The 72,089-nt window shown below is 37.1% G+C and overlaps 1 protein-coding gene across 2 annotated transcripts; it reads right to left on the bottom strand.

Moving 5' to 3' along the window:
- Positions 1-34,740: 34,740 nt before the first annotated feature.
- SYT4 (synaptotagmin 4) lies at positions 34,741-43,708 on the bottom strand. Of its 2 annotated transcripts, none has more exons than XM_054003204.1 (4): positions 43,447-43,708; positions 39,896-40,710; positions 38,158-38,278; positions 34,741-35,159 (listed from the first exon to the last, which is right to left on the bottom strand). In XM_054003204.1, exons 1-4 carry the CDS (start codon positions 43,478-43,480, stop codon positions 34,852-34,854), a joined length of 1,278 nt encoding a protein of 425 aa, XP_053859179.1. In that variant the 5' UTR covers positions 43,481-43,708; the 3' UTR covers positions 34,741-34,851. The 2 variants fall into 2 exon arrangements, with proteins under 2 accessions (XP_053859179.1, XP_053859180.1); XM_054003205.1 differs by having other exon boundaries at positions 39,902-40,710.
- Positions 43,709-72,089: the final 28,381 nt, after the last annotated feature.

Genomic DNA, 72,089 nt, shown 5'->3' with positions numbered 1-72,089 from the left:
AACTTTGATAATCAAACTCCTCCCCCTTTCTAAAAGAAAAATTCTGGTTCAGAGCTAGTATTTGCATTCTTAAGAATTGTATAAAAATATGTCTTTTTGACAAGTGGAACATTTACAATTTGTCCTAGATTCAAAATCCACTTGTAACAAGATGGACTAAAACCATTGGCACTACTTGTGCCCAAAAATAAAGTTATAATCATCTGGTTAAAAATAAAAATATATCACTTGGATGTTGAAATTATTTTCAGTATTTTACATGACCGGCAGAGAACTGTATGTGAGGAGTTCTGACATAGCATTGATGAAAATAGATAGATAGATAGATAGATAGATTAGATAGATAGATAGTTAGATAGATTAGATTAGATAGATAGATAGATAGATAGATAGATAGATAGATAGACAGATAAATAAATCCTGGGGAGAACAGGTCTAAGTTGGTAGTTACAGACCAGAAAGCTATATTTCAACAACTCACGAAAATTGCTGCCTTCTAATGAGCAATGCCCTTGATCTTCCTTGGATCAAGGTTGACCCCGAGAAACAGAGAAGGACAACTATAAACTTTGACCAATATTCCTATCCAGACATTTTGTTCAGATGACCTTATAATCTGTGACACCCTACCCTTAAGGGGAAAGGAACAGGCAAGACTCATCGATGCTTATGGTTGAAAGGAATGACAAAAGTCAAAGGATTGGCAAAACTTCAAAAATCTTAAAAAGATTAAAAAAAAAAAATCTCAAAAAGATTTTATGAGTAAATTCCACACTTAGCACGGAAATTGGTATGGTAGTCCCTGACCTCCAGAATAAGTGCACAGCAGTGGGCTTGGATAAAGGGATAGGGTGAAAGGGGTCAGGGAGGGGATAGATTAAAGAGGGGAAGAGAGAGAGAAAAGAAAGGAAAAGGTCACCACTCCTGGCTCCCACATCAGTCCAGCTGATGGGATACCCAGCTTCTCGGGGCACATGCACCAGGTCTTGGTGGGATACCCTTCATAGAAATGTTTCCTTGTCCTGAAGATAATTTTCCTGATTTCTAGGCAAATCATTTATCCTACACAGTCCGTTGCTATAGACCTTTCTGGAAATGAGTCAGTGGGGTTTGGGGCTCTTTGGAGGCCTTGATCTCTACAGCCCATGCCTTCTTCTTGATCTCATTCCTGCACTGGCACTGTACTGTGCTGTGCTTATCTCCAGGAGCCAGAACAAGGCTGTTTGTATCAAAGAAATTATGTCCTCCTTCTGCAGGGCTCCTTCTGCAGCCACGCCCTGTCCTTTCTCACAGCGTGTTTCTACCAACCATCCGTAGTTAGCTCAACATCCATCTAGCCATTGCTATTTGAGACACACAATAACCCCTTCATACTTTCTAGGCTTCTATATAATTTTTCTATCTTGGAGGAGAGCTGACAATAATGAATAATTTCTTTCCAGCTTTAGTTGGCTCATGATCACGTAGTTGCCAAAACCAGATTTAGCTGCAATACATTCTGTAGGTGGCCAACGACAAAAATACAAACCAAATTGTTACAACATGCTGAACACAGAAATGAGAAGAATCAAGGCTTGATATTTGTGAGGTATTTTTTTTGTTTTCAGTTTTCTGTTTAAGTTTTGCAATCATTTGGAAATTGTTTCTCCGATAAGCATATTTTTCACATTTGTATTTGCCAGCTGTATGGGAGCCTGCTGTTACCAAATTATCAAGTTAAAGTTACCTTTGGAAGAATCCCCTGCTCCCAGTCTACTTCTATGGGCTGGAAGTATCCCCAGTAAATACTGACGACCATTAATTTGTAATTTAGTGTAGAAAGACTGTTATTTCAAGCAACAGAAGCAGAAAATTGGCAATTATCTATCGTAAATACAGTAACCTTGGAAAGTTGTAGAGCCATCACAAATACAATTCTCTGGATGAGAAAGGACTTGGTGTTAAGGAGCAGCAGAACACCATCAGTCTTCCTAAGAGACTAATGGACACAGATTAATCTGCTGTTCAGTGGTTCATAGCAAATCAGGGAATGTCTATCTTTCTTTACCATAAGAAAGCTACTCCCTCTACTTTTTAGTAAACACAGATTATCCTCTTCTTCCCTGCAGTGGTAAACTCAGTCTACCCTTCCTAAACTCCAATTACTACCTTCTAATTTTATTCTACTGCATTTTGTAAAAAAAATCACTAAATCTGATATTGGATTAATGTTTTACCATTTATTTTAAATAGATTAAGTTAATAAATAGGGACCTTATTTTATATTTATAAGAAGAAATGGCAGTTACATTTTTAAAAATAATTCTCATACAGCTTTAAAAAAAAAATCTTCCATTGAACTATTTAACTTATATCTTCCATATATCACTTCAATCAGATCACTTGTGAACACCACTTAATAATTAGCCACATAAAAGTTCATATTATATTTTAAAATCCTGGAGTACAACTGAAACTTTCAAACTGTTCTTTATCAGTTTTATCTTAAGTTCTTACAATGCTGCCAGTTTAGAGTTGAATTTGAATTTGTTCAGAGTTATATTAATTTTCCACGGGCAAATAAACCTGGAGCCCTGAGGTGTTTCCACATTATTTCATTGATATATAAACTTTGCAACATTTAAATTTCCCAAGTTTTATTTGACTAATTTTATTTTTATGTTTATTTCTACCTAAGTAGCCCAGCACTTTTACTGGCCATTCTAAACTTTGTGCATTAACACAATTATTTTGCAGAGTTTTCTCAAAAAAGTGTGAAAACACTGAAGTAATAGCTTTCCCAAGGTGCAAGATGAAATTGAGCTCATGTTTTATTCCAGAAGTTATTGTTGCCTAATGACACTCAGCTATTTTTTCCATGGTTTCTTCCCTTATGTACATTTAATTCTGAGAATACTGTCTATATATTAAGTTTCATTTATTTAGTTAACAGGGTAATGATCTGTCTGGGGTTTCTAAAATATTTTTGCCTATGCAATGCAATAATTTGGAAATTATCTTACCTCAAAAAAATCTCAGTCTTAGCAAACAATGACACCTATTGCAACTTACACCCTGGGTTCAAAAAACACATGGTCCAAATTGAGGATTAACTTTCCTTCAATTTGTATAGGTTTTGTATTGCTTTTGTTTGTTTTTGTTTTGGGTTTGTTTTTTTTTGTTGTTGTTGTTTGTTTTGGTTTTTTTTTTGTTTTTGTTTTTGTTTTTGGCTTGGTTTGGTTTGGTTATTTTGTTGGGTTTTTTTGGGTTTTTTTTTTGTTTTGTTTGTTTGTTTGTTTGTTTGTTTTTGTTTTGTTTTGGTTTTTTTTTTGTTTTGTTTTGTTTTGTTTTTTTGGTTTTTTTTTTTTTTTTTGTCCTGAACTTGGGGTTTTTGCTGATGTTGATGAGATTTTTGTAAGTAAAAATTGTCTTTTACACAATTTTTTTAAGGGGAAATATATCTCCCATCCAAATAGACTTAAATATTTAAAGAAAGTAGTTAACAATTGAACAGTTCTAAGGTGACAAATACATTCAATAAAAGAAAAAGAAAAGGAATGTGGAGGTGGGATTTATTAAAATATAGCAGAAATCAATTTTTTATTCTGAATTCCCAATTTGTTAGTCAACATATTGAAGAATTTTCCTGTTTTTCCTTTTTTTTCTCTGTTTTCCTGTTTGTCCTTTATTTCCAAAGGTAAAGTAGGGCTTCAGTGATAATGAGGAATTTGATTATCCACCTTGCAGGATTGTTCTTACATATTTTTTTTCTGATTTAATCTACATTAGACATTTTTGAGAAAGCTCATTTTCTCTGTGTAAGATCCTATTATGCCTGGAAGATTTTGTCTTTTTAACAATTTATGTCTTCCATTTTATTTCATCTCTTGAAGGAGAACTATGATAAAATAATGTTGTATAATTTAAGCATAAAACAAACCCAAATTGCCTTAAAAAGGATGTGTTTTGTACTTTAACAGTACCTGTGAGTGTTTATAATCAGAAATGCCCAGCTGAGGTTAAGAGACCTGTGAACCTTTGCTATCAGCATTTATGGTACCCATTGAAGGATGTTTGAAGTACTGACACTCAGAATCTGTGGTTCTGTCAGAGACGTCCTGCATAGCATCTTAATACACTGCTGCTCTTCTCCAATACTAAATGTAGCATTATTAGATATCACACCCACAAAACAAAAATTATATCTTTTTTCAAATGTTTGACTTTGATCACACCTGCAATAATTTCATATTTGCTACATGACTACCTGATGTCTTTAATCTGAGTACCAAGTTTATATGTTAACATGATAGTGTAACTAAACTCATTTAAGTTATTTAAAGCTATTGAACTGTCAAAATTTAGCTATGTGATGTCATGAGCTCCAACGATTCCTGCAAGGTCCTTAGAGCCTTACAAATCCTTGCACATTATATCTCTAAACATAAAATTCTAATAAACATTCCTTTGTCCAGTAGTTCTACAGCAAGTCAGAGTGAAAAACTGTTTAAAGCTGTATTTTCACCTCTTAGAAAAGCTCTACCAAACTTTTATTGTTTCTTATTCTTGTGATTCAAACCACTATGTATTATATTCAGTTTGATTGACTCCCCATGAGTTCACTTTAAGCATTGCAATCAGTAATTTCTCCAGGCATAACAGAAATGCCTGTTAAAATATTTATATAACTTTACCACCTCAGTGATAGAGGCAAGGATCTGACTGTAACTGTTAATACAAGAGATTTAACAGACCAGTGTTTCACATCCATGAAGTCTTGTAATGCTTTCTTACAATGGGCTAGAATTACTTCCTGTTTTATTTATAATCTGAAGTAAAATATGCTTCATACTGATAGCACAAATAGGGTTCTAACAGCCAAGTGCTCTTTCTAGTAATTTAACCCTAAAAACAATCCTTTTCTAGGCTTTATTGCCAAAGCTCATGAATGGACTATCCTTTGCTCGCATGGATAACAATTCTGCTAAGAATCACAAAATTCTGACTGCGGTATTAAAATGCTCCTGACATCAACCACTGGAGCAGCAATTAATGTGAAATTTGCCAAACCCTCTAGATCTGAAAACTTTTTCAGGAATCACTTAGCCATCTATATGCTTGTGGATGACAAGAAATTATTAAGAAATGCATTGTATTTTTTCTTGGTAGCTGAGAGTGAAGGATTTCAGAGCTGCCTGCCAATACTCTTCAGCCTTACAAATATCAGTAACTGCAAGAGAAATAAGCTCGTCTTTTTCTCTAAAAAATAGTCTCAGATGTTGATCTTCTGTTTTGCTTTTTTAAAATTATTTTATTTTTATAGTACACAAAGATAACTGTCTCTTCTTTCCTTCTCCTCACCTCTCTTAACAAGAGCGTCTTGTCAAAATTCACATCAAGGCATGAGGGGATTGTGTGACTGCTGTGTCACATTTCTGCAACCAACACAGAACTTTTGATGCTGAAATCTCTAAGTTTGCTATCAGCCCTCTCTTCCAGTCAGCTGAACTCCCTCTGAGGATCCTCCTGATCCTCATCCCTAGGAACTAGACAAGAAATCATTCTGTGTCTTTTTTGGGACATGGCACAGGTCAATGGACAATTGCTGATGTCTCCTTCCTCCCATTTCAAGACTGAATTAATCAGACAGATCAGATATCCCCCATCCTCACTGATCACAGTGTGAGCATGATAATCACTATTCAGACTGCCAAATTTGATCAAGCTGGATTCCAGGTCTTACTCTGGAACCTCAGTCTCTGAGGTAGAATTTATACTAGTCAAAGCTTTTCCTGCTGCTTGACAAATAAACAGAGTAGAACTTAACTTTCAGGGAAATTCTGTATTTCTGGGGAAAAAAATGAGAAAAATAGTTTTTTTACCTGTATCTAGAGTCTTCACCAGTCTTTAGTATTTCCTCACACTGACAGATCGATGCTATCATTGTCATCACACAATTCCTATACCTTTTTCCCTGCTGTCTATTGAGATGTTTTTTCCTATCTCATACAAACCCATTCAAGACACAATCTAATATTATTTTTTATCCTGCAGTTTAAAATGTCTACAAATCCTCTTGGGCACACTCATTTGTTTAGAAGTTTAGAAAAATGCAATAGACATTTATATGATGATAGTTCCCATTCACATAATGCCTTAATTCACATAATTCATAATTAAAACCTTGGCTAACACTACACTGGTCCTTTTCTGCTGGCAAACTCAAAGAAATGTCTTCAAGAATCAGAAGAAGAAAAACTCCTTCAAGATTTTCCTTTGTTCATAACTTGTATTCTCTTTTCTGCGGTTCTACTTAGGTACAGAACTTTTGATAATCATTATAGTTTATCTATTTCATCTCATGCCTTTTGCTGTCATTTAAGTTGTACCAGTGACCTATCAGCACAGAAACTCAAGGAATTTAAATCCTTTTATATTGATTTGTTCCGTGTTGTTTAAATATTGTATCCAAAGGAGCAGTTTTTGTGGTCTAACCTTATTGGTAAGATACCAAAAAGCTCAGTTTCTTCAGTCATGACACTCTGACATCTCTGAAAAGATAGATTGCAGTCTAATTTTTTTTTTCAAAGCAAGGGATATGTCAAAGATTTTGGGGGATATATTTTGGACTTTTTTTTCTGACACGACACGTTATGATATCTTTTGGTATTATTCACATCATTGCTTCTCACATGTTCTCTCATCTTCAACAAAAAAAAAGTTGTATGTCCTAAATATTATATCAACTGTAAAATAAGGCTTGTAGGTTCCTTCTGATATCAGAAACACATCTTCTTCCTTTTGATTTGGAAAAAAAAAAAAAAAACAAAAAACTGCTGTATATTTTCCTCCCTGACACTCTTTTAAGTGAAATGCAGTTTCCTGTATGTCTCTCTGATTACTCAGAACTGATCAAGGTAGGATAAAACACTCACTTTATCAATAGCAATAGGGAAGAGAATTTTTTGAGAGGGGTAGAAGGTAGGGTTTGTCTTCTTCCTTATTTTTCAATTCAGCACTTCTTTTTACCTTTTGGATGATCTCAGTATGAACTATTTTTTCCATCTTCAGGCTTTAACAAACTTTAAATGCAATTGAAAGCTGGGAGCATTTGGTTTTATTACAAGCTTTACTTGTTTTCTCCACTCAACAGAAGGTCCAAAAAATTAAAAAAAAAAAAAAAAAGTATTTTTAGCCCCCTGATCGTGCATAGATGATGTTAGAACCTACCTGGTGGCTAAGTCATGATGCTTCTTGCAATAACACCGGCAGAAAGAAATCAGAATTAATCTACCTGCTAAGCAATGGGTTATCCTCTATTGAAAGTCTGTTTTTCAGAAGATCAACTGAGCTCCACAATCCAATGAGAACTGGTAAAGTCCTGTCCAAAAATCATGTTACTAAGACTCAACAAAAATCCAGAATGGGGAACACAGGGAAAATAGTTAATTGCTTGAATACTGTTTGTTTGTAAGGATAAAATGTGACAACTTACTTCAGCATAAAAGCCTTGATGAATCTGACCCATACTCTACAGAATGATTAACATTGTCTTGTTAAAAGTAACACTTTCAAAACTTATTCAAACCCACTAATATTTCCTGGTGTGATACCATTTGTGTGAAGAAAAAGCAAATGTACCCTTTGATATTAACACAGAGTAAAAACAATATCCATCTGTAAGTTCACATCTTCATTATAATAGATAATATTTAGTGTAACTATGAAAGATAAATCCTTAATTTCAGAATAAAACTAAGAAAACTGTATCCTAGTGCAATACCTAAGAGCATGACTGTTGTTACTGGGTTTTCAAAGTTATTTTAAACAGGTATTTTGAAAGAAAATGGAGAAGCAGACTTGCTGCCCTCCTAGAGTATAATGCAAAAAAATATTATTTCCTTAATTGTCTAAACTTGACAATTACACTGAAATGTGGAAGGTAGGAAAAAAAGAAAAATATCAGGGGGAAAGAAAGCTGTATGGCTTGAGAAAAAAATGCAGAGAAATCTGAAAAGAGATAAGAACATGTCCCCATTTTGTACCAGCCTTCTTCTGGTCACCGCTAAGAGCTTGATTTTTTAAGTGCGATACATAAAACAGCCTCATCTACCCCAAGGCTTGTAGGTCTCTTTGTGGGTGTAAGTGGACTTAAGAGGCACAAAGATTTCAGAAAACCTCTTTCTGTATTATAAAGAGAGATTAATTCCTGTTGAGTAGAGGCTACTTCATTTAGCCTGATAACATTGTGTTCCTTGGTTGCTAGGAAAAGGGAGAAAAAGAGCTGTCATAAACAAGCAAGCAAGCACCTAGATTGGTAAATCAAGATTTCATCTCACTTTATGAAGTTACACTGACATCCTGTTCTACAGTAAAGAAAAAACAATGTCTTTTCCAAACCATGCAATAATACTGATTTTGTCCCCATTTTTTTTTAATGGGGCTTGGCTCTTCAAAACATAACAACATAGGATATCATTCATTTCAAACAGCTACAGAGTTTAATTGACTGGAATAGATCCAAATAATTTGAAACCAATCCAGTTTATTCAACTCAACCAACAAGAAGTTCTGGAATGTTTTGAGGAAAAAAGATACATAGTCATTCCAACCAGATCCTTGAAAAATTATCTGTGCTATAGAATCTATACAACTTCTATCTTATCCTCTAAACTGTGCCTCTAGGAGTGTCTTTTTCTTCCTCTTTACTGCTGTCTTTAGGAAAAGACAAAAAACTTCAAGTCCCAGTTCACACCAAGACAGTTCTAAACACTTTGATACTTACAGTCACTTTTTGCTTCCTAACACGTTTCTCACAGACAGAGATGTGAGTTCAAAAAGCTCCACAGGAGACATTAAAAAAAAAAAAAAAATCCTTAAAATACTTCTACAGTGTCTATACACGGACCCAATAACAATAAAAGTCAGTTTCTGGAAAGCATTTGGCAAATCTAGAGTAGCCCTGCCAATCTTTGCCTCGGATACACTGGTTGCTTCAAATTTCATAAGATTTGTCAGCTGCAGAACAACCTTTCAATTGCAAGACCATCAAAAGCAGTTATTTTTTGAAATATAAGCCGAAACCACAATTCTGTTTCACGAAGTCCTTGTATTCTGCTGGCCCTTGACATGCTAGGTGGTCTTCTGAGCAATCCACTGAGAATCATCCTCTGGTGATTCCATGCCTTTTATATGCAGGATGACTTAAAGAGTCCAGCCCAACAATGCAGTTTAGCTCCCACTAAAAAAAAATCACATCTTTCCTGGCAGGCTGGGCAGCTCTCAATGGTGCCCCTGCTCCTATATCTTGATTAAACAGTCAGCAGCCAAGGGTCACAGATCACAGGACCCAGTCATGCAGCAGGGAATAGGGCCACACAGCACTGCCTAACAGGAAAGTCTGACTTTTTGACTCTCTAATTGACTGGCAAGCTGTATAGAGCAATTCCTGGGAGTTATTGAGTTGTAAGAGTTGAAAGTGCAGTGGAGAAGGATTAAGTACTGCTGTCAGAAGAGAAAATATGTCTTGGGCAGGAGGGACTACTGTATAGAAAAATAAAAAGGGGCATTTTGGAGGTCTGCCAGTGTGGAGAGCACTGAGTTTAGAAGGCAGAGGAATATTGACATCAAGGAACCTGTAAGAGAGATGGGCATACCATACTTTGGATTCTTTTGATTGGTTCTCACCATTCTTTCACTGAAGTTATAGCACAAGAGTCCTACAACAATGGGTGGGTGAGATATTAACACATGTCAGAAAAGCAACTCACTTCAAAACAGCTAAACTGTTGCTGCATTGGTTGCATTAGTTTGACTCATCTCTGAGGGATTTCTGCCATGTGTAGCTGTAGAGGCATCTCAAAGCTCAGTGACTGATGCCTTGAAAATGTGCAATACACTGATTTTTGTTCAAGATGGTGGCCTCTTCAACAGGAAGTACTTCCATTCTCCAGGGGTTGGGTGCAGACTTCTGTACCCCTGTGAACTGTGACTCCCCCAATCCTTTTTGCACAGCCTTGATAATTTCCTTGTTCCTTGTTCACAAATCTCATTGTGTCCATCCCTCAGGAGGAGGTGGCTCTTTTTGAGTGAAAAGAGGAAGAAAGCTGAAATCATCAGCCACTCACCCTGACAACTACAGCACCCAGTTAACCCTCCTGTTAAGACTTACGTGTGATATGGCTGACTGCAAAGGGAATTCTTTGCAAAGAAGCCTCTTGTCTTGAGGCTTCTTTCTACCAAACAATCACAGAAAAAAAAAAAAAAAAAAAAAAAAAAAAAGAAAGCCAAAAAACAGCAGTTGACAAGAATAACCAACAACTTCTAAGTTTCTCAGTAGAACGGAAAAAATGGGGAAAAAAACCCTCCATGAAGTTATTTTTTCAGGTCCTCTCTTGATAATAAGATATTTGTATCACTTGGGCAGTCTGATCTGTTGACTGTCTGTACATACTAAAAAATTTTGTGACTTTTAAATCTCACACTGTGAATGATGGCTGTTTCAAACCAAGGCATCCCACAAGATGGGTTTGAAGCATGCAGCATTTTCTAATATGTTGACTGCTGCTGCTGCTAAACATATAACATAATTTCACAACAGATGCCATCTTTATTTAGTTGGATTCATGCAGAAGTTGAAAAAGGTTATATGTACATTAAAGAAAATCAAGCAAATTTCATTTGGATAATGTAAATCACAACTGGACAGTCAAAAATCAAATGTTCCTCATTGTCCAGTGCACATCCACTTTGTTCAGGTCTTTGAGATATTTTTCCACTATAAACAAATAAAGGATGTGGTAGTTGCAATTACAGGCTACTTAAAATCATTAATTCTACTTATTTCAATTTAGTTTCTACTTATTTTCCTCCCCCACTGGGTGTTATTCATGAGAATGTACATTTCCAATATTTTTCAAGTTCTTTTCTGCATGCTGAAAGGTCAAAAATATGTTCTGAGATAATAAAACAGAAAATAATGATTTTGTAGTCCACATGAACGCTTTTATCCTCAAGCTGTGAGACTTCAGAAAGAAAAATGTAGCATGAAATTACTATATTTTTATACTATTTTTACATTATGTTCTATTTACCATGATAGACAAATTAAATATCTATATTCATGTGTTAAAACAAAAGACAAATATATCTATTTCTCATAATTATTGACCATTTCTGGGCTGAAATTATGCATAATAAACAGAGAATTATAAAAATGCCTACCCAACTTCATGTGAAATATTTCATATTTAATAGATATTTCCTCTCTACTGTAATCTCACAAAATATTGCAAAGAACACGTATTAAATAATATTAGCTCTTATCCTGGATATGCAAATAAATTTATGATCTAGGTATTTGGGTTTTTTTTTTTTTTTTTGGTTGGTTGGTTGGTTTTGTTTTGGTTTAGTTTGTTTTTTTTTTTGTTTTTGTGGGTTTTTTTTGGTTTTGTTTTTTTTTTTTTGTTTTGTTTTGTTTTTTTTTTTTGTTTTTTTTTGGTTTTTTGGGGGTTTTTTGGGTTTTTTTTTGGTGGGTTTTTGTTTTTTTTGGTGGGTTTTTTGGCTCTTTGGTTAGTTGATTCTTTGGTTTTGTTTTTTGTTTACTTTTTTTTTTGTTTGTTTGTTTGTTTGTTTGTTTTTGGGGTTTTTTTTTGTTTTGTTTTGGTTTTTTTTTCCCAGAAAGATAAGGAACTTCTGCAGGATTTCATCTTCTTCAGACACAGGTAACATAGAGGTGAAGTACATACAGACTCTTTGATTCACCACATATTTTGGCAAAAAATTAAGAGAAAAATATTTATAATCTGTTGTCATTTACAGCCTTTATACAGTGCTGAAATTTAGGAAATATGAGTTCCTATTTAAATCCTGTCAGGGGAAGGGTTGGAGTTTTTTTTTTGGAGTTTTTTTTTCAATAACTTAAATAATTAATAATTTAATCTCTAAAGCCAGGGAGAACAGCAGCTGAGGTCTTTTACAAGAATGACCAGCATCCCTCTTTTGCACAGTTTCCTGGAAAAAGTTTCAAAGATAATTTTGCTAGATTTTGAGAATTCCGCTGGGAATATACAACATCACAATTCAAAGAAGTACTCCTCTCAGAGGAGATTTAAGGTTCAGTCCTATGTCCATTGTTTCCCTAGAAAATAAAGTTAAACAGCCAACCCTCAGCATCCATTTAATCCACTGTTTCCCTAGAAAATAGTTAAGCAGCCAACCGTCGCCATACATTTGATTTCCTTTCTTCAAGTAATGACTGTAGACTTTAAAGATTACTTCAGGTCTGTAATTCAGCTTGAAAGTATTAATCTACCTGCACATGAACATGTGGATTAAATAGGAAAGGCTAACAGAACTTTCTGATCTTTCAGAGACCATGAAAGCCAAATTCTTCTTCCCTTTGCTCTGGCATTCCATGCTTTCTCTTCCCAAGGATGATGACATTCATAATCAAGGATTCATTAGAAATACATATGTGAATCTGAGTATTCAAATTTACCAGCAGTATAAGATGTAAGGGTCCAGTAGATCTTTATCACTTTCTATTATTCTGACAGATCTCTCTAAGCAACGTGAACAGATGTGGAACAGTTTTAGCATGAGAGGCCCAGGTAGCTGAACAGCCAAAAATCTGTGTGTTGAAATATGGATGTCATCTCAAAATGGGGAAAGTTCTTACCATTGTCTAAGCTCTTACAGAATCTATTACAATAATTCCCACTGACTTCAGAGATACCTAGCTGATTAAGGAAGAGCTGATGAATTGAAGGTTTCCCAGCTGCTAAGCTCAGACACAAAATCATTGATGACTTCAACAGATGGTCCTGCTTTTAGGCCATTGAGAACTTTATGAGCCATTTATCCTCCTTCAGGCAGCTCATCATGTGAAATAAGGAACAGAATGATGTACTAATGTGTTTTGTAACCAAATGCTCTGATCCATGTCTTTCCTGAGTGGCATCCAAATCCCCTCCATTTGAGCAATAGCTATAGATAAAAAATTAGCAGAGTTAAATTAAAAAAAAAAAAAAAGAAGAAGAAGAAAATAAATTAGTGAAACACTTATAACAGTTAGATACACTTAGAAACACTTAGAACACTTAGATACAGCCTTTTCCTCACCTGAAATAAAGCTAGGTTTGGATAGTTTTTATAAAAGAGATATTATAAAGGTTATGAAGGCAACAACTTTCTTTTTCAACTCTATTTTTGTTAAATTGCATAGCTGCAACTAAGTGATTCACTAAACACCATCTAACTTCAAAATTAGTCCCTGAGTTTGAGCTGACTATATTTGTTCTTGCCTAGAGTCAATCAAGACAAAAACATCCAATGCAATTTCCAGAGCATGGGTTTCTTGCTGACATAAGACAAAGCTACTGAGACAAACTCCAAAACAGTGTGTGCCATTAAAAAAAAAAGTTCCATTTTGAAGGATTTTATATCTTTCTTTAAAAAATATATATATCAATTAAAGCCATTGTTTCTTTGGTCCAAGTGTATTTAAATCTATATATGTGTGTCATATGAATATTGGATATGTTCCAGAAAAATCTGTTGGATCACAGCTAGTCTCAGTTCTACCAAAGTGTTCAGTGGGGTTCCCCAAACAGGGTGTTTAAGTCAGTGACTCGTTTTCCCAAAATGCATGTTAGTGTTTATAAGTGACAAGTCTCTTTGGTGCACAGAAAGGAGGCCTCTGTGCCTGGGACCAGAGAAATTATGGAGTTTTGTCTAAATTAACACTTCTAAAAGGGTACTAAAAGAAAAAGAAGGAGGTAAAAATCTTTCCTTTAATTAGTAGATTCTTTATTTGCCACTGTTAGTCCAATCACAGACTGAAATAGTAGTAAAGAATACAGTGAATTTATTCCTTCACACTTGCCCTTTCCAGGCCAGCCACCTGGGCAAATGAATGATAAAAGTTCATCACATATAAGGTACTAATTTCCTTCTCATTTTTAGATAAGGTTGGAATTTATCCTCCCTATTTATTAAAAGGTTATTCTTGTAAGCATATATCACAAGCTTATAGAGCAGTACCATTGGATCTAACTTCTTCTCTGTATTTTGTTTCAGGCACTTAAAATGCATTATTATTACAATAATGACAATTTTAGTTCAGGATGACTATACTCTAATCCTATTGCAATTGCATGTGTTGAAAATGTCCAGTTCCGTATCATCAGTTGTTTTGTTGAGCTTATTATTATTCTTATGGCCTCTGTTGAACCCACCACAGTGGCTAAGGTTTGATGATAGAGAGGCATGAACAACTCTCAGAAACAGAACTCTTTGACTTTCAGTGAAACCACAAAAGCTTGTTAGTTGTAGGCAGTAAAATCGCTGATTTTTAATGCTACATTGAAGTTGCAGGTCAGCATTTCAAGTCTGTATTTTCATAAATAATTCATTTCCTATTATTAAGCATTTACAAAGAAAGAAAGAACAACGAAATCAACAGGAACAGCAACATGTTCCAGTCTTGGATGAAAAAATCCCAAATATTATTCTCTGTCCCTAGAGTAGTAACAGCATAACCCTATCAAAGTTGCTGTGGGGTTTCTGACAAACTATTTATTGCTTAATTCTTTTTCCTTTCTGCGCCAATAAAATTGTTATTCTAAACATTTGCTATTGAACAATAGAAGCCTGCTGTGAGATCATTCCCACTGATTTAGGGCTGATTATTTTCACATAGCAGCTGTCACTAGGTATTCCACATTCTTAAGCTCTATCATTAGAGAGGAATCACAGCCCCATTTCTGACTGTAGATCACGGCATTCTGGTGACTCAGAGCCTGCTGTGCTAATTTCTACAGAGGCAAAGCAGGAGCTCAGCTTAACAAATAAAAAATCTGTTCAAGTTCTACTGGTATTTGAGTGAATAGGTGAAGATTATGTTTCTCATCATTGTGGTAATGCTGTAATAAATACTTCCTTGTGGGATCAGGCCCTTGGAAAGAGAGAGATAAAGGTATTAAGTCAAAAGTTCAAGGAAAGCCCAGTGTCATTCCATTTAGTTAATTTTACTGGACAACATTAATAGGCCTTGCATTCTGTATTCATCATTTCTTGGCTTGGACTGTATTTCCTGTACTTGTTCATCCTGGTAAACCTTCTGATATTCAAATGATCACTAATAATTACATATTAATGAAATGTATGACTTATTTCTTACCACTGTCATTGAATATAAAAATAGATAACAGTCTTCAAGGTGTGCCAGCACATTACAGGGTGTTATAGCTCCCAGAGTAAAGAATTTATAGTTCAGTATTAGTACACACCTTATAAATCCTTATGTTAGTGGGGGAAAAAGTGCTTTTGTGAAATCACTATGTTTCTAGTATGTAAGAAAGAGTCATTATGCATCTTGGAAATGTTAATGACCTTGTATAGACAATTTTAAAATCACAGAATCTCGAATAAAACTATGGTTTGGATTGGAAGGGACCTTAAATATCATCTAGTTCCAGTTCCCCTGCCCTGGGAGCTTCATTTTAATGATGACAAACAGGTGCACATGCATCATGAAAAACTGAGAAACCATGAAGAAGTAAAAGAAGAAAAATCTGAGTTATTTTCTGAGCCAAAAAGTTTTACAGGATGTTGGTTTACATTAATTACACCTTGTCAATTGCAAATGCACATTTTTATTTTAAAAATGGCAATAAATGTCTTTCAGAGAGAAAATTGTCATTAAGTCAGAGAAGGAATCAAAGGCATATATGTCCTGTTGTATGCAGCTGTTTGTGGCTGTGGGGCCATGTCTGGTGTGGGATATGTATATGCACAATGGATTCCTGTTTTGAGGGGGTAGGTATGATGCAGATCACTTCTGTGATCCAGCAACATAACTCTCCTTCTAGTGATGAATGTGTTCACTGTGTCCTGGGGGTCCTCGTAATGTCACAATATTGAAAGTGGGAGAAGACTTTTCCTCAATATGTTTAGCTTTTGATATAAAATCCATAAGAGGTAAGCTAAGGCTATAAAATTGTAGCCTGAAACCTGAAACTTTCATGAAGTTACAAACAACTGAGTAGGTGTCGCTTTTGTTAGCTCTCCAGCTGCAATGCTTACCTGGAACAGCAGGATTTGTATTTCTTCCTCTGGAAAAAGCTATTGCAGGAACTAAGATGAAGGAAAGAATCAGAAAGTAAATTGCATCCCTTTCTTATTTAGTATTTTCCCTTTCTCCCCAGCACACTTATAGGTTATATGTTGAAAGCCAGCAAATTGCTAAATTTGGTGCTGTTTTTTTGTTTATTTATTAAAGCCGGTAGGCTGTGAGCAGTGATTTTCAGTCGTTTAGTTGTGCATCTCTTTTCTTTGACTTCTAAACAAGAAGCTTGTCAAGACAGTCTCGGTTTCTCATGCTTTTTATTATTTTTAGACCATTTCTAGACATTGAGGATGTCTGATACTTCAATATGAGAAAATTTAAGTTTCAATATAAACTCCTGGCCACTCAGAAACTTGGAAGTCATTTGAGTTTTCAAGAGTGAATGTTGATTTTTGTACAAAGGATGGAAAACTAAAGTTTTCTCTTCACCAGCTCCTCTACTACAGCTGATGTGTGATAAAGTGGAAAAAGGAAAACTATAACCTAATTCCTTGTACAGAAGAGAAGAATCCCTTACAAACTTTTTGAACACCAATTTTTATTTTTTGGAAAAAATAAGAATTATTGCAATGAGATAGGCAGGGCCACAGTGTGAGTCCTAAGAGAATTAAAAAGTATGTACTCAACATTCTCTCACTGACTCGAAATAAAAACAGAGGAAAAGAAATTGACTACCCTTAAGGGAAATGATGGACCAAAGGGACACTAAGAAATATTCAGGTCCATTCTCTCTAGTGAGAGGATGTTTGAGTGAAACTCAACCAATTGAACTTGGACTATTGATTGATTCTATTGAGAAAACAGAGACTTGTCTAGGGAACTGCTGGAAGCTCTGAATCACTGAGAACTCCAAAGATATGTTTATCCTGTGCAATTCAACACACAATTAGAGAAAACATGCAACACTTAAATGAAACTGCACTAAAGCAGGAAAATAATACTACCTTGCTTAGCCAATATGTGAGATGCTGCACTGGAAACCTCTTAGGACTCTCCTGTTTGTTCATCTATCCAAGTGGAGGGTGGCATCAGGCCAAACACATAATCCATAATGTGCTCATTTGATGCCAGGCACAGTTTAAGTAATTTTACAGTTTATATTTCCATTTGAATTTAACATAGCTGCTCTTTGCCATTCCAGTGATTTGCTTGGCTGATGCCGAGTAACATTATAGCTCTGTGAGAGTTAAAACCAAAAATGTTACTCTCAATGTAGTTAATTAGGAGAGAAAATATTTCTCTATATAATTTTGACATTCACCTCTGCCCTTAAAATGCACAATTATGGTTTCAAAATGGACTTTTTGTTATTGGTGGGGCTTTTTAGCCCTGGAGCATAGACTAATGGTACACTATAAAAACCACTAAAAATTGGGAACAATGCATAAAGTTAAGGAAATATATTCTCTCTTCACCTTAAAATGAATTTTTGAACAATGTAGGCTTTCCCAGTCTTGTATTTTCCTTTTGCCCATTGTCAGTTTAGGTTTTTTTTTTTGTTTTGTTTTGTTTTGTTTTGGTTTTTTTTTCCATTTTTGCAATTAATTCTTAGTAATGGCATAGATGAATACATCAGATCACTACAAGAACACCTTCCTGAACACATCCGTATGAGCCTCTGATCTTGCAGTAAAGTCTGACAATCAGATTATACAGCCTTTCAGATTTCCCTCTAAAGGTCATCCTAATATCAATTCCATTTCTGTCTAGAGACCATTGAGATTTTCTTCAGGTTACATTCATGTCTTTAGTTTCAGTCTGGTAACTACAAGTAAAAAGAATTCTTTTTTTTTTCTTGCAGGATGGTGGTGGTAAGGTAGACCCATAAGTAAAGTAAAGTAGAATAAAGTAAAGTAAAGACAAAACTTAGAACCCTGAATTTGTTACAGAAATCCACTTTGGCTATCATCTTCTGAAGTTAGTTTCTTGCACATCAAATTGCTGCTATAATTAAGCCATTTTGAACATATATAAGTTCATATATAAGTGAACCTATATAAGTTCAGCTAATTCAGATTTCCTAATTTTATTATTGACATACCTTTTTAGTGCCAATGCAGTACATATCTTTAAATATCTATAGGTAAAATTAATTATTGTATTAAAATTATTTGTAAATTTCAGATAATAATAACTTTTCTGTTTTATTTTTGAGAATAATTTCTCTAGCCAAAATATACTTTAATTACATCTCCTTTGATATCGTCTGGAACAAAGGATATGGGTCATTAAATATCACTTCCCATCAAAGGCATCCCGGTTCTTCTGCCTGTTGCCTTTAATTTTATCAAACTAAATATGAAATGCAAGTGGGAAGCTCAATGACTGGTCAAAGCAGGGAACTCTAATATAATTTTAGATTATATGTAAATTTAGGTTATCACCTTTATACAGGTTTGCACCTTTACACCTTTACTTTTTTCTGTTGTAATCCTGATTACCTGGGGAACACGAGACAACTTTTATTGCTACCCAGTTTCTGAATGCCCCTCCTTATAAACTTGAGAATCTTCAAGCTCTGCTTTCACTGCTATTTCATCCAACTTGTGCAGCATGGAAGGGGAGCAATACAAAGCTACAAGTAGGGACAGGCCCTGTCTAGTGGAAAAAAATGACAGAGAATTATATGAGAGGAGCTCTTGAACTACATCTTTTCCTTTGTCATCCCAGTTATACTCACAAAAAGAGCATCTACTCATCAGAAGAGTGTAGACTGTTCTGAGCCAACGTCCTTCTTAGTTAACAAAAGGCAACTGATTCGCATTTCTAAACTGGTGCAACCCTTTTTTCTTTTCCAGCAAAACCAGAGTGGAAAAAAAAGAGCTTTTAAACATTGCTCATCCCAGTTCACCGAGCAATACCATGAAAGTTGAACACAACTGACCTGAAAATTGACATCTTGGCTAGTCCACAGGAAGACATAAATAGAGTGAGCTACATGCCTATCTGATTAAAAGATTAGCTAGCATTTCCATAAAAACTTTCTTTATCAGATTATGCTCAATATTTTTGTCTTCTAGTATCAGGTACCTGTTTGTTCCACTATCACACTGAAAGGAAAACCCCGAGGAAGTAGAAAAGTTTCTACTTCATTAATGACTGTAATGTCCCTCTCTGCTAAGAGGAAGCTGGTAAAGCATATCCACATAAAATCTCTCATTACTCTTCTATAAAAAACAGAAGGTTGATTAAGGTAATCCTTAAAGGGGATCCAGAGCACACACCCATTAAAAGGAAAACAGAAACCTCTAAGGCCCTACCCTTTATTATACAACATCTTTGATCAAAATATATTTTGATATGAATATGTGTTCCAATGAAATTTTTAACTCTTTTAATATCAATAATCTACTATGTTAATTTTAAGATGCAAATTATCACTCTATAATATTGTATATTGTTCCTATATTCCATAATACTCCAATATTGTACTTATTAGACATTTTCAAAAATAACTGCTCTGGTTCATATATTTTCCCTAAATTAACAGTTATTTAGTTTAGGCACCTTTGCAGAGATTCACTTCAACATAATGACAATAATATCAATAAAACTTTTGTTCTTTCAGCCTTTTCTTCAGTCAGAATACCACTCCAAACAGACCTTGTTTTCTACATTGTTTATTTATACGGTAGAAAAAATTTGAGCTGTTCTTAAAAACAATGATTACGTAGAATATCACCATTTTATTGCTTTCTGTCTTTTTTAATGCTGTTCTTAATTTCCTTTTCAATATATTATTCTGGAAATTTAATGTGATATTGTTTTTAGATATTATCAAAAGCTATTTTTTAAAGTCATAAAAATGTTGTTTTTTACTTAATTGAGACAATAAAGTGCTATTTTTCATGCTGAAGGGCGCCCAGTGCACATTATCTATATAGCAAAGGAGAAAGAAGTTTAATCCATGATGCAGAAGTGACCAGATTTATCTTTTCTGATTCATTAGGTAAACAAGTACCCTGACTATTCTGTCTGGGCTATGCTGAAGACTGGGTTATAGCCAAATTCCCTCACTGAGCAGGGGTAAAAGAATGAATGAGTTTGTAAAGAGAGCTTCATTTGCACATAGGCATTGGCTTAGTCCTCTGTGACTACTGGGAACACTTGGAATTCAGGAAGAAAACCAGCAGAGGAAGTTGAGAAGTTTGAAAATTCATTTTATTATGGTAATTGTGCATAAGTGATAATGAAATAAGAGAGTGAGTAACTGTATCATGATCACTTTTTGAAGTTCATAAAAATAGGAGATTTCCTACACTATTTGCCTTTAACATACAATAACTTTCAGGTTAACTAATTATTGTTTCTGAGGTTTTGTTGTGATCATAGTAAGGGAGAGCAGTGTCCATTTTTTTGTGGTAAAATTCACTGATGTTGCCTTTTAATAAATAATGTCTAATAAAGTTTAAAATTTTCAGGCAGAAAGCCCAGGCATGAACATTTTTTACATTGCTTAGCTTGTTCTGCAGGACATTTCATTCTATTCAGCTCACGTTATCAAATCCTTGAGCATGGCAATCAAGAGTCAATCAATCAATTATATTTTCCACCTTGTATAAAATTTGGAATATTGTGTCAAACTCAAAAACATTGATTCAGCAATCTGGGAATCCAGTTTTATCAGAAGTAACAGCTTAACCCCATGTACATGGTTTCTTCCTGGCAACTGGAGATAACACACACTACATTGTTAAAGTGCAATTCTGAGAAAATGAACCACAGTCCTTCATTTTGGACTCTAAAATGTAGAACACTCCTGAAAATCCAAAAGCATCAACTGGAAAGTTTGCAGTTATTTTTTTTGGATGCCCATCTGGTATAGCTCTGCTAGCTTCTAATAATTTCCTTTATGATATATTACTGGAAACGGACACGTATTACAGCTCTATTTTATTGAGGAAAGCTGTGTAACAATTTCATGTTAACTCTTATCTTGCAATCCCTGAGGCTCAAAGTCCTATTTCATTGCTGGGCTGAAGAGGAGAACAGTGTAAATCTCTTTGTAAAACCATTGGATTTCAAACAAAGAAAAGCTTGTGCTCAGGCATCCCTGAAAACTTTGAGGAATATATCATGTGTCAATCCCCTTTGTGTTTGAGGAGTAGAGGCACAGTCAAGTTTCTTAACCACAGCAGTGAATCTTTAGTTCAACAACACAACTAAAGAGCAGAGTTCCATCTCTGGACCCTGCAAGATATCTCTGTGTGCCCTTAGGAAACACACCCATTAAAAGAATGGTCTGTGAAGCATAGGGCTGTACACCTTAAAAAGCTTGAACTTACCCACAAATTCTCTATTGCTGTATCCACTACATACCATACAACAGATAAAAAGGCTTCGATTTGGATGCTGTTTTGTTCCCTTCTTCAACACAGTAGAATGCATTAACATGAAAAAGTGTTCTTCAGAAAGCCCTGGAAGCTAAAAGTTTCCTTCAGGCTTGTTCATTTCTGCAGGTTGCAGTTAATCTATCTCACTTTAAGTGTGTTAAAGTTGCAGAATCAAAATCCTAGCCACAATTATTCAGAAAATATAACTCAAATTTTATAGGAAAAACATTACTCAAAACTGTTATAATTTGAAAGTGGAAAACCATCCAAATTCTCAAATCTTTGCCTCTGCATCATTGATAAGACAAATATGTAGTAATTTTATTCAGAATCTCTGAACCAATGTTTTTATAGTGACAATATATCAAGGTTTATTTCCTCCTTACTGTGGTATGCAAATGCAACATTGAAAAGGGTGTACAACTTTAATAAATGAATCAAAGCAACAAAGCTATAGTCAAACACTGATACTGCCTCAGACAAATCTCATTTTTGACAAATAAAATAGCTTCAACAATACTAAAAAAAAAAAATTCCACTTTTGAAAATTTCTTCATAGTAGAATGAATTGTTTCTCAAAAAAGATTTCTTTTTCCTTTTCACCTGACAGAATCTCATCACTACTTGTTATGACTAGCTCCACAGATGGATTCTGGTGCAATTCAGCTTTTCAAGCAAAAATGTAGGGTGTTCCTGCTCCCACTCTCTCACCCAGCACAATGCTGACAGATCTCTTCCCTTCTCTGGCAGTCTTCAGAGCTGCTCAGCACTCTCTGAGCACAAATCACCTCCAGCTCACTGGAGGTGTCTTGGAGGTGCGTGAAATCAGCTGCATGCAGGAAGCAAACCCAAACTTTAATTTGCAAGCAAAACCAATGGCCAAAACTAACAAACCACAAGGGTGAGCACTCCACAATCATATTACAATGACACATAACAGGGTATTTGCTGCACTGGTCAGAGATATTGCTACTACACAGACAGAAGTGATAGCCCAAAGATGCTGTTCAAAGAGAATAATAGAATCAATTAGGTTGGAAAATACTTCCAAGATCAGTCCAACCTTTGACTGATCATCACCACCTTGTCAACTAAATCATAGCATTTAAGTGCCACATTCAGTCCTCTCTTAAACTCTTCCAGGATGGTCGTTCCACCACCACCCTGGGCAGCCTGTTCCAGTGCTTGACCACCCTCCAGTAAAGAAATTCTTCCTGGTGTCCAACCTGAACTTCCCCTATCACAACCTGATGCCATTCCCTCTCCTCCTGTCCCTGTTCCCTGGCAGCACAGCCTGACCCCCCCTGGCTGTCCCCTCCTGTCAGGAATTGTGCAGAGCCACAGGGTCCCCCATGACCCTCCCCTTCTCCAGGCTGAGCCCCTTTCCCAGCTCCATCAACTGCTCCTCAAAAGACCAGTGCTCCAGTGTCTTCACCTGCTGACTGTGTGGTCTGGCTGAACATGATGGTCTGGCTTTTTATGTTTGTTCAGAAAATGACCAGCAGCACCTGTCCTGGGCACTGGCTACAATGGGAAAAATTTAACTTCCCAATTCACAGTCTGACACCTATACGGCTGCTTTAGAGGAAGTTACCTTTCCCCAAGTTTTCTTGGGTTCAGAGCAGTTCCTGTACCCTGTAGCCACCAGGAATTAGAAATACAGGCTGATTAATGCAGTTCCAGAAGTGGCTGTGAAAGAAAATTTTTAGATGTCTTTGATCAGAAGCAAGGAAAAAAGTTACAAGTGTGAAGCACAGCTGGGGTAATATAAGATGAAGATTCCCAGAGAACATGTCTGTTTTCAGCTCAGATTTGTTTCAGCAAACACCACTTCAGATAATTCGTATTTCATTTCAATTTATTGCACAGAATAAAAGTGACATGATTGCTGTATACCATATCATAATTCTCTCATTCATTCAACATTACAGGCCAGTTTTGGCATTTAATACAAAAGTATGAGGGAAAAAAAAAAAAGAAAATTCATATTGCACACCTAAATAACTTACTGTAAATATTTTAGTTGCATTGACTTTGTCTTGCTTTGTATCAGTTTTATGAACCATATTTCAGAGAGGATTCATATCAAACATTGCCTACTTTATATAGGTACTATATATTGTAGATTTATGCAAAGGGCAAATTCAGTTAAGTGTCTGTGTGAATGCTATTTTGCAGTGCCATGTATATATAACAAAGCTATTGTCAAGGGGATTGTAGGACAGGCATTATTATTGCATTAGATTTTAATCATAATAATTGGTGTTGGCTGACAGTATAATCTTTTTGCAGATATTTCTTTGCTCTGGGTATCATAACTCTCTTACATTTCTGAGTTGCAAATTATCATTGAAAGGGCAAAAAATGCCAGGCAAGCACAAGCTCTGACTTGATCACTTTCACAACAATTCTTAGCAATACTCATCTACAGAGGGTTTGCAAATGTGCTTTCACTGAGGTTTAAAATCACCCTGAGAAGTATAAAGAATTAACACCTCCTTCCTATTGAGAGCAGATTGACCAATCATCCCTCAGGAAACAGTCAGTTATGGTCAAAATAAAATAGACATCATTGGATGCATGCACTCTGCCCACATGTGAGTGCTGTGGATGTCTCCACCCTTTCCTTGTGCTTTTTTTCCCCAAGGATTAAGTATACTCCCAAATGTAACCAAGCATAAAATATTCAATAGTTTGGGTAAGTACAATTCTTGACCCTGGAGATGTGTCATTTGTTAATTTGCACACTACATAACACATTTATAACAGCCTCTTTATGTCACCTCTACCTTCAAAAAATCAGATAAACAAGAAACTCCAAGGCCATGATGATGTTTTTGTTGCTCTGATTTCTAAAGAGTGTAGTGACAATCCTGAACATAATGTGATTTTACTATCCATTCTGAACTAAGAAAGTTGCTTGAGGGTTTTGGGTTGTTGAGGCTTTGCTTGTGTGTTTTGTTTTTTTCTTTTTTCTTTTTATTTTTTTTATTTTTTTCTTAGGTTTTGTGGGACTTACTGGTTTGAGATTTTTTTTTTTTTGCTTGTTTATTTGTTTATGGGAGTTTTCTTGTTTAACTTGGTTGGGTTTGGTTTTTTTTTTTTTTTAATAGCTGTGAATAAACTATTTTCTTAGCTCACAGTAACAATTTCTTTTCTTCACCAGAACATTCATTTCAGAATCATAAAACCATTTACCTTGGAAAGGCCTTTAAGTTCATCAGGTCCAACCATTACCCCAGGACTGCCAAGTCCTTGACTAAACATTATCCCTAAGAGTCATATCTATGCCTGCTTCTAATTCTTATTAATTATTATTAGGCTTAAAAAGGGGGTGATGGAAAGAGATTACTGTCTAAGTACCCAGTATCTCAGAGGTAGAACATTTACTTGAAAATGAGGCAGAGTAACAACCTGGACCAGCATTCTTCAAGTCATAAATGCATTAATGACTCAATTAATGTAACAGTCATTTAAATACTAACTTTCCAGCTTCAATTTACTTCAATTTACTTACTTATCTGTTATAGATCATGAAAGTGAAAACTATTTGTGAAAACTATTTCCTTTCCAAAATCTATACTGATCTTCTAAACAGGAAAAAAAACAAACAAACAAACAAACAATCACAATAAAATTTCTGTCCTTAGAATATCTTTTCTGAGCTCCACGTAGTTTTGGCAAAAATTTCCACTCAGAAGATTGCCTCCAGTGGAATGCTGCATGAATCTTGCCTCCATGGGCAAAGAACACAACCTCCTGGGAGAGTTGCAGGTCCAACAGGGAGGCATAATGTGTGACAAGACCCTTGCATCCTGCATAAATGTGAATAATGAAAAAATATCAATTGAAGCATTGAGTCCATAACAAAACTGGTGGCCAAGATATTGCCTTTCCATGAAGAATGGTCTTACAGCATTATCCAGGGGTCACTTCAGCCTGCCTTACTCTGAGATTAGGTACAAATCTACTTTCACTTTAATTGCATTTTTTTTTTTTAATCAGAGATGGATAAACTTCAGTTTGTGAAACCTCAGAGCTGCCCCAGCTCTGTACATCAGGATTTTCCACTTAGTATTGAAGGATCATTTCTATCTCAATCTCTGGCTTTGTAATGTTGGCTGTAGGGAGAGAGAGAGAAATGAGAAGTTTTCTGTTGACTGTGTTATGGTAAGGGGTGTATTTTTTTCAGGAATCTGCATTAACTGTGGGACAACAGAGTTCATCCAAGCTAGCATAATTCAACAAGGAAAGGGTTAAGAGACATTCAAGACAGGCACATTTTGACCCACCTAAATGAAGCGTTAAGAGGTATCACAGTGTTCCACAGCTTAATGATTTAGGCCAGAGCTAAAATATCATTCAATGGTACAGAGGCAAAACAAATTAACTACTTTTTTACTGGTATATTGGACAGCAACAATCCAAGCCTAATTCCTGAAGCTTAGTTTCTGCCCCACAAAAGCACACGTGAAGAACATGGCAGTTAATGTTAGACCACAGACAAATAATCAGTGACTAGGCATCGGCATTAGCCAACTTAACAAGAAAACTACTGAGCCTGATTTAAGAAATTGCCCAGTACGACCAACTGTAATGTGAGAAAATGCAAAAAATTCCCAGAAAGTATTATGGGGAGGGCAGGATATCACAGATGTTTAAGGCACAATCATAGCCAGGAAAGGTGTACTTTCACAGATAAGCACTGGAGACTTTTGTGGGAGTGAAGTTTGGCAGTGCCAGCCATGTCCAAGGAAAGGTCTCAATAAAAGCCTGTGAGGATGTGGTTACCTAGGTAACTGTATCAGAAATTCAAAATTTGGCTATGGATGTAGCAGAACCATGACTGTGAGAAATGGGTGCAAGGGGAGTAACAAATGTAGGTTGTCTGTTTGGGTGAATAACAGAATGTGTGTGTTGGAGGGGCCTTTAAAGATCATCTCATTCCAACTCCACTGTCATGGCCAGGGACAACTTTCACTACACTAGATTGCTCAGAGCTTCATCCAACCTGGCCATGAATACTTCCAGGATGGGACAGCCACAGCTTCTCTGGGCAACCTGTGCCAGTGCCTCACCCTCAAAGTAAAATAATTTTTTCCTAACATCTAATCTAAACCTGCTCTGTTTCAGTATAAAACCATTCCCTCTTGTTCTTTCACTACATTTCTCCATAATATAGTCTATTTACTCTGTAAATAGTCTCTCTCCAACTTTCCTTTAGTCTCTCTTCAAATTCTGAAAGGTTGCAACTAGGTCACCCCAAAGCCTTTTTTTCCTCCAGCCTGAACAATCCCATTTTTCTCTAGCCTTTCCTCATAGTAAAGGTGCTCCATCTCTCTGATCATCCTGATAGCTTTTCTCTGGACTCAATCCAACAGGTTGATGTCTTTTTTGTGCTGAGAACCTCAGGGCTAGATGCAGCATTCAAGGTGGGGTCTCATGAAAGCAGAGACACAAAATCACCTCACTGGACCTGCTGCCCACCATGCTCTGGATGCAACCTGGGATATGATTTTCTGGGCTGGGAGTGACATGGCCATGGCAGGTCCAGCGTCTCATTCACCAGCACCCCAAATCCTTCTTGGCAGGGCTGCTTTTGATCAGTTCATACCTGAAAAGGACATATCAGGGCAGCCAAACTAAGGTAGTTTTAGTAGCTACTAAAAAAGTTGAAGATAATGCAGTGGTCCAAAAAGCCTGGAGCAGAGCAGTAAACCAAACCTTTGTTCTGAACATTTCCCTGGTCCAAATTTCTCTCTTTGAGCCTCCTAACAAAGAATGAAAGCAAAAGACTTTTTCTGGGTGCTAGAGGAATGCCTGAGACAAGCAGAGCTTCCTGATCACTATATCAATCCAGACCTAACAGCATCAGCCTTAGCCCAGCACTTCCTAAAAGTGAAACTTTGACAGTTCCTTAGGCAATTTTTCTACAAATAAAGACCTTCAATACTCAACCCTTGCAGACTCTGCTCAAAGGAAAGGCAGCACCAATCACACACAGTGAGCATAGTGTGTATCAAAGTAGGTTAATACCTTATTTTAATAAGTGTATGCTGCTTTCACTGAGTGAATAAGGTGAAAAACAACCAATACAAATCACAGAATCACAGAATCATTTAGGTTGGAAAAGGTCCCCAAAACCATCATGTCCAACCTGTGACTGATCCCCACTTTGTCACCCAGACCAGAGCACTGAGTGCCACTTCCAGTTAGTTCTTGAAGACCTCCAAGGGGTGGTGACTCCACCACTTCCCTGGGCAGCCCTTGCCAATACTTAACACCTTTTCTATAAGAAGATTCCTCCTGACATCCAACCTGAACTTCCCCTGGCACAGTTTTAGGTGATTTCTGCTTATTCTCTCCCTGTTCCCTGGGAGCACAGCCTGACCCCCCCGGCTGTCCCCTCCTGTCAGGAGCTGTGCAGAGCTACAAGGTCCCCCCGAGCCTCATTTTCTCCAGGCTGAGCCCCTTCCCAGCTCCCTCAGCTGCTCCTCACAGGACTTATAAATGTGCATCAGGAGCTAGCTGCACCTTGGTTTTGCTTGTTCTGTAAAAGTACCAGACTTCTAGCTCCTTTTCTTTGCTGACAACATTTTACTCATCTGCATTTCAAACTGATTTATTTATCTGTATCTTTTATTGCTGTTTAATATAACTTCTGATTTTAGCTTGGGATAATTCTCTATTGTAACGTGTCTTTTTTTGATTCACATCTACTTTCTTGTCCATATATATCCATTGCAGCATACAACTCTGAGGGATTTATCTCAAGAAAATGCAGTCCCCAGATCAACATTACAACCTTGGAGAACAGCAAAAATAATAATTCATAATCAAAGTCGTGCAGTTAGTATCTGCTCTTGATGTTGTTAAGCTTTATCCCAAGATACTTAAAGGAAAATTGAGGCTAGAATGCTGTTTATTTGCCCCACAAATCAGTGTACAGAGGCACTTCAGCTGCAGGTGTGCAGAGGTTTCCCTGTTCAACTAGAAACTTTCATTCACACAATCCTAAAGGCTATTTCATTGAAAGGATATTATGGAGATGCAATCAATATGGCAAGTGATACTGTGAAATACTTGTTTCCATAAAAACAGTTGTGTTTTCTGAGCCATGTAAAATATTTACAGCATCTGTCAGGGAAAATTCATGGTTATCCCTTGGGTTGTTTTCAAGACTAAATTAAATATCACAGTCACCATACAGCACCCTTAGCCGGTTAAAAAAAAGAACTGTAATAGCCACGATATTGTTTTACAATGATACTTTTTCATCTGCAATTTCTAAATTTCTAAAGAAAACAGTTTTAATGTGTTTCATTGTGCATATTTAATTTTGCATCTTGGATTTTGTGTTTCTTTTTCTTGTTTTTTTTTGGTTTTGGGTTTTTTTTTGTTTTTTTTTTTTTTGGTTGGTTCATTGGTTTTTGTTTTGTGGTTTTTTGTTTTTTTTTTTTTTTTTTTTTTTTTTTTTTAAGAACTAGAGCCTTTCATAACACAGTATTTCTTATGTGGAAGAAAGACAGGGACCTTTCTGCAACATTAACCTATATTGCAAACAATCTGTTCTAGTTTAAGTCACAATCCAAAATGCTATGGCTCAGAACTCCTGCACTTGATTGCTACCTCAGCCCTGTGTGTGTGCTCAGCCCCAGTGAAGCTGCTTTCAATAGCACAGCACTTACCTGTCACCCAGTGGGACCTGACATTCCTACATGTTTCACTTAAACCCAATTCCATGCCTCAACATCCACTTACAAAAACACAAAACCACATCTTCTTACAGCTCAGCCACCTATAAAAAACCTTCTTGAGAGACTGTCCAAAGAGGAAGAAAAGATTCAGTACTGAGTGAAATTTCCTTTGTCAGGACAAGAGGAGGCTGAGCATTTTCCAGTCAGACCCAACCTGTAAGACCTCTTAGGTCTTAATGACCTTTTCTTAGGTCTTACTGACCTAAGAGCATGTTGCTGTCAGAAAGATTCACAGCAAGAAATCCCACAGGATCTGCAGGGAGAATGACATGCTGCTTTTTTAAGAAGAAGCCATTACACAATTACAGAAACTCTGAAATATGTGGGAGTTACATGGCTGGGGCTGCTGCAGCTTCAGGAGTGAATAGTGAGGGTGGGCACTGGTACACGACAGAAACTGGTGAGATTTTCAGTGTCCAGGGATGAGACGCAGGAGCCAACCTCAGCCTGGAGCAACAGGGTGTGTGTATTCACAGAGAAGAAAAGGAGAGTGGGAGATCCTGGAGACACCATCCTCATGGAGAGGGATGCCCAAGCTGCCAACCTGCCCTGGTGATATCTTGGGAAGTCTGGTCCTTGCAATGAGACCAGGACGAGGGTTGTTGCCAAAGCTTTTCCAGCCCTTGGAGTATTACAGCTCTTCCGTCTGGGCATGAAGAGTAGGGTTTATTCAGAGCATGTCAAGGGTGACTGCAGAGCACTGTGGGTTGGGTGAGGTGTGAGGGCCTATGTGTTGCAGCTGAGACTGAAGGGCTCAAGCAGAAGTTGACAGATCTTTCAGGGCAAAACCTGATTTTATTATTGGTGGTAAAACCAGAGCATTCACACTTGTGACTGTAAGATGTTCTTTGGTTGTGTAAGGAAGAACTCAATGGCAAAACTGGCATAACAATGGAGGCATAGCAAAAACATAGCAAAGCATTTAACTTCTTTCATTTCCCTTCTTACTGACTTTGGTCCTTTGATTTTACCTAACTATAAAGTTATTCCATGCTGCAACTGTAAACAGTACTACAGTGCTGCTTTAAAACCAAAGTTGTGTTACAACAGTTGTTCAGTTGTGGAGGGTTAAAAATATGGAAAAAGCCTGTGAGAACTGGGTAGGACTTTTTGAATTAAGGCAATTGCTCAGGAGTCACCATCAACAAAGCAAATAAGTGTCAGTGCCAGTTATAGCACCTGCAAGAGTGCTGTGAGTTTGTCAGCACCTCCATGAGACATCATAAAGTATAGCAGCTTACATAGACTGTATTTGAATCTTGTTTTAGGAATAAAAAAAAGTGTTGTGTATGGCCATCTGTGGTTATGTATTTTTACCATGTGTTAAGTATGTTTTTATCCATGATGCCATAAAATACAACAGGCTTACAGAATAATGTTAGATCTTGGGGATTTATCCTGTAAAGAGGATATCTGCAAGGGCTCTCTCAGTGGTCTGTTGCAGCAGTTTGAGGTACAAATAGCAATCAGAACATTAGCTTTGAGACTTCACCCCGAGGCTCACCTGCATTGTATTTGGAAAACATAAAGATATTCCTGATCAAAACATAAAGACATTCTTGATCTCCATCGTGAAGAAGTGGGTCTGGAATGTGAACCATGTGAATCACCATTGTTTTAGGAGAACTGTACAAGGCAAGGAAGAGAAAAGAAGTGCATGCATGGGATGAAGTAGAGCAGTCTTATACTTGATACCTGTCTCCTGGGGACAGGAGATTTGTCAGAGAGAATATACCTGCTTATAACTGTGGAAGATGTTGTATTTTATACATCTGGGTAGTGAATCCTGCAATTGATTTCTGCTACAAGGATCAGGGAATCCTTCCAGGTGTTGGAGTTCACAATGGGAGTAATTAAATGGCAGCATGTATCCCAGCTGCAGCTCCCTTCTCCTTTCCCAGCATGACTTCTGTTTCTGTGCCAGTAAATACTCCGATAATCTCAGCAAGCACAACGGCAAAGTTTGTATTTGGGTACAGCACTTGAATGAATGTTTTCTCTACCTCAGCTTCCCAACTCACCTGACAAGCTGGAGCCTGATACAACTTCCTTGTCTACGAAAAGTGGTACAGCATGATTAGCTAGGGTAAATAACAACTAGAATGACAGTGGGATAATTTTGCTTTAATTTTTATCCTTCTACCTAATATATTGGAATTTATTCTTGCTTGCATCTGTATATCTGTCCCTATAAGACTCATATCTTCTGTCATGGGCCATGTTCCTGGCCCTCGCCTGAGTGCAGAGTACAATTCAGGACTCATATTCAGCAAGCAGCTGGGAATATAGAATATGTGATGTGCCTGGGTAGTATTTGTCAGAACAAATCTTATCCACCTCTGTGAGAAGAGGAAGACTTTGCAAGTCAAATGCTTTCTGAGAGAAGCATGAGAGAATAGACCATGAACACAAACAATAGCAGGAATCTTTGGGGGGAAAAAAAGATACATAGGTGGGATAATAGGTGGGATGGAATGAACAAAAGCAGCAGTTTATTCTTGTCTTACACACATGGCACAACATACAGAACCAGCACAAATAACTTACAAAGTCTCATACACCATGCTTCCTCTTGAATAGCTTCTATTAAGTTACAACACCATAACGAATCAGGTATTTAGTTACGACAGATCTCCAGACATGGATAGTCTCCCATTCAAGGAGTTATTATTTTTGTAAGCTACTTAGACAAACATCATTTTTTTTACATGTTTAATACAGTACAGTATCCTTAACAGAGTTCAAGATATTCACAATGAGAATTGAATACTTTATAAAACAGCAGAATTTCTCACCTCAGTACAGGCCTACATTCGCTCTCCTGCCTCTTTCTGGTTTAAATGTGTTACAAGTCGTCTTTACTCAACTTTTCAAACTGAGAATTGCTTTAAATGAAAAAAAAAATCTATTTACAGGGTTTTTTAGACTTAATAAAAATGTCTTTGCTTCCCTTTCCAATTCCAACTCCCTTACCCCCAACAAAAATTGCCATTTAGCTGGTAGAAATATTGACCCTTAAGCTGCTATAAAAACTAAAAAAAAAAATTTAAAAAAATTGGTGACGACTTGTTGGATGCAAAATGAAAGATGATCATCACAGCCCAGCATTAATTCAAAAAGATGAATTGTTATCCCCTAATGTTATATTTTGTGTTCATTGGAGACAGATGATGCCTGTCATCTGATTTTTAGAGATAAGGAACTACTTATGGGCCAGTGTACAAAAACTCCATCTTTTTTATTTGCAAGATGCCCCAGTCTCTTTGATGTAATAATTTCCAGTTCCATTCTTTCCTTTTCAGAAATTGTAACAACTCTGATTGTGTCATACTGCCCTAAACTCTCCCAGTTTCCATTGGTTAAAAAAATGTTTCCCCGTATCCATGGTCCCAGTGACATTTCTGGGTTGACTCAGGAGAGTTTTGCTCCCTGCTTGCACTTCAAACCCCACTGAGGCCTGTGGGCATCTTTCATTTGGTGGCTTTGGATTAGCTCTGCTTGAATGTGGCTGGTAATCTCTAGCCCTTAAGCAGTTAATCAGCTTTCTAAAGAAATAATCAAAAAAGATTCCTCTCCTTTATACATACAATACGCAATATTTTTACATTTAGCATTATCATAAAAAGCATGTTTATGTTATTTTGAAAATGCATTTTTACAGAAATCTATAAACACTGTTGTATCAAACACATTCTCAAAAACTGGAGAAAATACTGACACAAAACCTGGAAGAGTCTCTTCCAGTACTATTTGTCTACTTGCATATTTCATATTTCAGTGTCCTTTCCTGCAAACATAATTTGGCCATATGAGAACAGGTAAAGTAGACAACAAATCCCCAACAGTTTTAAGTAGGACCTAGGTCTGTTGTTTAATGAAAGTAGATTGACATTCAATGTATGTTTGGTTTGTTCTAAGCTGGCATGCCCATTTTGCTACCTTTATTCACAATGAGCAGTGCCTTAATTACCAAGTAGTCTTGTTCGCTCCAATGGGATTACACGTGACAAATGACGTATGCAAAAATACTGAAAATGGTTTTCCACTTTTTAACCCTTCTTATGTCAACAACGAACATCACTATCTTCTTTTTTATATATATTGTACTTGAAAATGAAGTAGGACTAATACTTGCAAACAATTCTGTATCAGAAGTTAGTGCACAAACTTTAGGAAATAATCTGCTTATAGTTGTGCTATAATTCTGACAGCCTAAAAACCTATCTGGTGTGACCAAGACTAAATTTCACAGGTCTAAATGCTTTGTTTGTACACTTGTTATTGTTACACTTGATATTTCCTCAGCCTGACACAATTTAATTTTAAATAGACGTGTCACACTGACATGAAATCAGGATGCTATTTTTCCTTACCACCACCATTTTCAGTACAGTCAGTAATGTACATTAATTCATATAATCAAAGCACTTTCCAAGTACTTAGTCTATAGAATATTGGAGAAATTATAAAGTGAATTTGATTTCCTCTTCTGCAAAATTTTAAAAATGCACTGCAGTTTGTATATTGGTACTGACTGTAATGGCTTTTGTTACAGTCCGGGAGGTTCAACACAGAAAGTTAAACAGCAGAATAAGGTTTTCTTCTTTGTCTCACTATTTGTTTATTCTTTAATGAAACGGAAAAAAAAAAAAAAAAAAAAAAAAAAAAGCATCAACTTTTTTTTTAGTACTAGTGAAACATTAAAATATAATTGGTGAAAAGTAATTGATTGTAATATCCTGTATGTTTCCTCATCTCAACAGAAATTCTTTTGTATGGCTTGAAATGTTTAAAGTGTAATCCTACCTAGAGGAAAAAAATGCAAGCCATATCTAACCCCAAATTCTAGCTATACTGTAACGTGTACAGTCACCCGTAAAGGAGCCCTTTTAACAAAAAATATGTTTTCTAACTTATCATTATTTTGAAGTATGTATATATTTTGGTCACTGTAATAAAATAAATTATATATATAAATGACTAAAAAAGTCCAAGTGTAATTAATTATACAATTTTTTGACACAAAAAAAAAATAGTTTTACACAATGTGATATGTAAAGCAAAATACAGAAAACATGTTAATTCTTTGGGATGATAAAAGTATAAGTAACCAAAACTTACAAATAATGATTAAATTTTCATAAAAGAAGGTTTTTGGTGGAGGGACAGAAGGAATTTCCTACCACCACTTACCCTCAATCCCCATGGCTTTTATAGATTCATCCCCTTCCCTAATAAGCCACAGGTGGGGTTTTTTTCTGGATATATTGTAATAAGGTTATCTTCTTCTGTATATGAGTCACTAATAAGTGACTCTATCAAAACATAGTTTGTTCTTCTTGAAGTTTACAGTGCGTCAGAATTTACAGACCACTTAAACTCTAGAAGAATATTAATCTGAACTAATTATGTTAAAGTTTAATGAAATAGAAATTCCATTATTTACTGTGAAAGTTAAGTTACCTTCTCTTCTGATAACTGAATTAAAGTTTATTTCAAACCCCCTGCCCCCTCTGAAAAAAAAAAAAAAAAAAAAGAAAAAAAAATTTTTTTTGTAGTTAAAAGCTTGTAATTATACACAGCAAAGAAAAAAAACCTGCTCCTTGCCTATGGAAATATATAGTTTTTTAAGATCCAACTCCTCTCTAACCTGCTAACCATCACATAACATATGCCATTTGGCAATTTGTCTCCTAGGATATTCACAAATTTCTTTCCAGTGCTCTCCACCTGTTCCCTCTGCTGAAGATCCCAAGGTTAACCGGCCAATGACCTCATTCCTTGACCCCCTATCTGAATCTAAAACCAGAAATTCAATGCTGATATCATCAAGGCCTTCACAAGGAATGTCAAAGACAAACAATTCATTGAACACTGCATTGGGGGTGCACTTCTTCACATGGGTTTTCTTTTTAGAAATTCTCTTCTTGGCATGGTACAGGTTCACTTTGACATAAGGGTCTGCAATGAAGACAAAGAGCACAGATCAGCTATTGAACAGTGTTTAGAAATTCCTTGATGTAATTTATGGTAAATTCCACAATTATCCAATATAATTGCATCACAATTAGTAGTTGCATCAAGTTATTAAAGATTATTCCTCTCATCCAATTTTTAATTTTTTTTCCTTACACTAGAATTAGCCCCTTTAATTTCCCTTTATGGTCACCAAAATTGTGTTCAAGGCAGGCAGTGAAGTTTAGACTGCGACCAAATACAGATGTTTCCTTCATGAGACAAATTCTGTCCTGCAGTCCATGAAACCAACGACACCTTTACCACGTTCAAAAATGGTCTGAAAGTGCACAAAATTCTAAAGGTGTCTGAAAAATATGTATCATTACACATTTATGTGTGACAGAAATTTGCTTTTCACACATTCTGCTTGGGTATAACCATCAGCACTAATCAAACCCATGAAAAGAAAATCTTCAGAAAGGAGTGAAAAAAGTTGGACTGAGAGAATGGATATGATATTTCTGCTGGGGTCCTATAGAAGTCAATTTACCTGACTAAATTGAGGTCACCAATTGTTATTTAACAAATTTGACACTAAACTTTAAGCGTAAGCATGTGTTTGCTGTTGGAATGTGTATCTGTCTTTACACCTGTGCTGTACTACTGTTGAATGTGGGAAGGGAAAATGCCCATATTTTTAGCTGCCAACCAACTTTGAGTGTGTGCATTCATCATAATTATTTAATTGTTGTGAGGTTCCATTGCTATTTTCTTCAATAATGGCCATATTTATTCTTTCAGAGGAGACATTTTAAAAGTCAACCCTTTCTATTACCTTGGCATTTATTTAGTGAAATTGTGGGCCTGTTTCCAGGTTCTCATGGTGCAGTGATGAAGTACAAAATGCTCTCTACTGAACCCAGTCAAACATGATCGTTTATGTAAACAATTAACCAAGTTAATCATCGAGAACTCCTGAACACTTTTTAAAAATAAGTAATACTAAAGCTGAACAGTATTTACACATTTTATGTCACAGTTACAAGACTGAAAAGGTTGGATGAGTAGAAGTTATGTTTTTCCTTGAACTGATAATAGTCTACCAGAAGTGGGGTGTAATGGAAACATCTTCACTTTCATATTCTATTACCATAATGAACATTTCAAAACCAGGGCTTAATAAAAACACTCACTGGCTTTGAAATTATTGTATGTTATACAAGCATTAGAAATAGAAAAATCAGTATCAACCAGTGGATTCATACTGGTTTTCCATTTCTTTTCAGAGGAGGTTTTCTCTCACCTTTGACCAGCTACTGGATAAGTCTAGAGAGTTTCACTTGATTTTATTGGGCTAATAAAGGTCACTCAGCCCCAGTGACCAAGGAAATCAAGGAGATTGTGAAAATGGAAGAGTTTCTGAGTATAAAAAATTTCCCTCTTCACAAGGAGGTTGAATTGTGGAATTGTTTATTTTATCCCATAGAAACACCACTTCACTCTCCTCCTTTTCCAAGATTAATGTTGGGATGAGGGGAAAGCCACAGAGGAAATTTTGACTGTCCTGAGTGCAGTATGCTACTGATACCCAAACATCTATTGCACCTGGCCTTATTGACAAGTAGAAAACAATGGAAAACTGTTTAAATGGAGTAGGAGTCTAGGTGCAACATGGCTGCCTGCAGAAATCCCCGTTACAGTCAGCAAGGCTCTCCTGAGAGATGCAGGAAATGCAAACAAATTTTACAGCTTTACTTGTAAGAGCTGCAGTAAACAATCAATGTTCCATAGGGTCCAGGTGGATGATGTGACTAGAAGGGCTTTTTTTACCAAGTTGTTTTCCCATCTGGGAAAACAGCAGGCAGGGCTGTTGAGATCAGCTGGTCGTCATGCTGGCTTCATGAAGCCACCACTATCTCCTGTGACTTTGATGCTGGTTTTTAAAAGTACATATCCTTTCTTTTAGTCAAGTAAATTGTTGGGCTCCATATACACAATTTCTCCTTCTGATACGTGAACAAAATTTAGATCAAAAGGAAGATTTAAATGGAACTTGATGAGAGTTAATTATAGGTTTGTTGAATTGGGTTCAGGATAGGCTAACTTTTCAGGCAAATTGCAGTATGAGAAATAGAAACACTGCATTATTGGCTGCAGTGATAATTATTCAATGTTTCCCAAAACTACTTCCTCTTCTGCTTCTTTCATAATATTGAGTGAAATGAAAGACTGTAAGTTCTGTAAAGAAACAGCAGCAGATGTGGTAGTACAGCTCTTTTTTATGTACTGTTGTTTTTGTGTGGCAGTCTTGTATACAGGACATTAAACTTTATACTTGTTATTATGTTATATAGCCTTAATGTGTCTTCTATGTGCAATTCTAGAATTGGCTTCAGAGGAGGTTCCACTGAACGAGATATGGCAGCAGACAAGGAGAAGAGAGCATAAAACCTGATCCCTCTTAGCGCACCCCAAGTTTGGCTCACAATAAAGCTTGTGTGTCATGGCGCAGCCTCCTCCCAGTACTGGCAGAGCTCACCTTTTCACCTTGCCAAAAAAATGTTAGTGCTCAGTGGGCCAAATTCTACACAGAGGTAAGAGGATGCTTTTCTTCTGAGATAAATTATATGATGATCTCACTCAATACTGAGCTTCTACAAATAAACTCCATTTTTGTCATAAATAAAAGCTTTTGGTATCTGCAAACAACATCCCACGCTTATGGCAGATGGGTTCTGTTCAAGACAATCATAAAACTCATTGGTTTCCACTGCTAACAGATGTCACCATTTTTTGATGTGATTGAAGAACAAATTTGTAAAATACATACCCTGGAAATGAAGCATTGACCTAGATATGAATTGAATGAATAGGCTGTAAATAATAGAAACACCATTTCTGCATGTATGGAATATTTTTAGCCTTTGAAATGCCATATTTCAGCTGTCTTTTGCCATTCTGTTTTATATTCTTAGGACATATTCATTATTAAAACCATTACCTGATAATCCTGACACATCAGATTTAGGTAGATGCCTGGCTTTTAGAACAACGACAGTGAGTGTGTTTGTTGTAGATTGATAACAGAGAGAGACCAGTAATTCTCCACGACCAGATGATTTCTGAGGAAATTAAAGGAAAAACACAAAAAACAAAACAAAACAAAACAAAACTATTTAAAGCATTTATATTGACCAAGTTTTAAACCAGAGTTAAAGAGGTTTATGAAATGCCACAGAAGTGTATGCTCTGAAGCTGTGTAAAAGGACATACCATATATAGCTATTCTGATTTACATAGTGATTATAATTTCCTTCTGTATTAGTTATATAACTTTTCCTGTGATTGGTTATCAGATTGAATAAAATTAAAAAATAAATGGGCAATATAAATTGACATGACATCACTGTCTTTAGAGAGTAGAAATGAAATCCTGAGAAAAAAAAATCTCAGCTAAAAAATCTCAGTTTTGCTATCTTAAGCAAAGCAAAATTCCATGATATAATGGGGAAAAAAGATCTAGTACAAGTAAAGAAAAAATATTTGGTAAAGAATTTTAAACAGGAAGGATTCAAACTGTCAGAGAAGTCTTATCCCTTGACACTCTCTAATGCAGTATAATATACATGAAATAAAAGTGAGATCAAAGATTTTCTCTATCATTATTTGATTTGAATTTGCAGGAGTAGTTTATTTCAAAGGGAGAAGGAAGGCAAGGAAGACAAGAGAAGATATTACCTCATACACCAGAAAATCCAATAAGTTATCAACAAATGATTGGTGACATATTTGTTGCCATATAGTGATAGAATTGCAAAATAACAGTATTGGTTATATGTATGTTGCCTAGTAGATATTTATTTTATTTGGCAGTATGCTTGTCATTTGAAACCAATCATGCTGAAAGTCAATACACATTCCACTTCCTTTAGCAGAGATTTAAGAGATGTGTGTGTGATGCCTGTGCATTTCTGTGGTTCAGCTGGGGTGGTTGTAAACGACCCTTACATTCTGAGCTGAGTCAGCACAGCATTAAATATTTTGTCCCAGTAAAGTCAGGAAGTTTTGTTGGTAACTCCAGCAAGTCTATGGCTTCACCCTTGCTACCTTTAGTAAAGCTGCAGTCTCTATCACAATTCATGAGAGACAAGGTGATGACAGCACCAATGTACAAGAACATGCTACAACATCAACAATATGGTCTCTAGCAGGTCCCACTTCCCTAACTAAAGACAACCTACATTCCCTAAGAATGTGCTACACAACACATGCAGCTGATATTTCCATTGACTTCAGTAAGATTTAAAAATAATATAAAATATAAAAGGGGATGGAGGAGAAAGGGAATAATACATAAATATTTTTATTCTTTCATTTAAAAGCAAATAAAAACAAATCTATGGGGATTGAATCTGCTTGACCTAACTGGAACTGGTCCACTCAAGCCTGCAGGACCAAATGAATAAGAAATTAGAGCTTAGGGCATTAGCAATTTCTCTCAACATGCTTGTTGTAATTTTTTTTTTTTTTTTTTTAATTGCATTTGTGTAATGGCTTCCTCACACTGCCATTAGGAAAAATGTAATTTGTGTAATGGCTTCCTCACACTGCCATTGGAAAGCATCTCAGGAATTGCATGGTGAGCTTTTTGGCTTTTCTTTCCAAGATAGCAGCAGCACTACACAAGAATCATAGCTAACCCTATCACATTTTCAAACTTTGAATAAAAAAGATGTTACCCTAACATTTCTTTTGATGATCTCTCTGTCCATTAGCAGCCTTCCTTCCGAGAGTTCAATTCCAGCAAGGGGGATGAGGACTTCTCCAATGACATCATCTCTGGAAAATCTGTCGAAGCTCAAGACCATGAAGTGAAGCGTTAAGTCTTGAATTTGGCTGTAGGGGATCCCATAAAATGTAAAAGTCTCATCAAAAGCTGGATCTAAGGTTTTTCTCAGCACCCTGGTTTTCACCTTGTGCTTTTTCTCAGGCAAGATTGTCATTTTGATGTAGGGATCAGAAGTCATTGACTGTTCATCCATTGCTGGCAGCCCACGAGCTTCTTTGATGTTCACTACAAATGCTTTTTTCTCAAAGTTGTACTCTAAGGAGAAAAAGAGAGTTCCTAGCTTGTCTTGTTTATCTTCAGATGACAGAGAAGTGATGGATTTTAAGCTATCAGGGGACACCGAATCTTTCTTCCTTTCTGCAAAGTGCTTAGGAGATGAATTTTCAAGATCTGGAGAGCCCTGCATTTTTGTGGTTGTTTTGGGGAAATTGCCATTTAGATCTCTCTTCTCCAGGTCAAGATGGAGAGAGTTCTTTGGCATTGCTGATTTGTTCTTTGCTTCACTTTTATCATCTGCTCCAAACTTCTTCTTGCTGTTGAGATTCTCAGGGTAAATATCAACCCCCTTCAGAACATGGACAAACTTGTATGGAGGGGTCTTATTGGACTTGGAAGATTTGCGTTGGCAGCAGATCCAAGCAAAGAGGGAGACAGAGAAGACAAGGCCAAATGCACTAAAGATTCCAACCACTGTAGGAATTTCATCTGCAAATTAAATAAACAGCAACAAGCACATAAGCAGCAGTACCTTGAATTCTGCATGATATTTAATAAAGCAATAATTTAGCAAAACAAACTGGTATGAGATGGTGATATCAGCAGGATTGACAGACTGGAAGTGCTCTGCATTGTACACATTGCTCGCCACCTGCAGGCACCAGCGTGCAGTCCCACTCTGAGGCATGCTTGTTATGCTAGTATTTTTCCATACACGGAGAGTTAGGGAGGAAAATACTATTCCCAGCCTAATAATAATCACTGTTCGTAATTTCTCTGCTGTCTCAACCCCCTGTGTGTAGTTTTTGAGCTCATATGTCTGTGAATAATACCAGCTATCAGCTGTTTTCAGCTTTGGGTTTATGGAAGTTTGTTGGTTAGCTAAAACATACTCTAAATATATATTACTTATAGATACATCATCTGCTTTCCATAGTGTTTCCTAGAGTACTTTGTGCACTCAATTATCAATTTTTTATGGTCTGATCCCATAATTGCCTGTAGGTATCTCTTGAAAGAAGTGAGTTTAATTGGAGGTTATAGCACTCAACAGTTTCACTGGGATTTTCAATACTTTGCAGGAGGAAGCCTATCAAGAAAATTTAGAATAATTATATAGCAAGTGTCTTTTCCAGATGGATGTGACATTAGGTAGCACATATGAGTTCAAAGCTGAAAAAATTTTGTTATCATTGATAACTGCTAAGCTTTACATTCAAGACACTGAAGCAAAGCTTATGGGGAGTTTACAGAAAGGGTCAGTACTTCTTAGGAGTATATAAGAAAAAACATTGAAACGTAATTCTCTACAGTTTTAATATGAATGCTATACTTACACTGAATAAAGAGAAACCTGAGCAAGGGTTACAACCTCCATTGCCAAGTAGATATATTATTTACATATGGAGTATCATTAGCCCTTCAAAGCAGGCATCGAAGGGTAAATGAGCACAACTAATTAGAAATCCAATTTTGCCCATAACTAACATTACTAAGTGAGTTTAAACCTCCCACAATGAAACAATCAGAGCTTAACCTTTATTCCCCGCAACAGTGGATGCACACTAGAATATTAATATCGTGACATTGTTTATGCATAAAGTCAATTATGTAACAGTTCCATTTCTCTCTGGTCATTCTGGAGGAGTAAAGGAAAACTGTGCCCCTGTATTACTAAATCAGCTTCATCCAGTCAAAAGCTGAGCAGATAAATGTGCTGCCAATACACCTTTGCTTTTTAGTGTGATGATTCAGAAAAAAGAAATCCACAACAATACTATTAGAGCAAAGTAGGACATAATGTTCCAGCTCAGAAAGGATCAGGCCTGGCTATTAATTTTTTATGACAACTTTCCTGATGACTACAAGCTGTACTGTTCTATATACTTAATTGCAATAACTTAATGAAATGACTGACAACCATATACATAATCAAAAAGTATTTTTCCTAACTTAAGCACGTGGTTTTGAGTTTCAAGAATTCCCTGGGCTGCAGAAATTTAAATATATATGGTATAAAATAGAAAGCCAAAAGTGACTGAAAACTAATCAGAATACTTTAATATCTTTTAAGAATGGTTTGTACATTTGCAATACTTTCTCATGAGATAATAGACTTTTTATAGTAATGGATATTATACTCTAATTCTATAACTACTGAAAGTAATGGTAGAATCAATTTGATGTTTAAAATATTAATTTTCTTTCTTAAATAAGTAATTAGACAAGCATGATGTCACAAGTGTGGTTAGAAACCTCAAGTGGTTAGAACAGGAAAGAAGATGAAATGGTAACTAAAATGGTTTTTTATTTACAACTAATTGTGTCACAAAAATAATTTCTTGTTTTTGTCATGATCAACTGGTTAACATTCAAGGCAGTGCATTAATAGCAAGCATCACCTACTGATTCTGGGAGAAGTTATTATTCCAGTTATGTGATATAAATCTGGAGTCTCTTCACTAAGTCAATGTGGAATGATCCTTGAATCAAACCAGTGCTAAAGCAAGCGTAATGTAAGCTAGAGTCAATATTTGTAAAGCAGAGTTCAGAAATGTTCCCTTTTACTGCTTTTCTCACTAAAATAACTTATGTATGCATTTTATAAGTGCATATACATGACTGCTTCTGAAACTTCTGGTACCTAACTACATCCAGGGCATAGAAATGACAAAACTGAAAAGTTCATTGTCATCTTTGTTATTCTCATTGAAACCAGGTTGGTTAAGATGCAGCTGTTCAGTTAGAAACACTGAAATCCTGTATTTTCATCTTCCTAGCAATGTCCTTTCACTTTAACTAATGATTGACCTACAATAAGAATAAAAGGAATTATAATTATTTCAAGAATTACTTGAACAAATATTTTCTCCCTGGCACAAGATACATTTACATCATGTAACTCTTGGTGTACATTACTTTAACAGAGATACAGAAAACAACCCCAAACCTCTCTCATCCAAAACCGCACCTAACAAAAATCTCTTCATCTCTTGTGGTACTTTACCAGGGAAGAGGAACAGGGAGGGACTAAGGAGGAGAGATTAGGGAAAGAAAGAAAATTCACACAACTTCTGAGACCTGACGAAAACTGGGGGAGAAACCAGGTCCCTCCCAACAAGCTGCTTGCTGGGAGGCACCGGGAGACTCAGCAGAGGCTGCTCTTCTCCCGGGGAGGGGAGCATCTCCCGGATCATCGGGTGCGGGGAGCCGGGACGCGCTTACCGAACTGCTGGCGGCTGTCCGCTATCGGAGCCATGTTGGTGGCGAGCGATGTCCGCGGTGCTGGAGCCGCTGTCCGCGGTGCTGGAGCCGCTGCCCGCGGTGCTGGAGCCGCTGTCCGCGGTGCTGGAGCCGCTGTCCGCGGTGCTGGAGCCGCTGTCCGCGGTGTTGGAGCCGCTGTCTGGGATGCGGGAGCAGCCTCCCCGGATGCCAAGCGACCCGCCCGGGGCACTGAGCTCACTGCCCCGCTGTCTCCTGGCTCTCTGCTCTCACGGTAACCGTCTTTGCCAGTACAGTTAAAAAAAAAAAAAAAAAAAAAAAAAAAAAATTACAAAGAGAAGAAAAAAAGGAAACAACAAAAAACACCCAAAACCCGGAGACAAGAGCAGTGGGGACAGTGGAGGAGGAGGCTGCGACGGGACTGGAGGAGAGGGGGGAGGGGAACCTTCGATCCTCCCCTTTGCACACTGATTTGCAACCCCCTTCCTGTTTTGGCTCTTCTGAGTAGCTCTGCTCTGAGACTGAGTACGTGGTTGAAACCCAAATTGACGCAATCCTGACGCTACAGGGCTGAAATCAGCACCTTTCCCGCCTCCCTCCCCCCCTCCCTAGCCACCACACCCTCCCTCCCTTCCTTTCTGTCTCTCTTTCTCCCTTCCTACACCCTCCTCCTCCCCCTCTCCCCGTCCCTGTCTTGGGATTGAACACACACTCATCGATTATTTTAACTGCCTTGCTGCAGGTTATGAGCTCCCCCACACACCCCTCCACCGGACACAGACAGTGAAATGACAATGTCTGTGATTCAGTGCACCCTCTGAGAGACATGGGTGTGCCTCTTTTGCCAGGGTAAGATATATTTATTTGCTTAATTAACCATCAGCTGTGCATGTTACAACAACAACGTGAAAGAGTTGCCAGCCTGAGAGAGTCCAGACACCTTGGCTCCAGCTGCAGGGCACACGTTTTTCCTATGACTGACGTGATGCATTTACTGAATTTGAGTCACGAAATTCCGGATGTGACTTGCCCCTGTGCCTCCTCCCTGCTTCCTCCCAACATCCACCCCTTCATAAACATTCAGCCCCCAGTTTGGAAATCCTCTTGATCTTCCTGCAGGTCTGGGAAAGAGATGACTTTACTTCTAGATTTTACTGGTTTAGATGTCTTGTCTCCCAGTGTGAACTGAGAATGTGGTGGGGAGACAGGGGAAGTGTGGCAGAGAGGAGAAATGTGAGGGGAACAGGACGAGAAAGCAGGGCTGCCTGTAACTAGAACATCTACAGTGTATAATAAACCAAGCTTAGTATAACAAACCAAGCTAACTCCTTGTGAAACAGAGCTGCAAAAGCCAGCACCTGGCATCTGACTCCTCCTGGATTCAAATGGAAGTATAGCAGCCAGGTTTGGAGCTAATTCTTCTGCATAAATGGGAAACAGGTGCTGTTGCTTCTCTAAATAACAAAATCCAGATGCAGATATTGTCTGGCGTGACCTTACTCCATGGTCAGCCACTTGGAAGCTAGTATGTCTTGCCCCATTTCAACACACATTCTTCATTCTCAGTGAAGTCAGTGAAGCTCTTGGGATTTTAGAAAAATTAAAGTAGGAAGATCATGGAATCATAGAATATCTTGAGTTTGAAGGGACCTGCAAGGATCATCAAAGTAAAACTCCTGGCCCTGAGCAGAACACACCAAGAATCCCACTGTGCACCTGAGAGAATTGTCAAAATGCTTCTTGAACTCTGCCAGGTTTGGTTCTGTGACCACTGTCCTGAGGAGCCTGTTTCCAGTGCCCAGGGGAACTATTTGGGGGAAGAGCCTTTTCCAGACACCCAGCATAAACTTCCATGACTGAGCTTCAGGCTTTTCCCTCATGTCCTGTCATTGGTCACCACAGAGAAGTGATCAGTGCCTCTGCTGCTTCTCATAAGAAATATACAGAGTTTATATATGGTTGTGTACAGTGATAATGTTCCCCCTCAGCCTCCTCCTCAAAATGTGGGGACACTGAAAGCAACCACATTTGATTTTAGACTACATTCCAAGTATATGAACCTTCAGACTTGACTGGAATAAACAAAATCCTAAAAAAATTTTGAGATAAACATGTATAAGTGGATTATTGGATTATTGTAAATTATTATGTCTGGACTTTAAAAACAAAGGACTGAGAATCAATATATAGTATATCTGGGTGGTACATTTATCCTGCTTGAGCTGAGTATAAATATTATGTTGACACTTGAATTATTGTCAACAATTATTGAATCTTTATATTTTTCCTTTTTTTTTTTTTTTTTTTGAGTAAACCCCAAGACTTCCTTTGTCGAAATATACATCATTTAGAGACCCCACAGAATGATAAAAGTGATTGATTCTGTTTTTCTTCTGTTTAGTTTCTCATATGTCCCAGGGATATATAAAAAGCTTTTACACAATATGTACTTTATTTTAATAATTCACAGGAATAATTCCCTTTAGCATTCAGTGGTTTCTTTTTTTCTTTTCTTTTTATTTTCTGGGACAATGCTGATGAAATGGGGAAGATATGTGTCCTTTTATTTCTTTTTTTTTTATCCTTTTCAGAAATTTGTGACAGCTCATGGTAGGTTTTAGACACCAGTTAAGACTTGAGTGTTTTTGTGTGCTGTACAAACATAGCGTAGAGAGCCTTTCTTTTCATCTCATGTGCATCACTTTAATAAAGGTGACATAAAAAAGGTTTCACAACAACAAGTTTCTGTCTTTAGAAACTTGGAGCTGCTAAGACTGTGTATATACAGAAGCATGAATAAATATATCTATAGATATGAAATGTAGTCATTTTATCTCTTTATTGCTTTGATCAGCAAAATAGCAAATGAATATTTTTTTACGTCACACATGAACCTTCTGTATTTAATACAGGACTCCACTTAATGGAATGGAATGTTCATCACAGAAAATACTTGGGGGGGGGGGTGGAGCACTGAGCTGCTGACACATCTCGAGACAGACACACATTTTCTGCCTGCGTTGTGCAAGCACCATCTAGTGTATGTCTCAGAGCCATCAGCACTGGATGACGAACGTGCACCCCTGTAGGTACTACAAGCACGAGGATACATAACCAGCCCACCGCTGATTCATTGCACTTCTGACAAGTATCCAGAGAGAAAATAGTGTGAACCCTGTGTGTTTCTTAACCAATTAAGTGATGGCCTTTCTGTCCTGCAAAACAGTAATGACTTCATTTCTGCGGCTGTAAGTTCTCCACATTTCACTCTGTTCTAAGGCAGCATTGTGTATACTTCGCAGTTTGCAACAGGCTCTTCGGTACAAACTGAGGCTAGGAGCTCACTGCCCAGGTAATATTCCTTTCCTTTTTCCAGCAAACAACGATCTCAAACACTTCCAGTGCAGAGACAGAACATTAAAAGGAGCTGAATGAGATTTTGCCTGCACTGAATTGAAATGGATTGATCATCTGGAAAATATCACAGTATGTTATCTGGCTGACTGTATCACAACAGGACCTTCTGTGGTCTGAAAACCAGATTACTGGTGCACATGCATGCGCAGAGCATTCTCCTGCTACTCCAAGAAGAGGGACTGTGGTTGCTAAGTGACAGAGACTGTACACTTCCCAAAGCAGAGAGTCCCCAAACACACATATAGGGCTGGAAAAGGTGGTCCCCACACCTGCAAATGAATTGTTGCTGTTTTTCAGATTCCCATGCCTATGTATGAAGAAAACATAATCCTTTCCTTTCAAGAAAGGAAAAAAAAAAAACCCAAGCTATTTTAAATAAGTGTCCACCCAGTTCCCCCCCACTCGCCCAAAGTCAGACAACACCTAAAAATAAAACTCAGACGTTTATATGTATGAGGTGAAACTGGGAAAATAGCCCTTTTCCATCTCTGTAGAATGTTTCCTTGGGGCTTAAAGACAGTTTCACATTTTCAGAAATAGTATATCATTTTGAGTTCTGCAGTTGCCAGGTGCCAAACTACAGACATTAATTAATACTATTCAGCACCTATGAAAATCGAGCCCTCCAGCCATGCTTACAAAATAAAACCTCAGCAAGAATACCGATATCAGTCCCTGATTATGGGAAGTGAAGAACATTCAACACTCTGAAAGTCAAACAACTTCAAAGGGATCTACAAAGGATTTAGGTAGTCATACTCTGCTTAATTTCCATTTCAGTTAGCTCCACAATTAGACAGTAGAAAGGGGCCAGCATCCCTCCCTGTCTCATCTCTCCGCCTTTGACACTACTTAAATGCCTAAAGGCATCTTTTTGAGTGCCACACACACAGAACCCTGGACTTATCACCTGAAGACTCACCTTGCTGCCTATTTAGCCCTATGACGTATTTCCCTAGGTTTTTACTGAATTCATCTTCATGCATTTTAATGTTCAGTGCTACAGTGAAATACTTCAGCATGGCTTCCAGTTTCTGCTGCAGAATGGTGTACATTCTCTGGACTGTATTTACCAGTCCCTTATGGATACACTGGATACCACAGAGCTTCTGAAATGGCACAGGAGGTATGTATTTTGGTAACTGAATCATCCTCTAGCCCATCCACTGAATTTCAGGCCTACAAATCTAGAGATGAACTTTTCCCTCTCTGGGACTTGGTGGACTTGCTTCTGAACATGTATTTAGAGTCACTAAATCTCTAAACTTTCACACAGAACTAGTGAATACAAGGATGAACAGGACAGCTGTACAGATCTGGAGCAGCAGAAGAAGGTGCGGTAGAGGTGCCTGCGACAATGGTTGGTCTTGACAACCTGCCTCAAATTTAATTATACTGTGTCATTTAAGCAACTGAGGCAATCCCCTAGCTCATCTACAGGTGTGTAGAAATGTACATTAATGCTTTCAACATGAAATTCAGTCATGCCCCAGGGATCACTGTGGCAGGTTGCCCAGAGAAGTTGTGGATACCCCAGACCTGGAAGTCATCAATGCCAGGTTGGATGAAGTTTGATATGATAGTTTTAGGTCTGACCTCCATTCCTAAGGCTATGTGAGGAGTCTACAGTTGCATTTTCTCATTAGCTAGAAAACAAACCTAGTATTTTTCTTCTTTGTAATTGCACTGTGTCCAGTGTCTTGATAGAATTGTAAAAATGAGTGAAGAATATAATTTCAATAATTTAACAGTGATTTTTATATTAAGAAAGTAACACTGGTTATTTGATTGGTGACAAGGTTCTTCCAAGGAAATCCAGTATTTCCATGCCTTCAGAATTTGGGCAGCTTGCACAACGTTTTGTGAGCATACAACTAAATTTATTCTGTTTTCCTTTTTTTTTTTTTTTTTTTTCATTTTAAGTTATCTCTGCACTTCTACGTGGTGGATGAAGAAAGGGAAAAAGGAAAGCACTCACTTTTGCCATTAATTTTTTTTCAGATTTATTTCAATCTCTACATACTGGAACTCACAGTCTTTCCAAAGTGCCTCAAAATCTGGGGTCTCTGGGGGTTACTGGCACATTTGTGGTGTCACGAAGCAGACCTTGGTTTTGGAGGCAGCACCTACTAATAATCCCTATGACATTTTTTACTTTATTTTTTTTATTTTTAAGATTAATTTTTCCAGGAAATATATCATGTCAATTGACAGTTTCACTTTGTTAACAGCCAGATTCTACTGGTTTTAATGTGTTAAGGTTCATGTGTGAGCTGGTAAAACTACTGTGCCTGTGTCTATTTTATAGGCTCTGCAGTCTAGGTGAGTCAGAACAACTCTCACACTTTCAGCCAGGTCTATAAATACCACAGCAGATAGAATATTCTTTCATATTAGTAACCTCTGCCTGTAGAGGAAAAGAAATTTCATTTCCTCTTCAAGTAAAGGTTTTGATAACAACTGTGCTGAAAATAGGAGGCAGAATCAGAATCTTATTTTTGTCATGGATCTCTTTTGCCTGTTATTTAGCAGTTGAAGCATAACTCAAATAAAGAAAAAAGGTTTTATTAGAGAAGGACAGGCTGAGATTTTGGAGAAGTATTATGGTATTAGAAGGCTCAATTTAATTTTAAGTTCTTACCTAAGTAATTCAGATTTTTTTTAGAAATTTCATCCTTAATTAACAAACAGGCCTTTTATGGTTTTTATTTAATTAATAAATATGAGGACTGAAAACTATGCAAACCCATAAGGTTTAAGGCTTAAATCTCACCTAACTCCAGTTTTATGAACTTTAATATAAAATTCAAACCTTCAAGACTCTGATGGACTTATGTTTAAGACTGTGAACCTCTTGAGAAACCTTAGAAAAATAAGAAGGACTTCCTGTAAGATGTTTTCTTTTCTGGCCACGGTCAAAAATGCTTGCCCTGGTATGTGAAGAAGTGAGGCAATTAGTTCCTTGCTTAGCACTTGTTTTGTATCAATTCCTTAGACATGACTGATGGAGCAAGCACCAGAAAAAAAGCATCTAGAGAGCCCCATTTCCTTGTAGGACATCAGAGACTGGAGCATTCCACCATAACCAGGTTCAAATCTTTCCTGTGCTCCTATTTCCTGTGGAAATATCCTGAACAACACTCTTTAAAATTAGAAATGTACCTAATGATATTTTTCCAATGTAATAATATACTGGGTCAGAAAATAAATATGCAGCATGAACATTAGATCAATCCTCTAAGGATGGAAATGCATTTTCTCATATTCATTCCAAGCAGTTCTCTGTCATAGCACCAATGGCAGCTGAATATTACATGTGCAAATTCTTCTCTCCTGCAGGAGGTTCAATGTTTAAAGGCTCAAACACTGGAGAAATTCTCTGAAACTCAAACTAAAGGCTCTGCAATACGGAGAGGATTTAGCAAGGGCAACTAATGCAATATATACGAATTTCACTCTTAAGACTGCTTTTTGTCTCGGCTTCAAGGATTACCTGGTACGATTCAGCAAAGGTATTACTGTTCACATTTACAGAGTTTAATTGTGGAAATGCTGCAGCACTTGCTATTCTGCACAGATGAAACACTCATAAGATAGAGAAAACTGTAGTCACAGTAAAAAAGAAGAGGAAGGGAAGAAGAAAGAGGGTTTTTATCTTTCAAAACCCTGTAAAAATCCATATCTACAAGTAAATATTTGATACCAAATATTCTGCACTTAGTGTGTGTCTTCATCAGATGTGAAAGCTCTGACTGAAGTTCTTAAAACTAACATACCTCAATTTAAGCATACAAATTAATATTACAATGTGTGGAGCTTAGTTTTTAAAGATCAAGTATACTCCCAAAATTCATTGAAAATCTGATACCATGCTGTTACATATTGCTCTCTGTTCCAAGTGATGTTTCCCTGACACAGTGTGTGCTCTTTGGGGAAGAGAAACACATCAAGTAAAAAATTGAAAAACAGTGTCAGTAAAATCTAAATTTTTTAAGGTGGGGTGGGGCTTCTGGAGCTGCTACAGAAATAAATGGAAATTCTAGATGAAAACCAAGTGCACCATCGAGATAAAAGCATTTATGAGAAGTACTTTCATTTAACTAAATATAGCATTAGGATTTCTGAGCCAAATTATTTCTACATCAGTGCTATGAAGATTGAAGTATATGAGCTCAAGTGATCATCTTGGAGCTCTTTGTTTTTCATCCATATGAATCTGCCAAATTGTGAGGGGTTCAATTCTTCATTGCTGGAAGAAATTGGGTACCTTCCTCCCTTATGTCTCTGTTTCTTTCCACTATACATCCTGTAGGCTGATGGGTCCAAATCATTCACATATTGACCAGTAACAGAGAGAAATGAAGATTTTCTCTTCAATACGTCTTTAAAGTTCTTTGAAATGTGACTATGATAAAACCTGAAGCCTGAGTTTGTACAAATTTCGCTGCAAACTAATTCAAAAGCAGAACACAAGGAGGGAGGGAGAAGGAGAGAAAGGAGGAAAATAGGTTGTTCAGCTCTGTAGCACAGCAAGGATGAAAAAATTAATAATGTAGTGATGCAAGAGGCTGACAATCCAAGAGAGGAATCTACAACTACAATTCTGCTCCACTGAATTTCTGCTTAATATGGTATGCATCACTTCTCAAGTGCTGCTTTTGTTAGGGATTCTTGAGAACATGAAGAGTGCTTGATAGAGCTTTCACATCATGCAGATAAGTTTAAAGGAGCCAACTGCTGTAATATTAAAAAAAGAAAAAAAAAAAAAAAGGAAGACAGACAAAATAGGAAAGGAACACTCTACACATTCTATGTTGAAATTTAGACAGAGTTTGAATTGCTGAAAATCATAATCAAAGTTATTTTCCATATTTTCTCACAAGATTTTGGGTTAAAAAGGTTTCAGATGTGAAGACATATTGTTAGAAAAAAGAACAATGCATTTCATTTAATTCAATAAGAAGTAGCAGAAAATAAGTATGCATTTTTTTTTGTTTTTAATTTCCATAGGTAGCAGATAAAAATATCTTCCACTGTTATGCTATCAAATGATGCCCAGAGTTTCCGTGGGCCATCTGCTTTATGTTTCTGACAGTCACTAACATCCTGATTAGAGAGATTTAAACTCTCCTAAATTTTCCAGTATTAATGATAACAGTTCAAATAATATTTTTGAATTTTCTCATTAGATCATAAGAATTGGAAATATCAATAGGCTTATGCAGGTTCCCTGAATTCTTTCCAATGGGCTTATTACAAGAAGATCCTGTATTAATAGAATTTAGTGAGGAAAATTCTTAATATTCATCTTGGAATTTAATAGGTACACAAATCTTGCTCATCATGCTCATACATCTTGCTCATTACTGCACTCAATATTCAGACATGCTGGAGTCTGGATTATCTGTGCAGTGGATTTGCTTGTTTTGTGGATATTTATACCCTTCAAAGTATTTTATGAGATTACATCAACCCACAGGACCTTCATTCTAGGTGTTGCAAGATGTCCCACAAACTGACACTTTAAGAAAAGACCAATATTTCATTGGAATGACCTAGCTGAAAAAACACAACAGACATTTGGATTACAGGCACAAAATATGATGATACACAACATAATGATCAAAAACTGTAATTAAGTATATGACACATGTCGAGGATTGCACATCAGTACAGATCAACCTTGGCCCTCCAGCCTCGTCTTACTTGCTTGGCTCTTTCATGGAAAGCTTCACTTTCCAATTAAAGTAATGAAAGCTTGTTCCCAGCCTAATTAGCCATATGCACATGAATTCAGCTTGGCACGGTTTCCCTAAGGAAATTCAATAGAAACTGAGTTGTCTCTATCTTTCTGGAAAACAACGTGACACAAAAAATATACTTCCTGTTGCTCATAATGGAAGCCTTTCTCTCAGTGATCTTCTTTCCAATGGCAATCCAGTTAAATAAATGGAAAATGTCTAATGTAAAATCTGTTTACAAAGATGGAAGTGACAGCAGCATGCAGTATTCGAGCATCCACAGGAAACTTGAAACAAAAAGTATTCTTAGAATAACTTAAATTCAAGATGTGACCATAGATTGTTACTCCTGGATGATATAAATACTATCAGGACAGAATTAACTTTATGGAGCTCACAGGAGTGAAAACCATGATAAGGAGCATGAGGAAGACAGAGGAGTGAAGCTGTGCTTAGAATTTGGCTGTAGGATCTGGTAAGAACAGAAAGGATATAGCTGTGAGTTTTACACCAGCAGATAGCCACAACCTCCATCTGGTACTATTGTGGCTGACTGTGATACTACTGACACCATTTCCATCCCACCACCAAACTATGGAATGGTTTTCTTTGAGGACTAGTTAAGTACTTTGTTTTGAGAAATCACTGGAAGTTAAAAGCAAAGCACACATTCAGAATCTGTTAATTCTTAATATCTTACTAAGGATCCCCACTTCACCAAGGTAACAATACTTAAAAGTAAACATGTTTTTTCAGACCTGTCTTCCTATACCTCAGCTTCAAAATTTCACCCAAATGTCACTTCAAGAACCCAAATGTTTTCTTAAATGCCTGCAAGAAAAATTCAGGCCATGAGTCTGCCCTAATTCAGTGTCTCACACCAGTCCTAGAGGGCTCGTGTTTTCAGAGTTCTTAGTACTATATTTTAGTTTATGTGTTTTTAAAGCACAAGCGTGAGTTACTTCAGCCTAGTTGCCAGAGCTCAGTTCCACTGCATTTTGTGTTTGAAATCATACTTAGATGATTGAAGTGTTGTGTCCACCATCATATAAGAAAGCTGTGGCAGATTCAGTGAGGAAATTCTCTGGGGGAGCAATCAAATTTCTTAATACTAAAAGTGTCCAACATTTTAGTCTGATTTCCTAAGGGGGCGAACCTGATGTGATGGCATCACTTTTGTCTCAGTGACTGATTCTTTCTGTCGGTCCTCTTTCTCACAATAACTCTGGATCCCTCTGGCTAATATCAGCCAAACTGGAGAGATGAGAAGAAATCTTAAATATTTTAAAGTACTCACAACTGAGATGTACAAAAATACAGTCTAAGGATTACACGTGCCTGCTGAACAACTCATATTCTGCCTGACCAACTCAGTGGTTGAGAGGCAAATGACCAATCACCACATTCACTGCACTCCCTGTAGTGCCTCTTGTCCAACAGATAGGCCAAAAAGAAACAGGAACTTGGAAAATTCTAGGGAAGGGTTTGGGAAGGAAGTAGATGGACTCTGGCAAGTAGGATGCATAGGGAAGAAATGACAAAGGTTTTGTGCTGGAGTAGATAACAGTTCTGCCTTGTATTCTGAAGGAGAAATATTTATTAGCTTGGCATATCTTTTAACTCATAAGAATGGAGCTCTAGAATGGGCGGCCAGAGAGAGGTAGCAGGGCAGGCAGATCTCAGTGAGGAAAAACTGGATAATAAACTTACTTATTTTCAAAAATCACAAAATTCACCTGTCTGCTGTCACTAGAGATGTCCTAAGCACAGGAGGAGGAAGGGAACATATTTTGTGCTTCATTGCACGTTAGGAAAAGGATTTGCCCCCAAGTGGACTTTCTACCACTAAGAGTAGGTCCAATATGCATGAAATCTGTTTATCAAAGCTTTCATGGTATCTATTCCTCCTGTTTTTCTTCATGTCTACAAACGTGTAAGTTCACTTTTCAACCTTCAATAATTCTGTTTACAAGCTCACTAGTCATCAGTCTATCCATCCATTGCAAACAGGACTTAATTTAAGTTATCAGATTATATTTTTTTCCTTCCCAGTCTACTACTTTGTTTACTATTTATTCCCCTTTCAGCTTTTGAGGTGGAATCCTACTAACAGCAGTCTGTATTATTACATGAGCCTGATCCCTAGGATACATCAGCTTTATGGAACAGATATGGAACCCATGTACATAATTCCATCATTAAGTAATTCCCAGGGAGGGACTGAATTTAAGTGGCTCAGTTGGTTTGCTAAGGCCACATCCCTGCCAAATGCACAGCCTGTATTACAACACACAGATGTGAAAGGAAAATTATTTCATTATTAAGGTTTTAACTGTGAGTTTTTTGGGAACAAAACAGAATATTATTTCTCTAGCTTGCTTATAATAGGAGGTATTTGAGCTGTTTTGGCTGAAAAACTTCAACAATATTTTGAGTGGTCTAGTTTTGTGTACAGTCTGTGCACAAAGCATGATATGTACATAAAGTTTTTTAGTCCTCAGAATTATGGGCTTGTAAAGCTGTGAGCAGCTGTAAACAAGGTCTTAAAGTAAGTAATGTCAATTGAACTTTTCAGCAGGTTACTAAGCTGTTCCGGAAAATAATATCAGCTTATTAGAAAATGTGGCAATTGATTTGGCAAATTTTTTCTGGCAATTTTTTGTTTGTTTGTTTGTTTGTATAGTAGAGCTATTGCAAAGCAATACAAAATTCAAGCTAACAGCAAACAACATCTGATTGAAGATTTTTAGTTTTATTAACTGTGTGATGACACATGCTACACTTTGGGCACTTTCCTTTTCCAAGTACTTAATGAATATTAACCTCTGTGGGACTCTACCAGCAACACATAAAGATGTGCCAATGAATCAGCTTTCTTCAACATAAATGTCATTTTCAATATCCTAGAAATCTGAGACTTGCATGACACAGCACTTCGGAGAGAACTCTACTTTTTTTGGAGTGAAGCTGGAGGCATCAGTACATAAACCTCTAGTACATCTAGAATGACAAATGACAATTTGATGATTATGGTTAAGCACCCACGTTGTGTCAACCAATAAAGTTAAATTATCTCGTATCCTGAGCAACAACAGCTTCTTTCAGAAGCTGTTTTGACTCTAAAAACAACTGGAGATTTGCACTGGTCATCTTAGGAGCTGAATTGATTTTTCAAAAAAATGACAGTTTTTGTTCTGATAACAAAACCTATGGAAGAGAACCTAAGTGATTGGAAGTGTGAGTTGAGTAAAAGAACTTTAAATGATGTATTTTTTATAACCTTTTTTTGCCAATGTCTCAGACTGAAAGTCACCTTCTAATTTCCACAGTGTACAGTGGTGAAGTGTCTATAAAATGTCATGACACACACTATACTACAGTCACACAATTTTTTCAAACACTTCCCTAGAGCTAACACTTCTGGGACTCTATTAGCAACAGATAAACTAGTTTTAAGAGCTGTTCTGCAAACAGAATGGGGCCTTTCAAAGCCTAATGAAAATCATTCTCTTTCAGTAACCTCTGTCCAACAAGACTCTCTTCCCAATTTGTGCCTTCTCAGAACTATTCAGTGGTAGCTTATCAAAACAATCAAAGAAAGTTAATTTAAAAGTGACTCACTTCTAGATGCAGATTTCAAAAAGACAACTTAGCTTGTATTGTAAGTGAAATAAACTGTAGCCAAGTGATATTTGAGTGGTTTGAAATTGTCTCATGCTGACCAATAGTCACAGAAAAAAGCTCATGGGATTCTAGAAGCAGAGGACAACAGTCCCAAAGGTCTGGAACAAGCAGATGAATAATGTCTGGAGCATCAGAGTATCTGCACTTTGAAAATGTGATATTCGTGGTCATACTACAATGACCTCAGTGGCTGGAGTGGAAAGAGTGAATCACCAGAGATGGTTCATCATCATCATCATCATCATCATACCTCTGTTTGAGAGTGTGCCAAACCTTTGTGCAGGATGGCAGCATGACTAATAGCAATCATCATAAGAATATATGTCATCACCTTGAACACCCTGCCAAAGGGTAAACACAGCTTCAAAGATCACATTTTTTTTTTCTCCACACTTCCTGAAGACTGTATTCTATTTAAAGAGAGTGAGAATGACCTTGGGGACACAGTTTTGGAAAAGCTCGTGCCTACCACAGACTGATTAACAACTGTAAGATTCACTTGCATTCAAACTTGGATTTTCAAGTGGCTCTCACACAAACTTCGGTGTACCCCACTGTTTTCAATTTGATGTTTTCCAAATGGATGGAAATTATTTTTTATTTTCTGCAGGTCAGCTGGGAGATGCCATCTTTTTGCTCAATGTACAACATATATCAATGAATATAAGCTAGTTTCTGGTAGTCTGTTAGTAATCTTAAATGAAAGTGTTCCTTCTATTTACTAGGAATCTTATTTGTTCTGGGTATCCGTTGATATTTATGGAATCAATATGTAATTTCGTATCAGTGTATTTAATCATAATCAGCCTGAGTGCACTGTTTAGCTGAACATATAAAATGTACTATAACGACTTTAAAATGTTTAATTTAAGAATCTCTGCCTCTGTGCATATGAATCAGAGACCTGTGTTTAATTATTGATAGCAATTAGAGCACAGAAGCAGACAAACAGCATCTGGTGACAGGAATAATTTCACAGCCTAGCCCGTATCCAGAGTCTCGTTTGGAACCAATGTAAATGCATCACAGATTGATTCCTTGCAGTCTATGAATTCATACTGTGGTTTCTAAACAACCCTTTGGAACCTGTCTCTCATTTTAGAAGTCCTGATAGGTTTATACATCTATATGTGGAACAGATGTGGCACAGGGGTACAGTTGGTCAGGTTTCTTAATGTAATCAGAATCAGAAAATGATACCTAACTACTTCTCTATTTTCACTCATGCTGTCTTGTGAATGCTAAAACTTTAATTATGTACAGGAATTTGAGTCTCAGATTTAGGGAATTAAAGCACAAAACCATTCCTGTAAATGTTAAACGTGAATTTTTAAGAGAAAATTGCCAAATACTGCAAACTAAGTTACAAATTATTTTAAGAGAAAAGATTTTGATTCTGCATGTACTGAAACCTAAGGAAACCTCTTAAATAAAGAACTTACATCATAGCTAAATTGCCTGTGATTCACAGGGTCACATTGCCTGTCAACCTTGAATAACCTGAAAAAATGCCAGACTTTTAAAAACATGTCATGAAACTGAAAATTTCAAGTCATTAAATACAGATATAATTTGTCTACATTGGCTAGAATCTTATAAATTAAAGAAGTGGCCACCAAATTTTTATGAAGGTTTCTCAATCCTCAAATATTCTCAGGGAGGCACAGACCCCTTGAGAATGAACAAAAAGTTGTCCTTTCCATCTTTTGACCAGCTCTTAGAAAGGTGCCTTGAGTAACAATGGACAACAGGCCAAGAAACCCCACTAGAACCAAGAAAATAAATCACGTGTTTTTCCACTAGTGCTAAGAAGCTGCTTTTGGTCAGTCTGAAATGGAGTTAATTTCCCCCACAGCAGCCCTCCCAGTGCTGTGCTGTGCATTGGAAACTGGAAAGGTATTGACGACACACCTTTGCTTTGGCTACTCTGAGCAGCACTGGCACAGCCCCAGTGACATCTCTCCAACACCCCCCCCCTACCACTAGGCTAGAGGTGGGCAAGGTCCTGGGAGAAGACACAGCCAGGAATGCTGACCCAACAGACCCCTTGGTTTCGGCTCAGCAATAGAAGTTTATTCTCTTAAAAGAGAAGAAGGATGCATCCCTTATTACAGCATTTGTCATCTGGATCAGCTGCCACACATGCTGAATCCTGGGAAGTGGCTGGACATTCCCTGCTGATAGCAAACAGAGAATAAATCTTATGTTGTCCTTTGCTTTCACATGTAGCTTCTATTTTATTAAACTGCCTTTATCTCGACTCATCTATTTTTTTTCCCCCAGCGTATTTTCTCCTCTCTGGAAAGATGAGGAAAGGAGTGACGGAGTGGCTGGTTGGGCACCTTGTGTCCATCCAGGGCCAAGCCACCCCAGAAATAACCAGACAAAAATCTGCTGTGTCTTTCAAGGAGAGTCTAGCTCCCCACCATAATGGGTCTGCATTATACAGAAACACTCATCATGCAAGAATTTTCATCACACAGAAGTTGTCTTGAGAGTCTAGGCAAGGTTTTGAAGTGGTTGTTAAAATTCATCAAGACCATTAGGGCTTATACCAGAGTGTTTCTTCTCCCTTATACATGCTGAGACATACTGTCACCTGTGCTGGTTTTACTAATCATCTTGCTTAATCACCCTGAACATTGGTTCAGAGGTCAGGCTTTGAGAAGCAGTTATTCTATATTACTCTCCTTTATAAGCAAGCAGGTAAAAGGAAAAACAGGAACTTATTATTTTAAATAAAACTGCATAGAAAACACAGAATTATTTTTTCCATTAAACAAGATAGAAAGAGGTAAAGAATCATGACTCATGGACTGGCACTGCCTTCCAGTCAGAGCTAAGAAAAATTATTAGTCTGCTTCAAAAAATATAAATATTAATGTGACGTCAAAAGGGTGATCAGAAGGCTGGATCAGCTCTCTTATTAAGAAAGGCTGAGAAGGTTGGGTTTGTTGAGCCAGGAGAAAAGGGCACACCAGGGAAATCTTCTGGTGGTCTTCCAGCACCTAAAGGGGCTACAGAAAAGATGGGGAGGGACTTTTTGCAAGGGTATGTAGTGATAGAATAAGGGGTGATAACTTTAAACTGTTAGAGACAGTATTGAGATTAAATACTAAGAAGAAATTCTTTCCTGTGAGGGTGGTGAGGCCCTGGCAGAGGTTGCCAAGAGCAGATGTGGCTGCCCTGTCTTTGGAAGTGTCCCAGGCCAGGTTTGGAGCAACTTGGGATAGTGGAAGTTGTCCCTGCCCATGGATGATCCATATGGTCCCTTTTAACCCAAACAAATTCATGATTCTATAAAATATGTATTGTTCCTGTTGAAACCATGGTTGTTCTACTTTACCAGTAGAAATATAAATGAAACTACTCTTGTTCTGAAAGCACTGATTTTCACTCTTATGGGGAGGGGAATGGAGAGAAAAGATGAAGTTATCCTTACAACATCATTAGAAGAAAAATCACACAGTCTAAAGGACCCATTTATGTAGTGTCAAACACATCAGCAGTGGGGTTCTTCTCTCAGTAGAAAGGAGACATCTCTCAATGTTACTGTGCATTGAGTCACCACCAAAAAACTGAGGTGTCCTGAGCCTCTGTATAGGATTTAAACAGAAACAAAATTTGTCAAATATTTTAATTACTCACAAGAGAAGGAAGAAAGGAAAAGAACATTCTTCTGTCAAGATAAAGGAGATACAACTCTGTTGATTTGGGTGGTAAGCAGTGCTGTGTTACATAAAGATGTAGTTCAGATAAATGGATAAATGAGTACATTTGGAAAGAAATTAAAGAAATGGTAGACATGTGATTGGAGAAAACACCCTTTTTTTTCAGTATTTGGTTACAAAAACCTGCATGCCCTAAACTTACAACTACCAAACTATGCTGCCCTAGGATGTAAGACAATTCCCTCACTGAGCAATCCTGTACTTTATACTGCTTTCTCTCTCTGTGATGGCTGAAGGGGGCAAATAATGATTATTTCACATTATAATAGCTTAGACAAGATAGATATAGTGAAAATAATGCTGGTTTTTTTTTTTGTGTTGAGAGGAGACAAAGAAAAAAGTTACAGTGACCACATATGAAAGTTTGAGAAATACACATTGGGAAATCAACACGTAGGACAAGTGATTTCTAGTATTCTGCACATTTTAGACATTATGCCATTTTAAAATAAATGTATTAATGAATGATACATTAATTAAAAAAAATTAAAAAACCAACCAAGCAAAACATAACAGAACCATCTTCATTAACATATTAGTAGAATTTCAAGTTTCTTCTTTTTCTTATATCATTCTCATATTGTGCTATTTCCTGGAGTGGCATGAATATGCTGTTGGGTATTTTATGTCTTTTATGTACATTCCATGAAAAACACTTCCTTATTTTTTTAAGCAATTAAATAAAAATGGAATCCATACTCATGCTGCTTCCACATATAAAGATTTTCCTTAAATTCTTTTTTCTGAAATAGATATTTTCTGTATGCTGCTCGATGCCATAATTTGGAAAATTCACCTATCAGAAATAGCCCACAATAAAATTATTTACATACTTACTACAAGAGACTTTTTTGAATTGCTACTTTATTTTATAGTCTTTCTAGCTTTGGTTAAATTTTCACTGTGGCAAATTTACACTGCTCTAAGCAATCATAACCAACTCCTTCTGCTATTAGATTATAAGCAAATAGCGTATCTTTAGTTAAAAAAAAAAATCCCAAGCCAAGCAACAGCCATGTCTTCTGGCCTGGCTTTCTACCTTGAGCTGTGACATAGAGGATAGTCAACTTTTTTACCAAAACATTTTTGCTTTGCCTTTTGAGTTCATGAAGAAGATATTTCCTCTACCTACCTGCTCAACAGCTGTATTTTTCAGGATCTTCAACCCCACTTGAAAGTCACCCTTGGTCCAAGCTCTGGGTCTCCACTGGCAGGAGATATAAAGACCTGTGAAACCCTTTTGGACTTCTGGAACTTCGCTGTGAAGTTCTAGATACTCTCCCCATACTTCCATACCAAGCCATACTTCCTCCTTACATTGCTGGCAATCCTAAAAAATGAAAGGGAAGTGCTGCTGGGAAGCTTCCCTCACATTCTATGACCTATAACAGGTAATCTGTTATCTCTCCTCCAAGACTAACTTGTCTAACCTATTCCACTTTTTCCGACTTGGCACCTTTACATCTTCTCTTCCTTCACATCCATTTCTGCTTAGTGTAATTCCTGTAAATAACAAATACATTAGTGTAACCTTGCTTCCTTCTCTTCCAGTTTGTCAAATCAATCTTTTCCACATTTTTTCTATGCAGTGTTTCACATTTTGCTTTCTTTCCTGCATTTCTACATTCTTGCCGTTTCCAGGAGTTAAATTCAGAATGGATTTTAGTAATGCACCAACAGTTGTTCTCTGATAATGTTTTTTCTCTTTCCATGAGGATGTGTGAAATGTGCAGACCTGGCACATGTGCTGCCTGCCCACAGTAAACAACAAACCACATGTGTTACTATGCTACCTGGAACACATCAAAACTCATTAATCTGACCTTCATCCCACTCAAAATAATAATAGGCTATATATCATTGACTTTGGGGAGGACTTTGCTTCAGAAACCTTTACCCTAAAATCTTAACTTTTGTTGCATCACTAGCAAAGGAAACAAGCTTTAAACAATCCTGCCAGATACCCAGACTGTAAAATACTTATAAAGTTCCCAGAAGACAAAAATTGTTCAGCCTAACTTTAGGAAGTCTATTATCCACTGCACTATGATATAAAATTAATCACAAAACACTGTTTTTCTCATAGTGACATTGCCAGTATTGAAAAAGGGACTTTTAAAAAGAAGGATGAAAGCAAAGGACTCCCCACATCCATCTGTAGTTTAGGTGGTTCACAGAAGTGTGAAGTGACCAATTCATCTCCATGAAATGTTCCCAGCTGAATGAGGAAACAGCATGGAGATTAATCCAGTCTGAGACTTTTAAATGTTTGAATCGTTTCAGTCACCAGAGCTGGTTCTATTATTGCTGCCTCAGAAGAATCAATGCTCCTGCTCCAAGGATGTGCACCTTGCATTTGCCCTCCTCACTCTGCCCCAGTCTGAATTTGAGGTCCTTCATGGAGTAAGTTTCAGTCCAGAGAACTGAGTTTTCTCCTCTGTCTTTGGGTGAGAACAGGGAGAATCATACCTCTTTCAGAGGGGAGAACTTCCCCAAAGCCATTTGGAATTTGATACTGTGGGGCAATGCAGAAAATAGGTAAATTAGGCATCTTCAGAAACAGAAGAATTCCCAAACTCATGTTTCATGAAAGAGTTAAACTATCAAGAATTGTGCACACAGTGACTGATTCATACTGATGCCTAATATGTCTAATTTAGACCTCACTATCAAAGTTTTTCTCCTTTTCCTTTTCCTATCCCTTCTCCTTCTTCCAATCTGACTCTAAATTCTTTATTTTCTCCCTAATACTTTACTCTCTTGTGCTCCTGCTCGCCCAGCTATATGCTGAATAGCTTCCATAGCTATATGCCGAATTTCTGAAAAACAACCTGCAATACTCCTAAAATATTCTCATCACAAACACATGCTATCTGGAATCAGACATAAATAAATTATTCTTCTAACATTTATGCTGCAAGTAAACATTGAAATCATCACCCATGACCCTACAGGAGCAATACTTGTCTCTTCATTCCATAAATCTCAAATTTAAATTTTCTATTAGTCAGAAATTCTACTTTGGGGAACTTCATTCTGTACAATATACTAAATATCTGAGACAAACATATCAAAAAGCCACCAGTTTTTCTTCAGCAGTATTTTCATGATTAATAATTTTTTCTTCACTTTGGCTTGGTTAAATAGTGAGTATGGAAAACAATAAGATCGTTATTTTAAGCTCTAAGGAAATTAGAGAAAAATCTTGCCATTTTCTAAAATAAGAAGAAATGTTATATTCATAAAGGGAAAAGCTACCTCAGGAACCTCTTGCACACGTAACATAAAATCTGAAGCAGAAGTCATCCTTTACCAATGTAAAGGAAAGCAAACTTTTAGAAGTGTATAGGCAGTCTTTTTTATTCTAAAGATAAAAGAAGACACAACCTTTAAAAACAGCTCTTCAGCTTCACCCTAAACAGGGTGAGTTCACTTCAGCATCATCTTTTTTGTGGAGATATCCAAGACTGGGAACAAACCAGGGAACTTAAGAAGGGAAGGCAAGTACATCCCTTTTGAGCCTCTGAATTTATAACGAAATGTTGAACAGCTGAAAGGAGTCAAGAGGAAAGCAAGCAAAATTTCAGAAAACATTTGCAAGGAGATTGAACAGCTTGCAAGTGCTTTGCTGGGGGAGTAACAGCAGAGTGAGCTGGTAGCAATTTTCAACTACAAAGACTCCTGCAAAAATGAAAGAAATTATTTATTAACAGTGTCAGAGTTCATTTAAGGCAATATTTTTGAAATCTAGGCAAAGATTAGTTTGGAGTGAGACATACCTTCCTGAATAGAGGCCTCTGGGAACAGATTACACAGAAAGAAACAGGACATATAATCTTGCTTGTGTAAAATTGATGAACTTGATAATAAATTAAGATTTGTTCCTTCTTTCAGTTCATACAGGAAGGATGGAAAAGCAAACATTACAATAAAGTGAAAGGCTTCATAAAAGCAGAAGGGAAATAGAGTCTCAAAATGTGTCCGGTTTATAAATTGCATAATTTAAAGCTACAAGGTAGGAGAAAGAATAGAGTAATTACTCAAAAATGTGGTGAGAGAGGAAATTTGGGGATTGCTGCTGCACGCACTGCTGCTGATGTCCTGGAAAAAGTGAAAAAAGAGTGTTCTACAGGCAGCTACCAGAAATGTGAAGGAATGATATCTGCACCATGATCTTGGTAGATCCAGACATTCTCCATGTGCTCCCTGTTCAGAAGGCACCAGTTACTCAGAAAATTCCATGTGCTCCCTGGGACCAATATCCCTTTCCCCTCCATGTGAATTGTGTTGCTAGCCTCATTTCCCTGTCAAGCAGCAATATTCGAATGGTAAAATGCAAGAGACATTGAGCTATCCCAAAACTTCATTTTTTTTTCTTCTTGCACTTGGAGAGACAGTCCTCCACCTCAGTGTACCCTACTACTGCTGAGTTTTTCCATTTGATACAGACAGAACCAGAAAATCTTCAACAACAGAGAGAAGAAATAAGTATTTGTGGCCCTTTTTAACATTCAAACAGAGTAGAAAATGCTTCTTGGAGATTGACCTCTAGAGAGGAAGCTGAATGTAGGAGTGGACTTACGTTGAAAACAAAGCTAATGAGAAGCAGCTACAATAAACAATAAACTGCAGTGGTTCCAGTCACCTTGTGATTAGATGGTGGATTCAGTCACATTGTCTCTACTTGAGCCAGCCATAACTTTGGCACTGGTTTGGGAATACAGAACTAAAATAGTCTCAATGTATTTAGTGACGAATTTACCGAATGTCAGGAGGAGAAGGCCAGTTGCAAAGGAATAAAACAGTAACTAAACTAAGAACCAGCATTATCCCAAAATGGAGCTCAGAATGCAGATATATTATATCCATAAAGAAAAATATATTCTAGGATAGGTGGATCTGTCTTTCAGAACAGTAGAAATTTTATTGTGGACTTGAGAACCATTCTTCTTCTGGTGATGGCATTTTTTCCTGTGCCCCTTGTGAAAACCTTTTGCTTGAAAATATTCGGTTGTGAGTTCTGACTGCAAGCTCCATATTGCACCTTATACATGCAGAGAATAGGCTCAAAACTTCATTAAATGATTATTGAGCTATGCAGCTGACTAGTATGGAAGCGTGGGATGAAGCAGTAAAAGGCCAGAGGACAAACTAGTAACTAGATAAAATGAAAAAGTTTTTGACCAGGAAGAATGAGATTGCGGCAACTGATTTGAAAAACAGTCTTGTTGTTAGTTACAGCTGATTTTGGATTTGGATGCTGGTACTTTTTGATCCAAAAAGGCTCTAGAGTATAAAAAAGCACTGGTGTTAATGGATCATTTCATCTAACTTTGGAATCTAAAATTAGTGTAAGCTTTCTGTCTAGTCTGTCAAGAAACTCTTCTAGAAGGTGTATCATACTGTTGGTCAGAGTCCCTTGAAAAGAGCTATTTGTCCTCTCTAAGAGAATAATTTTATCTGTCTATTGTACCAGGAACTTCTGACTATTTACACTACACTCCTCCTCTAACAACTAAAATTAAAGTAACCACACATAAACAACTTTATCATTATCAGGAAAAAAATTCTGTGTACAACCAGAAATCAACATTTGAAGCCTCAACGGTCCCTGAGTTTTATCCCCAAAAACTCAAAAAAAACCCCAAAAAAACCTCCAAGTTTGTCAAGAAGTTTCATCAGAAACTTACTTATTTAAATGACAATCACTGATTTGAAAGGAATTTTTTGTATCCCAAACCCTCAACAAAAAAAAATATTTTTTTATCCCTGATAATTTCAAAGACACAGTTGATATATAATCCCCAATAACCATTGCAGCTGGTACATCTGTCTTCAACAGCTTAAGGGACTGATGGCTAAAGGGCATTGGAAAAGAGATTCCCCTTAGGTACTCTGGGATTTCAACCAAATGTGAGCTTAATAAGGTGTTTTTTATATTCAGACACTCAAAATGTTGCTTAAATATTAACTCATTTGGAGATGTACTTCTGTAGTTTAATCAGGCAATAAACATACATGAATTTTTGATATAATATTGTATCTATTGAAACAAAAAAACCTATGTATCTTATTTCCAGTAACTTAGGGTGATTTCACAGACACTCAGCATCAAAAATAAGTATTTTACTGAATATCACTTATTACATACCTTGGGTTTGAAAACTCTGAGTCCTATACCACGGATATAAATAAAAGTGAATTTATTGGAGTAATCTTCTCTGAAAGGAAGGAAACAAAACAAGAGGCATCTCCTAAATTATAAAAGACCCCCTCCCTGCTTGCACACTCTGGTGCAAGCACACTTTTAATATATGTACCTCTTAAAATATGCAGACATTTAAAAAAATGTCAGTCAGTCCAAATCACTAGGTGGTAAATCAGTCAGCTTTGCAAGCAGGCTATGCAGGGGTAGTAGAAAAAAATCCTATACAAGGGACACAGACTATCACCCTTTGCAGTACTGACATTACCATTTAAATGGTCTTTGACAAGGATCTTATTTTGTTCCATTTTACATTCATGCTTTGCAAACAAATGCTGAAAATTCATTAAGCAAACCTGCTATAACAAACGAGAAAGTGACATCAGAAATGTTATCAGACTCTGTGTTCTGAGTGTGATAAATAATTAAAAACCTGTTGGCACGCTGGTGTGTGTTTTTATGTTTTATGTATGTATAAGACTCCGTATCTGCAGCAGGCTGGGAAACTGTCTTTTCCTATAAATACCTATCACTCTTGGATTTGGAAACCAGAGCCTGAAGACTTTTTAAAAGTTTAATCAGAATTGTTCTACTAAAACTAGTGGAAGTAGTGTGAAAAGGAAATAAAAGACATGGAAAAAAAGCCCTTTTGCAATCAAAAGCCAATTTCTCCCCAGCCCACAGTCAGAAAGAGAATGTAAATGTACACAGCCAAGTATACACCATAAAAAAGTTATTGGAAAAACTAACCTGAAAATATGTGACAATTTTTTTATTTTGAGTTACTTTAGCAATGATAAAGTATTTTGAACTGAAAAAATATTACCATTTCCATTTAGAAATAGCAGTAGAGAAATATTCTTTCTTTTCTTCTTTTATGATTCAGGCAATTAGTTGAAATTATTTTGAATTCACAAATTGCTTAAGTTAATCTGAATATACAGGTTAGGGTATGTTTCAACAGATAAACGAGATACAACTTAGAAAGTAAATCTCATTTAAAGCCTATAGGAGCTTCAAATCCTCAGTTTTTTGTGTTCTTCTGAAACTTTTTTCCTGTCAAAGTAATAATTTTATTATGGACTGCAGATAAGATTTCTCCAACACTGATAAGCACTTACTCTCAGCCACTGTGTGGTGCACAGGCTTCTTCACTGTCTTTCCCTGCCTTTCAGTTGAAGAAGAAATCACAAATGACAAATTATACAGAAAGTAATTATTAGAAGAATTATTAGCAGTTGAAGAGAGAGTTCACAATGGAACAGACCAGGGAGCACCTGAGCGAGTTGGATTTTTTTTCACTTTGCTCTTTCTTTCCTCTTATTCAATACAAGAAACACATTGAGAGTCTGGAGCATGTCCAGGGAAGGGAATGGAGCTGGGAAGGGGCTGGAGCCCCAGGAGAGGCTGAGGGAGCTGGGAAGGGGCTCAGCCTGGAGAAAAGGAGGCTCAGGGGGGACCTTGTGGCTCTGCACAGCTCCTGACAGGAGAGGACAGCCGGGGGGGTCGGGCTCTGCTCCCAGGGAATGGGGACAGGAGGAGAGGGAACGGCCTCAGGCTGTGCCAGGGGAGATTTAGGTTGGATATTTAGGGAAAATTTTTTCACTGAAAGGGTTGTAAAGCATTGGAATAGGCTGGCCAGGGAAATGGTGTAGCCACCACCACTGTAAGTGTACAAACCACACTTGAATATGACATGTGGGGACAGGATTTAGTGATGAACATGGTGCCGGTGATGGGTTGAAGGTTGGGCTTGATTATCTGAATTGTCTTTTCCAACTGTAATAATTTTTTGATTTCATAATTCTGTGATTCAGTAAAGGGTTGTATGGCAATTCTCTTTTGACTGTCTAAATTGTTACTGTTTGCTTTTAAATCATTTAATGACAGAGCAAAGTTTCTCTTCTATCTAAAAATTATAAGGTAAATTCTCTTGCATTTAAAAAGTATCATGAGTAAAATCCATTTGTATTATTCAAATGTGTGCACAGTTTACACAGCTGTACGTATCTTTAAACAAGGTACTTCTCGGTTTGATTTTTCACTTAAATAATTAGGAAATGTAGGTCTGACCTGGAGGAACTTAATTTTAAACTGAACTAAATAAATTCACTTCTCTGTAAAAAGGAAAAGAGATCACTGTGTTTTCAAGAGCTGTGTCTTAACACCACTGCTCACCCAACTGCTCACTCTGTTATGGGGGGAAAAGATGATGAGACTGCGTCCATTTTCCAGATTAAATAAAGTTGGCCAGCTATGTCAAAATCACTAAGTTACAAGAGAGATGATTCATTCTGACAATGCCCCTCAAAGCCAAACTAGACTTTGCACAACTATGCCCAGACTCATTGGCAAAACATTTTCTTATAAAGACAGAGTGCCTGTTTACATCATCACTGACAGAACAGACTCTGCTTGGGGAAAAGACATTGGTATTTTTTAGGTCCTAAGAAAGCCCCTATTGCTTCATACTTTATTGCCAATTAAAAGATATTTAGGTAGGGAGAAATCTTAACTTCTTCTAACAGATGTCAATCCTGCATCCCCTCACTTCCAAAACCTGAATGTTACAGCCACTTAAACAAAAATGGGCAAGAAACACTGAGAGGGCACAGACTGTTGTATTATTCTGTCACCAGAAGGTACCATTACAGTTAATCTGACAGTCTGCTGAACTGTATGAATAGGCAGTTAGATATGGAATAAATGTCTGTTTGCTGTGTAATTCTGTTTTAGATGAAATGGATATTATCAGAAAACTCTTTTTTTTTTTCCAAGTCTTTCTTTGACAGAATCATTTATTACATGCAAAGCTGCTGCCTGAAGGTTAATATGCATGCAAACCAAATAAAATAATTGCCTATTGCAAAATCATGGCAATATGAAAGGATATGGAAATGTAAAAGCAGGTTAAGAAAAATGGCTAAGTAACCAAACTATGGGATTTGATGGAGTTCATGTGCTTAGGAAAACAGGAAAACATGAACTCTCCCCAACCCTGAAGGTATTTAAAAAATTTTTCAAATTATCTTTCAAGGATGCTCAAATTAAACAGGGAGAGAGAAAAGTACCCTCTACATAAGATAAAGGGCATTTAAATGTGTAAATCTCAGTATTAATGCTGTTAAGAGTGGGGAAAAGGGGGATGAGGGGCTCACCTATGTCTAATTAACATCACTTCAAAATGCTAAGCAACTTTAGAAACCGTGGCTCTCTGATACCAAGTAAGGTCAATGACCCTGACTGGGACTTGACTGACAGATGAAATAACTGCTAATATTTCCAGCAAAATCACATTAATGCCATTTTTTCTGAATTAATGGTTCTTTGCCCATGGATCTACATATGAAAATCCCTATGTTTATGCTTCAGGGATGTGAGCTAAAAATTGCCACCACAACAGCACAGTTTTAATCTGTGCCTGTTTGTACTTTTACTGCCAGGGCTCAAACAGTTTACAAAACAGAAGGGGACATGGATTTTTCACAGAAGTTATCCTGGATGATTAGTTTATTTTTGGGGATAGGACGACTGACAACTGGGTAAAGAGTTTAACCACATAAACAGCTAACAGTTTCCCTCCATAAAATTCTTTGCTCTTTTTTTTTTCCCTAGTATTGACAAAGTTAATGAGCAAGCACACCAAAACAAGGGCCAATGACAGCAGAAAAGATTGTGGGAAAGAATCTTACCCATTTCTCAACTCATCCTTAAACAGAACTGACAACTGGCACAGCTGAGAAACCTTATGTATTTGTAAGTAAGATTCTACAATTCCAGTAAGAGTTGAAGAATTAATCATTTATAGCAGCCTGAAATCAGTGATTAGGGGGAAGTTTACCATGCTGATTGCAAACACTCTACAGCATTAGAATACCATGTGAGATTTGGTTTGTAATCTAATCCATATTAAAGCAACTTCAGAATTTTTAAAAATAACAGGTAATTTTTCTCTTTTTGCTCTGTGCTGAAATAATTCCTGCCCTCAATATTTGTGGTTGCAACATGACTAATAATCTTAGGTAAATATAGCTTCCACCTATAACTGCAGTGGAAACTAAGAACAATTTTCCATTACAAACACCAAAATCAAAATGCTTGTTTGAGTTTTGGTAGAAAGAGGAAATGAGTATGGACTTGGGACTCCAAATCCCAAGATTTTATCTTCCCCTTGACAGAGTGTTTAAAAAAGTTGACAAGCTACTTCTCCTTGTCCAGATCTGATTCACACTTCAAATCCTTATACTGCCCATGATTCATACTTCAAGAAGTTATCCTCATTATTACTGTTGACTCTTACTGTTATGTGTATATTTCATATCCTTTGGGCGAAGTGAAATTAAAAATAGGGGTTTGGTTTGCAAACAAAGAGTATGTAGGCAAAGACTTTCTGAGAATGTAAGTTTCTTTTCAAGCCAGACAGGAGAAGGTTTGTGTGTTACCCCTTGGCTCTCAGTGCATGGCTGAACCCAGGTCACCACTGGCTCTTGTGACACCACAAGGCTGTGTCACTTGTTTGTGACATGCTACAATTCACCTCTGTCAGAGGAAGAGTATTCCTGTTTTGGGGAAACTATACTCTGAGCATACCAGGAAATCAGCACAACTGGAGTGTTAAAACAGAGAAATAGATGTATATAATTTCTGAGAGAGGGGTGGGACACTGAACAGCAGAAAATGGGAGGGTGGACTGTGAAGTGACAAACTCTGTGTCAGAGGGGAAGGAGCATCATAGTGTTGGGGGTGGGGGGGAGAATAAATACAGGAAAGTGAGAAACAAGGTTGGGCCCTGGGGATGGCATTTGGGTGTTCATGACAGATTAAGTGAAAACAGAATTTGGCAGGGCTTTCTGGACCGAATTTTTTTCTCTGTTCAGCATGCTTGGATCAAGAGTGAACAGCACTGCTCCCTACAGTATCTCAGTTACTGTATCTATTACCCTGCTGACCTAAGATCCTTTTGAAATAATAAGACTAAACTTTTCCCTCCTGTATTCATATAACTCAGCAGCTTAACTTGAATCTTCAAAAATAAGAGCTCCCAAAAATATCTGTCTGAGTAGAGAAGATGAAGCCATGTTGAAATACATGAAATAAGTGTTCTCAGGCTTACCTCTCATTCCCACCTTATGTTGCCTTACAAGAAGCCTTGTCTCAAGGCCTTGGATCTCCTGCCTGTGTACCAAATGCAGATGGTCTGCCATCCCACAAAGCTGGGATGCATCTAGAACAGGGTGACACAGGAAAAGAAAGACCAGAGTTGCTATTCCTTAAAATGCAAGTGCCCGAGGTAGGATATTTTGTGGTGAATATTGACAGCCTCCTCTGGTTAAAGCCTTCTTCTTGCCGGAAGAACTCTGAAGCAGACAGCGTTCTTTTCTCTTGCATAGACTGCCAAGACTCAGGGTGATGGAAAAACAGGTCCAGGAGAAAGCAAGTCTGAGAGGGGAAAATGGAGATAGCAGCAACATGGAAACAACAGACTTTGAAGTACAAGAGTGTGGTGAGAATGGTTTGGGAAAAACAAAGCCCTACAGCCCAGCTGTGCAGGTGAGGAGGAAGCACAGGGATGTTGTGAGTGGTCCATAAAAGAAAATAAAGCAAATGGTGTTTGAGTGTGACAAACCAGCCATCAAACACAGTGGTGAATACGACTTTGTCAATGGATTCTGACGTGGTGAGGGATTCATGGTATGGAAAGGGGCAGATGGTGAGGCAGGAAGCTCTCTTTGCAGGAAGCAATGAGGCAGAGTGGAGAAAAAGTCTCAAACTTACTTTCTTTCTGATGCAGGTACAGTGTCCATATACTGGGTATATGAAAATTCAGTCATAATCTACAGTCTACTGTAACAAAAGATGGCTATTAAG

Source organism: Vidua macroura, chromosome Z, assembly GCF_024509145.1.
Source record: "Vidua macroura isolate BioBank_ID:100142 chromosome Z, ASM2450914v1, whole genome shotgun sequence".
Classification (NCBI taxonomy): Eukaryota; Metazoa; Chordata; class Aves; order Passeriformes; family Viduidae; genus Vidua; species Vidua macroura.
Note: the sequence above shows the minus strand (reverse complement) of the source record. Positions and strands in the feature narration are given on the sequence as shown.

Coding starts and splice junctions, on each gene's coding strand:
- SYT4 (XM_054003204.1), bottom strand. CDS start 43,480: ATGGCTCCGATAGCGGACAGCCGCCAGCAGTTCG. Junction 40,711..43,446: donor GGACAGCCGCCAGCAGTTCG/GTAAGCGCGTCC, acceptor TTTAATTTGCAG/ATGAAATTCCTACAGTGGTT. Junction 35,160..38,157: donor TGATGTGTCAGGATTATCAG/GTAATGGTTTTA, acceptor TCTTCATTGCAG/ACCCTTATGTCAAAGTGAAC.